The 72,089-nt window shown below is 38.2% G+C and overlaps 1 protein-coding gene across 1 annotated transcript; it reads right to left on the bottom strand.

The window, feature by feature from the left end:
- Positions 1 to 27,681: 27,681 nt before the first annotated feature.
- Positions 27,682 to 32,642, bottom strand: LOC149188222 (putative LRR receptor-like serine/threonine-protein kinase At1g67720). The gene is made up of 15 exons (XM_089412958.1): positions 32,394 to 32,642; positions 31,668 to 32,217; positions 31,032 to 31,501; positions 30,825 to 30,951; positions 30,650 to 30,721; positions 30,336 to 30,404; positions 30,166 to 30,237; positions 29,968 to 30,039; positions 29,640 to 29,836; positions 29,330 to 29,538; positions 29,058 to 29,184; positions 28,887 to 28,955; positions 28,580 to 28,769; positions 28,319 to 28,451; positions 27,682 to 28,185 (listed from the first exon to the last, which is right to left on the bottom strand). The coding sequence occupies exons 1-15, from the start codon at positions 32,515 to 32,517 to the stop codon at positions 27,838 to 27,840; spliced, it is 2,829 nt and encodes a 942-aa protein (XP_089269084.1). The 5' UTR covers positions 32,518 to 32,642; the 3' UTR covers positions 27,682 to 27,837.
- Positions 32,643 to 72,089: the final 39,447 nt, after the last annotated feature.

The following is a 72,089-nucleotide window of genomic DNA, read 5'->3' as shown; positions in this document are numbered from 1 at the left end:
GGCATTGCCCTTAGGTCTCCCCAATCTGCAATCTGCCGTCGGGTCCGCGTCATCGCATCACACATGAGAAAGTGTGGAGGCTCTGCCCCTTGGTTTCCACCCATGCGAAATAGTGATGCGATTTGATCGCAATCACATATTGCTATTAGTTAAGGCCTTGCCCTTAGGTATCCCCTTTCTGCGATCCGCCAATGTTGCGATGCGGTCTCATTGCAATCGCATGTTGCTGGTAATCGATCTGCAATCCGCCATTACTATTGCATTGAAGAGAGCTGAAGTCTGAGGCATGCTGGAGCATGCTGAGGCATGATATCCGGAACTACTTAAAACAATGCCAATGAACCCTGCTCTTCTCAAATGTAGAGATCCGTTGATCCAAAGCCTAATATTCGGCTTCTCCTGGGTAGGCAGGGATCGCCCCATCTCTCCCCACCCCTGTCCTATCATATTTAACGCCCATCTATATGCTCACATCTAGGACATCTACATCCCTTTGGACCAGTATTTTGCACTCCTGATTTTGATCATGATTCTGAATTATGTCTAGAGCTCCTGTGAGAAGAGTGTGCCCAGTTTCCACCCCCAAATTTGCAAGTAGATTAGTGACCTTGTTTCCTTCCCGTTTAACGTGATTGAATATGATGGCATGATTGGTGTGAAGCGATTGTTCTATTACATCCAATCTGGCTTCAAGTCTCCAACTGTTGGAAATTTTATGAGCATGTGCCCCATTTAGGAGTTGATTGGCCAGGTTGATGAGGATTAGGGAATCACCTTCAATTTCCAGAGGTTGGAAGCCATGACGTTGGGAAAGGAGTAATCCTTGCCAGAGACCCTCCAATTCAGCCGAGTTGTTCATGTCCCAGCCAATGTTTCCAAAGTAGATTAGGAGAGGTGAACCCTTATGATCTCTAAATATGCCACCAAATCCTGCTTTGACAGGATTGCCCTTTGAAGCTCCATGAAAGTTGAGTTTGAAAGTATGATTTGGAGGGGGGGTCCATAAGTGCTTACTGACGTTGTTGCCTTCTGAAGGTCTATGATTGTGAGTACCTTGTGGGAGTTGTATGTTCCAATTTTCCCAGATGGCTTTCTCATTTGCAAGAGTGGGAAAATCTTATGTGTGCCAAGTTTGAAGCGCCAAGGTCTCTTTAAGATTGAGACAAAAGTTACCCCAAATGATTTCTACAGGAGTGCTTTGATCTTTGAATATTTGCTTGTTTCGTTCTTTCCATATTGTCCAAAGGAGAAGGTCAGGAATCAATCTCCATAATTGGTTGAGTAGTTTGCTCTTATAAGGGTTCTGGTGCCAATGGCGAATGGAGTTGATTATATCTTCGGACACTCTGCATCTTTTTTGACAACGGAAGCTAGCCTTCTCCATAGTTGATTTGCAAGAGTGCAAGAGTTTTTGGAGCGTTTCCTCCTGAGAATTACAATTGGGACATATGGAGGGCCCGTGAAAGTTTCTTTTCCTAAGATTATCCCAAGTGAGGATTTTCCAGTGCCCAACAAGCCAGAGGAATAGGGAGACTTTGGGCCAAGTACCCGATGACCAGATTCCGCCCCAGATAGGATCCCAGGGGCATTCGTTCATTGCATATAATTTTATAAGCCTCTTTGGTGGTGAAGGAACCTTTTGGGGTATATCCCCATCTTAAAATGTCCCTGCCTTTGGATGATCTAATGCGTCGATTCTGGAGCTCACTCTCCATGACCTCCTAGTCTGGTTATCTCCATTCCTGATCAGCCTGTTGATCTGCTTCCATTATCTGTACCCCTATTCTGTCTCTGGAATCCATTGTTGCTGGACGGATTCCTTTTGTTGCTTCTCCCACGCTTGGCAAGGAGGCAGTATATAGATGCCATTGAGCTTTGGTAGTTGGTTCCAGGCATCCATCCAGAACCGAGCAGTGCTGCCATTCCTTATTTCTCAAAAGCTGTGTTGTTGGATCAGCAAGAAGTGTTTTCTGGCAGCGTTCCATATTAGTGATCCCTTTTTAGTTGGAGTGAATCTGATTAGCTCCTCCGTTGGTCTATGATTGGCATATTTGGCTATCTAGATGGCTGCCCATGGCTTATTGGGAATAGAGAGCCATTACCACCATATTTTTGCACCCATGATAACATTGTTGTGATGAGGATCTCTCAGGCCTATACCCCATTTTTCTTTGGGCTCGCATGCTGATGTCCATTTTGCCGAGGCCCATTTGTGATTTGTGCCAGTTGCACCCCAAAGAAAATTGCACTGTAGAGCTTTTATTTTTTTAAGGACCCATTTAAGCGCTGCCAAGATTGAGAAAAGGTAGAGAGGCATTTCCTGTAGCACAGCTTCGATTAGCACTAATATGCTAGCTATGTTCAGAGTTATTTGAGTCCATCAAGTGAGACGAGATTCAAGTTTTTGAAGGAGCATACACCAAGGGGCATGCTTGATGGCAGAATCTATTAAGGGAGCTCCAAGGTATTTGGAAGGTAAGGAGGCTATGGAGAAGCCCAGAATGCGGGTAATAGCATGCTGAGTAATAGGGGGTGTGAAAAAAGAAGATCTGTGATTTGGCTGTATTTATGCTTGTCCCTGAAGCATCAGAGAAATCATTCAGAAGGGATTTAAAAAGGGACGCTTCCTGAACAGAAGGGTAACCAAAAAACATGTTGTCATCCATGAACTATTGATGAGTGATGGCTAGAGAATTGTGTATGGATAGACCCTTGAGATGGAGGGAGAGGAGGGCATGTTTGATATGGTGACCCAGACCTTCCGCCATTAGAACAAAAAGTAATGGGGAAAGTGGATCTCCTTGTCTGATGCCTCTAGAGGGGCTGAAAGGTAGAAAGGGTATGCCATTTATGAGGATAGAGAAAAATGTTATGGAAATTAAACTTAGAATCCATCGAACCCACATTGGGGAAAAACCAAAGGTTGTTAACTTTTTTTGAATATAGGTCTAGCTTAACTTATCAAAAGCTTTAGAGAGGTAAATCTTGAGAATCATACCTGCCTGTTTGGAGTGCTTGAGGGAGTGTATGATTTCATGAGTGAGGACAATGCCATCCAATATTTGTCTTCCTTCTATGTATCCAGATTGTTCAGGTGATATGAGCAAGGGAAAAAGCGGCTTCAACCTATTATCAATGACTTTGGATATCACCTTGTAAATAACATTGTATAGTGTGATTGGATTGAATTTGTCCAGAGTACTGGTATTATCTTCTTCTGGGATGAGGGCAATGAAAGTTGAGTTCAGAGAGGGTAGAAGCCAATGAAGAGTACGTGATTCCTCCACCACTAGCCACACCTCCTCTTTGATAATATCCCAGAGAGAGTGGAAGAAGGTAGTAGTAGTGAAGCCATCCGGACCAGGAGCTTTGCCCTTCTTGAGTTGGTTCATACCCAAAACCACCTCCTGAGGCATTACTGGTAGAAGAAGAAGTTGGTTGTGTTCTTCTGTGATAATTTTCGGTACATTTTGAGTGATCTTTTCTATAGCACGCCATCTATCAATTTGGGGTTCTTGATGGACCTCCTGGAAGTGATTGATAAACTCTTGTTCGATCTTTGCATGGATTTCCACTCTTTACCCCCTTCACTTCTGTATGAAAGAGATGGTGTTGTGCATTCTTCTCTGTATTGCAGTTCTGTGGAATAATTTAGTGTTCCTTTCTCCTTCTTTCAGCCATCTAATTCTATATTTTTTCTTCGAGAGAATTTCTTCCTGCTTTCTTCTCTCCTCCAATTGATTGTGAATGTGCTTTTCCTGTTCCAAAGTCTCTTCCTTGTAGCCCTCTATGATTATCTATTGCTGGAGTTCTCTAATTTCTTTGTTTAGATCTTACTAAGCCTGGAAGATGTTTCCAAAAGTTTCTTGATCCAACGCTTGATTTTGGATTTCAGGAATTTGAGTTTCTGTTGAAACTGAAACATTTTTTATCCCTCTAGTGAAGGGAAGTTGGCCCAGGTGGATCTGATGAGGTCATTGAAGCCGGGGTGGGTGAGCCAAAAGGCTTCAAAGTGGAAAGGATGCCTAGTAGAGTTGCCTGGTCTTTGCCATTGGAGAGAGATAAGCCAATGATCTGAGCCTGAAAATGGAAGAATTTTTGCTGAGATGTCGCCCCCAAGATGCACTGCATTATCTGAAATGAGGAATCTATCTAGTTTGGAAGCAATTTGATGTTGCCCAACCCTGCAATTTCTCCAGGTGTGCATTCCATTGCAGAATTGCAGATCAATTAGCATATTGTTTTGGATAAAATCTTTAAAGTGGCCATTTTCCTGTTCGAGTTTGGCTCGACATCCCTGCTTTTCCTCCAGCTTAGTGATCATGTTGAAGTCTCCTCCAATGATCCAAAGAGGATGGAGTCTATTGAATTTGAGTGCTTCTATTATGTCTAAAAGAGTAATTGTGTTGCATGCTTCTTGTGGGAAGTAGACATTGGAGAGATGGCCATGAATGTTGATGCCAATTATATGAAAAGTAGCCTGTATAATGTGATGGGAGGCATGAAAGTCTAAGAACGTTATAGCTTGCGTGTTCCGGGCAATTGCCAGTCCCCCTGAGGCACCCGAAGCATCCACTACAACCAAGTGACACCTTGGCCATGCTCTAGAGAGGATGTTTCCAAGTGTGTTACTATTACATTTCATTTCCTGCATAAAGAAGATCTGTGGTTGCTCCTGCTTTATCATGTTTTTTATCATTCTGAGTTTGGCGAGGCTATTGAGCCCTCTTAGATTCCATGAAGTGAGCTTCATGATTCACTATTTGGGGTAGGCTTGTAGTACTTTGTCAACTTAGTGTATCTGCCTGAGTCTACCAGGATTTTCCCTATTACAATAGTTCTTTGAAGATCTATCTTTCTTCCATGTTTTTTGGAGTCTTTAGGAAAGAAGTTGCCATCCCATTAACTGCCTGGTTGTATGCCCAGTTGTTGTTGCTGGTAAGCCCTAGAGATGATGACTTCCAAGGTATTGAGCTGATGCTCATGAATCTTGTCGTAGTCTTTCCTTCTGCATACTTGTTCAAGCTCGAAGATGTCAAGTCCTCCCAAATCAATGCCTTCTAGTTCTTCTTCCATATGTTGCGTTTGACTGCTTTCTGTTGAGGTGATTGCTAAGTGTAGGGTTTGGCTGAGGATACCGTCAACATCCATTCCATTAGCTTTCCAATTAGGGTCCTTTCGAACCGCCTTAGAAATCCCGATGTTGTCACTCAGGGGCAAGGGAGTGGGAGAAGAGCCAGACAGAGGGGGGGAAGGGGTCGTGATGATCAGCGATGGGATTGGAAAAATGCTCTGAGGTGGGCCTTCTAAAGTTTTAGCAAGAACCTCAAAGCTATTGCTATTGGAGGAACTGGAGGTAGCGTCCGGCATGGGCTTTTTCCCGGAGGAAGGTTTTTTATGCGATATTTTTCGATTTGTGACCTTGGTAAAGCCATCATGAGCCAACTTGTCTGAGGGGTCAGAGGTTTGGGGTTTATCATTTAGAGGGCAGTCTCGAAAAAGATGCCCATGGGCATGACACTTGCAACAGCAAAAGGGTACATGTTCAAAATCTAAGGGTTGGATCCATTCAAAGTCATCATGGTAGAGACTTACCGAGTTCGGAAGGGCTTTGTCCAGGCGCATGAAGACACAAATACGGGCATAGGAGGTGTATCTGCACAGCTTTGTTTCCTCAACAATTTTTATAAACTCCACCAGCCCCTTGCCAATGTCTCTCAGCAATTCTTCATCCCAGTATTCCAACAGGAGCGAGTACATCCGGATCGAAATTGGTGCCCAGCTAAAATCCTCCTTGTTAGGGTTAAATCTCTCTACCCATTCCCTTAAATACAGATCAGCGAAGTTGAAGAAGTACGGACTGTTATCACAAAATCAAGCACTGAAAGGCTGCTGATCAGTTAGACTCTGTGTAACTATTTCAAACCAGACTTTTGACTAAGGCTTAGCCTCCTTAGCCTGAGAGGTCTTTCTCAAAGGGTTATTGATTTTAACTATTGATGAGATGGCTAACTCTTGCAAAGTAAATTTAACACATATGTGGGCTGGACAGACATTACAAAGACTTCCATTGGGCTTATGGAGTTAATCATCACTTCAGTAAACTATAACACTACTCATACATAGAAGTCAGGGCATGTAATGTTTAAATACTCAAAACACATCTCATAGAAACCTCAGCTTACAAATACACACAGGAAATCAGAGTAGCAAAGTGAATTCTGAGTGATTGTGTATCTATACAACTGTAAAAACATAAAGGATAAAACAAAACCAAATATCTTGAGCATTTGAAACACTGTATGAATCCTGAGAAGAAAAGCAGTCACTTGTATTACTGAAAATGAGTTTGTACACAAGCCAAAATAACACTCTGTTTTCTCAAATATCCAACCCTCATTACATAAAAGTTTCATCTATATATAGAAACATAACTTTAACTACTTTGAGCTTCCTCCTCCAGCATGAGGGGAGCTCGATGACTGCTATTAATGACCCATATCTGCTATTGAACTGACTCATTAAATACAATAAGTGCTAAACTAGAGTTTTAAAGAGTCCTAATTTAACTATAACTCTAATTCTATCCTCCTCGTAGAAAGATTCCTTCTTGTTCTTTGACACCTGTCTCCTTTTAGTTTGGTCGAGATGGCTGAGAGGAGGATTCAATGTTCCATGCTAGCTTTGGATGCTGAATGCTTTGATGGTTCAGTGATGTTAGGAGAAAACCCCTGTTTTTTTGGTTCCAGTCTTCCACCACTTATTCGAAAATGCAGCAGCATGTCTCCAGCTCTTTAATATCCCAAAAATGTAGAGCACCACCATGTTTTCAGATGTGTTGGAGGCTTCGTTGATGAACAGGTGTGCAAGCCAAGACTCCTCGTATGCAACTCCTTCCAAACCCTAATGACCGGTAATAAAGTGCCTTTATAATCAAAACTTTAACTTGAGCCAAAACATTTCACTTTTACAAAAGGTACACCTGTCATCATTTGAATGGCTATGCTAGCTTCATTCGGCCTCCTATATGTCCCTTAGATGTTTCCTTTGAAAATTTCTGATCATCTTATCAAACTATTTGTCTGCGTTAAAAAACAACACCTACAACAGTTTCGTAGCGCGCTACGAAACTGCTGAATTTGCTAAAACAGTGTGTATTTGCCCTGAGATATTTACTGCTTGGACCTTTAATTTTTTAAAACTCCTTTACATGTGGCATAGATCTATATGTCCTCAAAATAATGAAACTAAGCCAAAATTTAACAAAACTTAGAACAACACCTTTCTTTGAACAACAACATCAATTAGCAGCTATTTGACCTAGCTGTACCTTTAAGTCTGCAACCTCCTTCCTCAAGGCTTTGTTTTCAGCTCTTAAATGCATGTTTATTTTTCTGATGGATTTGGCCTGTTTGAGAGCTGGAACTGTCCATGTATAAACATCAGCTACTGAGTCCACCTGGCTTACTAGGTTTTTACTTCCTTTCAAAACAGCTTTTCGATAATTTGCATACCTGACTGCAGACTCCCTAGTGGCACTCTTCACCTTAGCAATTTCATTTTTTGCTGCCTCCAACTGGTTCTTTATGGCTATAATGTTACCTCCTTGGGAAATAATGACTGTTCTGTTTTTGTCTTTTTGCTTGATTTTCTCTGCCTCCTCTGTTCTGGACAATTCCTCAGCTACCTCTGTTCTAGGCAATTTTTCAACTTCCTCTGCTCTAGGCAGTTTCTCAACTTCCCTTACTTGTTTTCTTGTAATAGGTCTTCTTGGTTTGAAGATGAATTCATCATCTGGTTCATCAAACCTCAGTCTTTTAGTAGCCCTAGACTTCTTGGTGCTTTCCGGTGATGATTGTGTCAAATCAATGTGCATTGGTTCAATATGCACCGGTTCAACCTGTTCAAACTCAATGGCCTCAAGCAAATCACTCAAACTAGCCTTAGATATCGGGCTTTCCTCAACAGCCAATGCTTTGCCTTTTTCTTTGCTTATTTGACTCCTTGTCCTAACTCTTGATACTGTTTCAGATCCACTTGGCCCAGGTACAGTTTTCTTATGCTGAACTTCTTCTTTTGATGATGACTGAGGTTGCTCTTTAATAATCAAGGGCTTCACTGATTTTCTCAACTGTGACTTGGCCTTCTTCTTATCTTTTGCCTCCTTTTGAAGCTCAGCTATCGTGAGTTCTTCAACTGATTGTTCTTTTTCTCTAACTGGCTGTGGAGTAAGACCTGTTTTACTTTGGAAACTCGCCATGAAGATGAAGGAGTTCCAGTCTCTACCAATTTTATGAAGACCATCCAAAACCAACAATTTAACCAAACCATGGTGAAATAAAGATGTCTCACAGTCATCCTTCCTTAATTGCACTTTGTCACACATTTTGCTTAGACTGCGAAACAAGTAAAAGGGAATATCTATGGATGCTTTACCAGTAAAATGTAACAGCAACTTGAAGTGATAGGAGTAGACCTTATTGTATCTTCCCTCACAGGTTAAGTACTTTTGAATACAGGTGAGAAGAAGGGCATAGTGCTCCTTAACATAGTTTCTAGGCACTGCTTTTGTTAGGTCCTCATTCACATATGCCTCTTTTAAAAACTCTTTGCAGAGGTTCATATCAAATTTAAAGTTCTTAAACCATTCTTGCCCCCGTCTTGGAATCTCAGTTACAGCAGCAATTGCCTCCGGAGACACTTGAACTTCTAACATAGCTATTTTAGAATTCAAACCCGTGAAGTTTAAAGCAAAATCCTTTGTTACTTGAGCATGGCCACCCTGCAGCTTCTTACAGAAATTCCAACAGCCGGCATCCTTGAAGGCTTTCTTCACGCCTTCATCTCTTAATGCAAGATCTAAACCTTCAGGCTCTGTTCTTTGACATTTTCCAGACCTATGTTCTTTCCTCTCCATTTCGCTTTTGAAATTTTCACACAGAGAATGGCCAACAGCTTCAACTTCAAATGGTGATTCAATTCTTTTTAACTCGGGCTCACTTGTAATCGGGCTCACTTGAAAAACTTGGGCTCACTTGCAAACTCAAATACCTCATCACACAGGCTGGTCACTTATGTATCATTTACGATCATCATAAAAAATCCATGCACGGTAAAACCCATTTGAATAATATTTATGTGCATGCCTACAAATCTATTGGTGGAGTGATGGTTAATGAGTGCTTGGGAGGTACGCCCACTGACATGAACCGACGGAAGTGGTGACTCATCAACAGACTTGACCCTTTTAGGAATATACGCTGCAAAACGCACGAATCTGCGATTTCGTAGCGCAGTTAGTTATGAATTGGCATAATGCGCTGCGAAACGGCTTGATGCTGATGCGCTGCGAAATGGCTAAACAATGATTACGCTGCAAAACTAACCAATGAGACTGCGCTGCGAAATTACAGAAAGGATCGATGACATGGATAAGACAAGACATGGCTTATGAAACCATGATGGTGGAAGATGACCAATAGGATTAGAGTACAATTTACATTCAAACACCTTTAAAGCTCCAACCCTAAGTAAGAAACATAGAACAAAAACAATTTGACACCAACTTTTTGACAGTGAACTTGGACAAAGGATTATATACAAATGTCTATAGTTCTAAGTGATAACAGGGACCTTCATCCATAACCTTATTCCGGTCTTCGATGCAAATGAAAATCGCAGTGAAAAACCCTTTTGGTCCTAGCTGCAGGGTGACATGTCCCTTGGGTTTCCATTTGGCAGAGATCCATCCTTGCAAAGCTTTTTCAGTCAATCAGAATCCAATACATTTTCCAATGAGCGCATGGTCCTTCATGTACTAGATTTGACCATTGATTCTTTGGCTGGGAAGTTCTATCTTGGGTCGTTCAGCTGCTATGGGTTTGCATGTCATTGATGTAACCTTGGGCATTTCCTGTTTCCCATCCTTTCCTTCTTGTACTTCACTACGCCTGTCTAACTGATCAGTGGGTGCGTTTGTCGTATCTTACATTGGGAAATCTCTTGTATCCATGTTTACTTGTTCTAGACCAGAAGGCTTTGTCAGTTCCTTCGCTTGATTCTCTCTCTTGGCTGAGGGGGAAGACTTTGAAGCCCCCCCCTAAAGGTCAACCATTGCAGTGCGGTCTATGGGAGGAAGGGTGACAGAGAATAGAAGCAGGGAGGGTTCAAACTGCGCTGTTGCGGGGACGAGCAGAAAACCCTAGGTAGCAGAGCACTCAGGCAGCATCCTCATTCAATATTGCCAGAACTTTATTAAGAAGGAAAAATCATATTGGAACCTAGAGTAGTCATTGAAACAAGAACCCGAAAACTATGAAATTGATCAATTTAAGAGTATCTCATCAAGTGGAAGAACTTACCGGCTGAAGATTCCACATGGGGGGACAAGAATTTTATACAGAGGCATCAAGAACTACTCAAGCGTTGAGGACAACAGGTTTTGAAGGAGAGGGGCATGTTAGGTCCCTATACTACTAGCGTAACCCCTTATTGTTATTAGTACAACCCCCTTATTATATTGTTGTGCCCATCTAGTCCCCATATTATTATTATTGTGCCCCATAGAAACCCACAGTTGTTATTATTATTTCATTACGTTATTATTTTTATGTTGGCTTTGATTATATTATGACCCCTTAGACTCGTATATATAGACATGAGTTCTTGTCATTTGTATCATCCAAGTATTGTTCATTTATGTAATGTAAAGGAGGTTGCCCCCTCGAAGAGGCTTATTTTGAAGGTGTTCATGTATCTTTTCTTCTATTTTGTGAGTTGGTTGCATAAGAGAAAGCATAGGACATAATCAAAATGTAGATATGTAAAAAGGAAATGGGCCACAATTCCATGAGCTATACCAAGAACACGGGGCTAAGCCATATAACTGGAAATATTTCACAAAGGTAAGGGTCCATAAGATTTGTAGGAAGTCACAGGGAAAGTCACAAATTCCAAATGAAACACACACAATGTCATATTAGAAATTGAGATCCAGAGCATAGAGTGTAATTGCACACAACACAAATCACTCTTCAATATTTTATTGACCATAAGAATTACAAATATATATGACATAAGACATTAACTATTACACATTTGGATCATGATTCCAACTCACAACATAGGAATCAGTAGCTTCTAGACTGAGATGCCTAGGGACTCATAATGACAACTACACATGACATGGAAACATTAATTCCAACACCCTCCCTTAATGCTTACATGGAAAACATATTACAATACAATAAATAAATATATGTCTCACTGGTCTTCATCAGCACCCACATCCTCTTTGGAATCTCGCAAACACTACTCTTTCACCACCACATCTTCGAGCTATCACTTGACCTCCATTTAAAATGTAACTGCCTCTGATCATCGTTTATTAACTTTGCAGGATCAACAATATTGACAAATCAGCTCGTCAATACTTCCGCGATAAGAACGTCAAGTAATGAACCATCCTATGGACTAACCACCATCTATCAGATATTTTTCTTTTGAAAATCTGTCATTTGATAGGATGGAGGTCTGGATACTGAATGTGCTCAATAGTTTATCAAACAGCTTGACCTTACACAAGAATTATTGTTTCAGACACCCGGGCTTCCAGTTTAAGAATCACCAACACCTTTGATAACCAAAATTACTAACACACAAGAATTGACATTTCGTACACCGAGGCTTCTAGTTTAAGAACCATCAATCCTTTTTATAACCAATAAAACCACAAAAAACAAAAGTAATCTCTCACGCTTTTTTAATACAACTTCATTATAACATAAATATTAACCTTGCATTATTTATATACAAATATATCCTCTACCCATTGACAAAGCGATAAAGAATCATGCAAGTCATTGGGATTTGAGTGGTGGGCTCCTCCTTACAAGGGTTCTCCATATATGGCCTAATATTCTCTAATGTGGTAGTGGGCACAACTGCATTTTTCATTGGTGAAATAGTACGTGTTCTTATGGCCAAGAAGTCGGAGTCTGGACTTTGAGCAGCGTGAGGTGAGAATGGTGTTGAGCTTGATCCCAAATGTGACATCATAACGCAAAATGTTGATCCCATGCAGATCTTGGTCAACAAGATTTTTGCAAGAAATCAAAATCGATTCACTTGACTCATGACATACTAAAATTCAAATAAAGTGCTTAGATTGTGTGACTGCTTGTGGCTCTTCATGAAATTCTTATTTGGCGTAGACATGTAAATGGCTTCAGACCATGATTGTGAGCCACATGCAAAATCCTTTCATAGATCTAATCGATTTCAACTACCACAGAATGAACCAGAGAAGTAGGGAACGGTATAGGCCAAAACAAAACTAATTTTTGAATCCCTTCAGCATCTGTTCAGCCAATAATGGCCAATTTTAGATTCTGATTTTGGTTCTTGATAAAACCATATATACTTCTTGTGTTCCAATAAATTTTGGTTGTGGCTACCAAAAATTAGTGCTCCTCAACATTGTATTTATCACACTCAGGAAAATATTCTTTCAAGCCTCTTGATCTCATCCAATCCAAACTCTTAGGTGGCTTCTATTCAATCAAATTGTGGGCTTGGATACTCATATCATAGATACCTGCATAAATTCAATGCTACCTTTGTACCGCTGCGATTTCACCTTCAATTGGCCATTATCAGGCTTGCTCTCACAGAGTTGTGCATAGGCCAGATATGACTACTGATTTTTCGAGCACATCTTAGGCACCACAAACCAGGTAATACTATATTTAACGATCCATATCTCACAACAAGTCTCTCACATCTCGGCTTTCATATTTGGCTCTGATACCATATTAAAAATTGAGATCCAAAGCACATAACGCAATTGCACACAACACAAATCACTCTTCAATTTTTTATTGATCACAAGAATTACAAATATATGGGACATAATACACTGACTATGGCACAGTTGGATCATGATTCCAACTCACAACATAGGAATCAATAGCTTCTAGATTGACAGCTAGGGACTCACAATGACAACTACACATGATATAGAAGCATTACTTCCAACATGTCAGAACAAATAGAGCACTAATATTACAACACAAACCATAATTCTATGGAGTGTCCCAAAACATGGATTTTCTTGTTGAGGAGCTCAACTCTTCCTCTGCATACCTTGAGCTTCTGACGAAGTAGTAATGCTTCTTTACGAATCTCAGGTAAGTGTGAGACCCCTATGTTCAGATATGTTGTTATGACCTATAGATTACATATTTGTGACATGTTTGAAAAAATGTCTGTCATTGCTAGTGCTGGTATAAAAAATTTATTGAGAAAATGTTTGCATGAATAAATTTGTTTGAATGTTATTTATCATTTCTCAAAAATTTCATGAAGTTCTCTACAGTGGTTTATGTCCTACCCCTGAAAAGTGGCATAAAATCTGAGGTCACTAGCTCAGAATTAGCTGAAAATTTCCATATTCATTGGTATGCCTTGTTATGGGAGTGTCTGGAAGGCCTCAGTCACATGCATGGCTTGTCATGGCAGTGGATAGGGGTCCATATCAATGAAGGCCTTAGGGGTTGGTCACTTGGAAGGGTTTTTTGGCTCCTGAAGGTTCTGTAGCATGTGTGGAAAGTCAAATTGATTAGGTTTTGTCGGTTCCAATTCCTTAACTATACATGGGGAGTTGAATAACATCATAGAAGCCTCTTGTCAGATGTTTACCCCAACGAACCGATTAACTTGGGTAAATTTGAGAGAAGGGTGTTACACATAGGATCGTCAGAAGATGCAAGGGAAGCAGGGGCTACTCCCTATCTTGAATAACACTTATTCTTTGTCCTAAAAATAACTGAAATGAAGTGAAATCTTTGGTTAGTAGAAAAGATACGTGGACTTAAGGCCACTTACTTTCCTCCTAATTAAGCCATGTGATGTGAATGTGAAATGAGAAAATGGAAAGTTGAAAAGATATGTGGAATATGACCACTTACATTCCTCCTAGTTAAGCTATGTTTGAAATGAAAAAAGTTCCAACGTAAGAATTAAGTAATTTCCCTACTTATAATGGTTTAAAACGAAAAACTGAAAGCTTATGTAAACTAGAAAAAATTGCAGGAGTGTAGGAAAATCCCTAAACACTACTACAACACTCTATAAAAGAGAATTACAATGAAATTTTTGACTCTCTGTGTGTCTCACATGTTATGTTGAGCACAGTCTTGAAACCTACATGTTTCTGTTTGCAAAAATCTATGAGGGTGGCAAAAAAAATGAACAAAAATGAACAAAAGGTTGTTCAAGCCACCATAGAGCCTATGGAGTCTTGCAAAATTCCAAATAGGTTATGGGATAAAAACACAATGAAATTCTAGAGAAGAAAGACCTACAAAACAACCAATTAGACTAAAAAAGACAAGCAAGTGGAGTTGCCATTTTGTATGGTGTTTTTTGTTTCTTATGAGCCAAAAAAAGACCCTTTTTGCAGTTGGTTTCTTCCTACAAATATTATACAAACAAATTAAATGCGATAGTGGATAAACAATGACAAAAAAAGCATTGAAAATAATACAGGCAATGCATAAACAAAACAAAACTAAATAGCATACAACAAGCTTGTGCAGCAAAACAAATCACCAAAGGTATAGGAAAATCATTCTCTTTATTGATTTCTAGTGGTGGAAGAATTACAATAAAAGAATTAAAGACACTTGAAGAGAGTTGTTTGAGAAATGGTGCTCAAAATATCTCAATAAAGGTTTCCCCTTTTCAATTTTTTGCAACCTCTTTCTCTCTCAAAGAAGCACAGAAAACCCTCTACAATGATGGGATTCTCCTCACAATGGTATTCTAGATTGCTTGGGAGAAATTTTAGCAGCGTAATAATGCACAACTTCTTATTTTTGGCTCTTCATGAACTTGTGTTTATAAAGTTTGAATACTCCTTCTCTCCTTTGGCTCATCAATGTGGTTTTTTTCCTCATAAATGAGATGAGAGATATCACCTACTTGCTATTAAGGCTTCTTGGGGCTCAAGACTTGAATGGTCAACCCATCATGTCAATAGGTGAAGTGTATTTCAAATATGTTTGCATCACGAGGTGTTGACTAGGGTTTCCATGATCCTCATGACTATAGAAGAAAAAGCTGCCAGGTAGTTAATTTCCAATAGTGGTGGACAAGCGAGGATCGATTTTTTAGCTGAACCTTAGGAAAGATTTTGATTTTTGGGTCTTCATGATGTTTCTAGTTGAAAATGTAACCTTTGTACATGCTCATCATTGACTCAAGTGTATTTTTTTGCGTAGATATGAGTGTAAAATTTTCTCACAATAATAACATTGACCCATCTCATCCAAACAAATCTAGAGTGCAAACAATTCCTTCAGGTAAAGTAATTTTCATAAGAAATGAAATTGCAACGGAAAATTGTACTATCAGCACTTGGAGCTAGGAATGTAGAAGGGGAAGAGATGAAGAGATGAAAGGAAAGAAAGTGTTAGGTCTCTATACTACTAGTGTAACCCCTTATTTTTATTATTACAACCCCCTTATTATATTGTTGTGCCCATGTAGTCCCCATATTGTTATTATCATGCCCCATAGAAGCCCACTATTGTTATTATTGTGCCCTTACAATATTATTGTTATGTCGGCTTTGATTATATTATGACCCCTTAGACTCCTATATATAAAAAGGAGGTATTGTCGTTTGTATCATCCAAGAATTGTTCATTTGTGTAATGTAAAGGAGGTTGCCCCCTTGAAGATGCTTATTTTGAATGCGTTCACCTATCTTTTCTTATATTTTGTGAGCTGGTTGCATAACATTTGGTATTAGAGCTTTGGAATTTAAGGTTTATGCAGGCTCCCGAATTACATCCTAAATAGGTGACTTTGGGAAAATCGTTATAACTTTCTCTCTAAGCCTCAAATTGAAATTTTGCAAGAACTATCAGATAGAGGACGAACTGTAGTTTTCTGTGTATCGATTTTAGGTCCTAAGGTTGAAACAGTGACATGTGGCACTTCGTAGAAGTTAGCTCTACTGAACCAGTCTATAATCAAGTCATCTTGGGAGATTTGACATAACTCTTCCTTGTAGAATCTAATCTTGATCAGACTTGCGGGGTTAGAAGGAGGACTAAGAGGGCTATTGCAAGACGCAATTTCAAAACTTAGAGATCTAAAATTACAAACTTACAATCATTTCAAGGTCGAGCTCCTAAAATCAAGAAAAGGCAATATGAGGAAGTTTTGTGGCAAGGATCTGGTAAATTGGATATTATAGATGGAGCAATGTTTCGATCTACATGATGTGCAACTATTACAAAAGGTACGTATTGCATCTTCATATTTAGAACCAGATCAATTTTTATGGTATAAAGGGCTTTTTTCTCCTAAGCCACTTATTACGTGGTCAATTTTCAAGGAGGAAATGATAACACATTATGAGGATACATAGAACAAAACCTTCTTCAGCCAATTGATAAATCTCAAACAAAAGTGTTCAATGGTAGAGTTTACTGAGGACTTTCAAAAATTGAATATAAGGTAAAATAATATTCGATAGAAGCAGAGGATTGATGTCTCAATAGGGACTTTAAAGGATAACATTCAACATGAGGTTCATCTTTGGGAACCTGATTCATTGGAGAAGGTATTTAGGTTGGCAAGAAAAGTGGAAAGCAAAATTATGGCACCAAGGAAGTCTACCCTTCACAACTATAAATATGGAAGTGTTGGTTCTCCTAGTCTTCCAAAACCTACAAGGTTGACACCACAACAATTGGAAGAAGAAAAAAGAAAAAGGGCTTTGTTACAATTGTGATAACAAATACATTATAGGTCATAAGTGTGCTGAGAAGAAATTATTTTACATTGATTGTGGAGAGGAGGAAGAAAAGGATCAAGAAACATCAAAAGAAGAGGATATACACCATGAACCCAACCATATCTTGTAAAGAATTGGCAAGAATTACCACTCCTCAAACTCACTCTCAAGATAGAAAGACATATCAAGAAGAAAAAGGTTGAAGAAGTAAAATATCACATCGAGAAAGAAGAAATGAATTCGACCATATCTTGTAATGCATTGGCCAGAATTACCACTTTTCAAACAATCAAGATAGAAGGACATATCAAGAAGAAAAATGTTCAGTAAGTGAAAGATCACATCGGGCATCAAGAAATGAATCTGACCATATCTCGTAATGCATTGGAAGAAATTACCACTCCTCAAACTCTCAAGATAGAAGGACATATCAAGAATAAAAAGATTCAAGCAGTGAAAGATCACATCGAGCATCAACAACAAGTTCTCCAACTTTTAAAGGATAATGCCACTTTGGTGTAGAATCGAATGAAACAACAGGCATATCAACATTACAGTGAAATAATTTTTTATGTAGGTGATTGGGTATTTTTACGGCTACATCTCAAGCAAGCTATTTATGAGAAGGAAACGTTGGCAATACTACATGCACTTAAGAAATGGCGACCTTACGTAATGGGAAGACAGTTCAAGGTAAAAATGGATCATGATATTCTTGAATACTTTTTAGAACAAATATTATCTTTAGAAGAACAAAGAATATGGGCCACAAATATGTTGGTTTATGACTTTGAAATCATCTACAAAAAAGGGAAGCAAAATGTTGTTGCAGATGCACTCTTAAGAAAGGATGAGGATGTGGAAACATTGTTTTGTGTTATTTATACTATCCAACTAGATTGGATAAACGAAGCAAGGGATGAATGAAAGAAGGAAGAAGAAGTGTGGCCATTCATTCAAAAGTTGCAGAAGATCCTAGTTCAAACAATATTGCCAGAACTTGATGAGGAAGGAAAAATCATATTGGAACCTAGAGCAGTGATTGAAACAAGACCCTGACAGCTATGAAATCGATCAATTTAAGAGTATCTCATCAAGTGGAAGAACTTACCGGCTGATGATTCCACATGGGAGGACAAGAATTTTATACAGAGGCATCAAGAACTACTCAAGTGTTGAGGACAACACTTTTTGAAGGAGAGGGGCATGTTAGGTCCAAATACTACTAGTGTAACCCCTTATTTTTATTAGTACAACCCCCTTATTATATTTTTGTGCCCATGTAGCCCGCATATTGTTATTATTGTGCCCCACAGAGACCCACTATTGTTATTATTGTTTCGTTACATTATTATTTTTATGTCGGCTCTGATTATATTATGACCCTTTAGACTCCTATATATAGAAATGTGGTCTTGTCATTTGTATCATCCAAGAATTGTTCATTTGTGTAATGTAAAGGAGGTTTCCCCCTCGAAGAGGCTTATTTTGAAGGTGTTCATGTATCTTTTCTTTTATTTTGTGAGTTGGTTGCATAAGAGAAAGCATAAGACACATAATCAAAATGTAGATATGTAAAAAGGAAATGGGCCACAATTCTGTGAGCTATACCAAGAACACGGGGCTAAACCATAGAACTGGAAATATTTCACAAAGGCAAGATTCCATAAGATTTGTAGGAAGACACAAGGAAAGCCACAAATTCCAAATGAAACACACACAATGTTGTATTAGAAATTGAGATCCAGATCATAGTGTGCAACTGCACACAACACAAATCACTCTTCAATATTTTATTGATCACAAGAATTATAAATATATATGACATAATACACTAACTATGACACATTTGGATCATGATTCCAACTCACAACATAGGAATCAGTAGCTTGTAGACTGAGATGCCTAGGGACTCACAATGACAACTACACATGACATGGAAGCATTGATTTCAACACCCTCCCTTAATTCTTACATGGAAAACATATTACAACAATGATAAATAAATATATGTCTCACTGGTCTTCATTAGCACCCACATCCCCTTTGGAATCTCACAAACACTACTCTTTCACCACCACATCTTCGAGCTATCACTTGACCTCCATTTAAAATGTAACTACCTCTGATCATTGTTGATTAACTTTGCAGGATCAACAATATTGATAAATTAGCTCGTCGAGGCTTCTGCGATAAGATCGTCAAATAATGAACCATCCTATGGACCAACCACTATCTGTCGGATACTTTTCTTTCAAAAATCTGTCAGTTGATAGGATGGAGGTTTGGATACTGATTTTGCTCAAGAGTTGATTAAACAACTTGACCTTACACAAGAATTATTGTTTCAGACACTGAGGCTTCTAGTTTAAGAATCACCAACACTTTTGATAACCAAAATTACTAACACACAAGAATTGACATTTCGGACACCAGGGCTTCTTGTCACGCCCCCAATTCTTTGTTTGTTAAATTGGCCAGGTGCGGCACCGCCTAAGTAATTAACATCTTCCATTGTTAGCTTACTTTATGAACTACACCTTAACATTCATCTTCATTCATGAATAACATAATATTAATGTGCGGAATCCATTAACATTATAAACATGAGTAATAGAACAGCAACATGAACACATTCATATGAAACTAAATCTTTTATTATAAAAGAGAAGATTTTTACAAGTGACCGAAAGTTATACTCGATCGGCGTTACAACCGAGTCGGGTGCCCACCTGTGCACGACCACACGGTGGTCTCACCCTCCAACCCAACAATATATACCATACACGAGTTCTTGCCAAGGCGGGCGGGCGCGCCCGTGCACGACCCTCACTCGAGATACAACCAACTCGTTCAAAAATATTCGGTGGGCGGGCGCCTTTGCATGGCCACCACCCGCGCCTTCAACCTTAGTGCCAAGACTTGTATAACCCACCCAGCGACCGAGCGCATAACCTGCGCCTTCGTTGCGGTTATCTCCCTTACTCGCACCTCCGTTGATGAGCGAATACCAAATGATCAATGGTGAAATGCCATCCTTCCACCGCGCATATATATGCTTTCTTCATGTGGAGGTTGTGCCCTCGCCCAACCCTCCATTTATCCTTCCAACCGCCGCGTCCATCAAACGATATAGCGCCATAGTATGGTCAGCCCACCCATGGCGCGGGACTGCCCACCAACTCGCCCACGTTTGCCTTCACTCCTCGGTCGGCTTAACACGACGAGCTCCCCCAACTCACCATATAAACGTGGAATGCCAACCTGCTCGTGCATATTAACATAGCACCTCATCCTTGGTCATTCCTTCGCGTTTTCCATAACTTGGCTACTTTGCACGGTGGGAGGGCATGCCCCGTTGACTCACCAACTGTAGGGCGTTACATCCTCCCCCACTCAAAATCGTTGTCTCCCTCGACAATCCTGACCTCCTCAGTAGCTTCCTATCATACTTCTCAATCTTCTTCTTCCATCTCTAAAGTGAGTCCTCCAATTCCTAGCTTTCGTCCTTCGGTTCATTCTTCCATCTGACAAGAAATTCCCGTTTCATGTGGCAACCAATCCCTATAGTTCTGAAGCTCAAAATCTTCTCCAACTCCAAATCTAGCTTGTCCACAATCCCGGCTGGTCCTCTTAGTGGCTCAGCTCTCTCTGGATGATCAGCATCAAGTCTGCATCTCTTCAACTGACTCATGTGAAAAACCGGATACTTCATGTGCATATGGTGCAGAAGCTCCAGCTCATAAGCAACTTCCCCCACTCTGTTCTTCACTCGAAATGGTCCCTCATACTTCCATGTCAGTTTGCTCGTAGTCCCCTTAGCTGGCTGAAACTGCTCCCCGGTAATCCTGAGAAACACCATATCTCCCACACTGAAGTGTACATCCTGTCTTCCTCTATCTGCCCATTTCTTCATTCTCCTTGTAGCTTTGTGCAAGCATAACCGTGCCAGCTCCAAGGTCTCATCCCAAGCCTTCATGAACTTCTTCACATGAGGACTCCTCAAGAAACCTCTTGTCACTATGGTATGTGGTGTGACTAGCATCTGTCCATTCACCAACTCAAATGGACTGTACCCTATCGCAGAACTCTTTTGAATATTGTAGCTGAACTGAGCAATATCCAAGAGTTCAGGCCAATTCTTCTGATCAGCCATCACATAATGTCTCAAGTAATCCTCCAGGAGTGCGTTGATCCTCTCGGTCTGTCCATCTTTCTATGGATGGTAACTCGAACTCATCAACAACTCTATCCCGACTAACTTGAACAATGTGGTCCAAAATCTACCTGTAAATCGCAGATCTCAGTCCGACACAATGCTTAATGGCATCCCCTAATACTTCACTATGTACTTAAAGAACAACTCCGCAGTCTGATTGACTCCACAAGGCATCTTTGTTGGAACAAAGACAACATACTTGGAAAAACGATCAACCACGACCATAATCCCATTATACCCCTCAACCTATGGCAACTGAGAAATTAAGACCATCGAGACACTCATCCATGGCCTTTCAGGAATCAGTAAAGGCTGCAACAGTCCTCCTTGCCTCTGATTATCCGATTTGTCCTGCTAATAAATGATGCACGTATGTACATACTCCTCTACATCCTCCCGCATCTTCTCCCAAAAGAATCCCCTTTCCAACAAATCCAAAGAATGATGTTGCCCTGGGTTGCTAGCCCACGGTGAGTCGTGGCACTCCTTCAAAAGGTGTCTCTTGATTCCAGATGAATTTGAAACATAGATTCGGTTTCCAAATAACAACCCATATTATAGAAAGAACTTTCGTGTCTTCCCCTCATTTATCTGCTTCACTATATTCTGCGCCAAAGTATCAGTTTCTACAGTTTCCTTGAGCTTATTCTGCATCTCTTCTGACATCTGAATTCGACTCCTACTCCTTTCTGCCCAGTCTTCTCCCTCTAATGCTGAAAGTTGTCCCTTCCTACTAAGGGCATCTACTACCGCATTGTGTCTTCCCGGTCTATACTCGATAGTCATGTCGAATTCTGCCAAGAAGTCCTTCCAATGAGCTTGCTTCACAGAAAGCTTCGGTTGTGATGCAAAATAACTTGCTGCAACATTTTCAGTCTTGACAAAAAACGGCTTCCCAATCAGGTAATGCCTCCACACATGAAGACCGGATATCTTCGTTCTCATGGACCGGATATCTTCGTTCTCTATCCTGCAACTTTCGACTCTCATATGCCATCGGATGCCCATCCTGCATAAGAACCCCTCCTATGGCAAAATCTGAAGCATTAGTGTGTACCTCAAACGGTCTCTCGAAGTCAGGCAACCTCAGTATCAGTGTTGTAACCATCCTCCTCTTCAAGTCATCAAATGCCTTCTAACATTTATCCGTCCAACTCCACCTCTTGTCTTTCTTCAATACTTCTGTCAGTGATGATGTTATCTTAGAGTACCCCTCTACAAACTTCCATTGGTAGTTGGTCATGCCTGAAAACACCCTCATCTCATGGACATTCTTCAGTTCATCCCAGTCATCAATCGCCTTCACTCTGCTTGACTCCATCCATATGTACCCTTGACCAACTATATGTCCAAGGAACGGAATCTTGATCTGAGAAAACACACACTTAGACTTCTTCAGGAATAACTAATTTTCCTCTAGTGCCTCGAATACCATCGCAAAGTGCTTCTTATGATCCTCCATGTTGTCACTGTACACCACTATATTGTCCAAGTACACTACTACGAACGAATCCAAGTATGGTCGTAGGACATCATTCATCAAAGTGCAAAACGTAGTAAGAGCGTTACACAACCCGAATGGCATAACAAGGAACTCAAAGCTACCATACCTTGTTACTATCGTGGTCTTTTTCTCATCTCCTTTAGCTATCCACACTTGATAATACCCATGCCTCAAGTGCAGCTTGGAAAACACTTTGTCTTTCGCAAGCTTGTCAAAGCAATCAGCAGCCAATGGCAAAGGATACCTATTCCTTATCGTCTGCTTGTTCAGTGCACGGTAATCACAACACATCCGTAGCTCATTCGAATCCTTCTTCTGCTGGAACAATACTGGAGCTCCATAAGGGGACCTTGAAGGTCTGATGAAACCTGCATCAGCGAACTCCTTTAGCTGTCATTTCAATTCCTCCAACTTAGGTCCTGATAACCGATAAGGTGCTTTAGTCAGGGGTTGCTTTCCTGGCTCAAGCTTAATGCTATGGTCCACTGCACGCCTTGGTGGAAGTTTCTTTCGCAGCTCATCAGGCATCAAATCTACATATTTGGTCAGCACCTCAGAAATCTCGGTTGGAATAGGCATCCCCACTGCATCACCTTTGACTCCCTTGAACATCACCGCATATGTCTCCATATCTGACTCCTTCATAGCCTTCTCCAAACTTAGTGTAGAAACATGCTGCACCTTGACTTCCTTCCTTTGCCTATGAGTGGGCAAAGTCCATGTTTCTGACTGTCCAACCAGCACCACCTCATCACAGAAGGGGACAACAATTGCCTTGTTGCCCTTCAAGAAATCTTGCCCCAATATCATATCGAAGTCGTTCATCTCCATCACTGTGAAGTCCAATTGACCCTTCCAGTCTTTTATCTGTACAGGCACTTCGTGTGCCAAACCCGCCACTTTAGCTCTAGAGTTCACCGCCTTGACTTCCACATTTGATGGGAAGATCATCAGTCCAACCTCTTTTTCCAACTGTGTCATCATGAAGTTATGAGTGGCCCCCGTGTCCATCAGAGCTTGAATGGTCTTGCCATGAACCATCAAGTCCACGAAACCCAGACTGTTCATCCACGACTTCTCCATAACTTTTCCCTGCATACATATCTGTTCTCTGCTTCCGTCATCATACATCGGCTTCACTACTTGTGAACCTGCTCTGATACCACCTGTCACGCCCCCAATTCTTTTTTCGTTAAATTGGCTGAGTGCGGCACCGCCTAAGTAATTAACATCTTCCATTGTTAGCTTACTTTACGAACTACGCCTTAACATTCATCTTCATTCATGAATAACATAATATTAATGTGCGGAATCCATTAACATTATAAACATCAGTAATAGAACAGTAGCATGAACACATTCATATGCAAGTAAATATTTTATTATATAAGAGAAGATTTTTACAAGTGACCGGGAGTTATACTTGACTAGGGTTACAATCGAGTCGGACGCCCACCTTTGCATGACCGCACGGTGGTCTCACCCTCCAACCCAACAATATATACCATACACGAGTTCTTGCTAAGGCGGGCGGGCACGCCCGTGCACGACCCTCACCCGAGATACAACCAACTCGTTCAACAATCTTTGGCATGCGGGCGCCTTTGCACGCCCACCAGCCGCGCCTTCAACCTTTGTGCCAAGACTTGTATAACCCGCCTGGCGACCGGGCACATAACCTATGCCTTCGCTGCGGTTATCTCCCTTACTCGCACCTCCGTTGATGAGCGAAGACCAAATTATCAATGGTCAAATGCCATCCTTCCACCGCGCATATATATGCTTTCTTCGTGTGGAGGTCGTGCCCTCTGCTGACACTCTGTTTATCCTTCCAACAACTGCGTCCATCAAACGATATAGCGCCATAGTATGGTTGGCCCGCCCATGGTGCGGGACCGCCCACCAACTCGCCCACGTTTGCCTTCGCTCCTCAGTGGGCTTAACACGACGAACTCCCCCACCTCGCTATATAAACGTGGAATGCCAACTTGCCCACGCATATTAACATAGCGCCTCATCCTTGGTCGCTCCTTCGCATTTTCCATAACTTGGTTACTTCGCACTGTGGGAGGGCGCGCTTGATTGACTTGCCAACCGCAGGGCGTTACACTTCTAGTTTAAAAACCATCAATCCTTTTATAACCAATAAAACCACAAAACACCAAAATAATCTCTTAAGCTTTTTTTAATACAACTTCATTATAACATAATAATAACCTTGCATTATTTATATATGCAAATATATCCTCTACCCATGGACAAAACGATAAAGAATCATGCAAGCCGTTGGGATTTGAGTAGTGGGCTCCTCCTGGCCAAGGGTTCTCCATAGATGGCCCGATATTCTCTAATGTGGCAGTGGGCGCGACTGCATTCTTCAGTGGTGAAGTAGTACGTGTTCTTAAGGCTAAGAAGTCGGAGTCCGAACTTTGAGCAGTGTGAGGTGAGAATGGTGTTGAGCCTGATCCCAAATGTGACATCATAACGCAAAATGTTGATCCCACGCAGATCTTGGTCAACAAGATTTTTGCAAGAAATCGAAATCAATTCACTTGACTCATGACATATTAAAATTCAAATACAGTGCTTAGATTGTGTGACTGCTTGTGGCTCTTCTTGAAATTCTTGTTTGGCGTAGACATGTAAATGGCTTCAGACCATGATTGTGAGCCACATGAAAAATCCTTTCATAGATCTAATCGATTTCAGCTACCACAGAATGAACGAGAGAAGTAGGGAACGCTATAGGCCCCAATATAACTACTTTTTGAATCCCTTCAGCATTCGTTCCACCAATAATAGCCAATTTTAGATTCAGATTTTGTTTCTCGATAATACCATATATACTTCTTGTGTTCCAATATATTGTGGCTGCGGCTACCAACAATTAGTGCTCCTCAACACTGTATTTATCACACTCAAGAAAATATTCTTTCGAGCCTCTTGATCTCATCCAATCCAAACTCTCAGGCGGCTTCTATTCAATTAAATTGCGGGCTTGGATACTTGTCTCACAGATAGCTGCATAAATTCAATGCTACCTTTGTGCCACTGCGATTTTACCTTTCATTGGCCATTGTCGGGCTTGCTGTTACAGAGTTGTGCATAGGCCAGAAATGACATCACAAACCAGGTAATATTATCTTTAACGATCCATATCTCGGCTTTCGGATTGGCTCTGATACCATATTAAAATTTGAGATCCAGAACACATAATACAATTGCACACAACACAAATCACTCTTCAACTTTTTATTGATCACAAAAATTACAAATATATGGAACATAATACATTGACTATGACACAGTTGGATCATAATTCCAACTCACAACATAGGAATATTCTTTCGAGCCTCTTGATCTCATCCAATCCAAACTCTCAGGCAGCTTCTATTCAATCAAATTGCGGGCTTGGATACTCGTCTCACAGATAGTTGCATAAATTCAATGCTACCTTTGTGCCACTGCGATTTTACCTTTCATTGGCCATTGTCGGGCTTCTTGTTACAGAGTTGTGCATAGGCCAGAAATGACTACCGATTTTTCGAGCACAGCTTAGGCATCAGAAACCAGGTAATGCTATCTTTAACGATCCATATCTCACAACAAGCTTCTCACATCTAGGCTTTCAGATTGGGCTCTGATACCATATTAAAAATTTAAAAATTGAGATTCAGAGCACATAATATAATTGCACACAACACAAATTACTCTTCAATTTTTTATTGATCACAAGAATTACAAATATATGGAACATAATACATTGACTATGACACAGTTGGATCATGATTCCAATTCACAATATAGAAATCAATAGCTTCTAGATTGATATCTAAAGATTCACATGACAACTACACATGATATAAAAGCATTACTTTCAATATGTTGGACAAATAGAGCACTAATATTACAACCCAAACCATAATTCTATGGAGTTTCCCAAAAGATGGTTCCTCTTGCTGAGGATCTCAACTCTTCCTCTGCATACCTTGAGCTTGTTGTTCAAGCCTATGCATCAGCATTGGGTGGACATGCATTTAAGAAATTTATTATAAACTTAAAATCCATCGTAAGGCCCAGTCAGAGAGAGGGGGATCATCATTGATTCTCCCTCTGACAACCCTCACCACTGTTGGACGACGAGAATGAACTTGGGTGTCACACCTACTGTCATTATGGGCAACATGTAGACATTTCAAGAAGTGTGTTAGGCTATTCGGACGGACCCTTGTTGAAACTAAGTAAATAGAGTAAGGTTGCCTACTTTGAAAACAAGAACACCCATAAGGGACTCGATAAATAGTCTGAGTTACCAAAATAAGTCAAATATGCAAATCAACCATATAAGTGGGTCCACATACTCCACATTAACAACAAAACCTCACAAACGTGATTGATACATGTGATTATTCTCTCTAAGTTATAATTGCATTCCTGGTAGAAATTTAATTTATCATTGTCAGCAAAAAAAAATTAATATATATATATATATATATATATATATATATATATTTATTTATTTATTTATTTGAAATTCAATTAAATCTATCTAACCATACAAATAATATATTGATATAAATTAAATATCTTAAATTTACAGTGTAAAAACCAAATACATCACCAAATCCTTAAAAGTATATCCATAAATTAATATAAAGTAATTGCATAGACACTCTTTTCTTCGATGGTATAACATATGTATTAAAAATGGAACGCTGCCAATTATCATGCGTGAAAACATATATATAAGTAATTAATTATTTCCTGGGGTATTTATTTATTAGAATAAATGAAACAATTGTTTCATAAAAATATAAATAATATATTGGATAAATAAATATTTAAAAAGATATATTTATTTATTTTATAATATACTAAAATTTATTTGGAATAATTTTATTGGTTAAAAATATTGAAATTAAAAAAAATAAAAAATAAAAGAAAAAACCTATTATAATTAAATTGTCAACTAACTAACTAACGATATATGAAAACATTTCAAAATAAAAAACAATAAACATAAAAAAAATTATTAATATAAAATCTTAACCATTTTATAAAATAGTTTACTGTTTCACAAAATATACAAAATATTTACTGCAAGACAGTCAAAACTTATGGCTAGATATCGTGCCCTAGCCCATATATATATATATATATATATATATATATATATAAACTTGCTATATATCGTGCCCGATAGAGATTTGGAACAATAAACAGGCACAGGTACCACGTCACACGGCGTGGCGATCTCTTGACTTGCTTTACCAGTCCACAAGCTGATCACAGCCATCAGTGAAATTATCATCCCTTTCGAGATATACGTAGCTTGGAGCTTCTTTCCCCGAAGTCAATTTCTCTGGGCCCACTGGAATCTAAAGATGAGTAGACCGATCTGGCATCTAAATCTCCATATTCGACATCAATCTCCGAAATTAGAAAAGCATTATCCTTTTCAAGTTTGATGTACTCATCGAGCTCTGCCACTATCTCGCTGACGGTCGGTCTAGAGGATGGCTCGGCCTGAACACATCGGATCGCCAATTTGGCAACGCCAGTGATAGATTTAATGTAGTAATTTCTACCCAATCTCTTGTCTATGATTTCCTCTATCTTGCCAGGAGCATCATCCATCTCCACATACGGTGTCACCTGTAGTTAAGACAAAGGATAAATGTTGCTGTTAGTATGTAGAAGCGGATACAAACAAAATTATAATCCGAAGTTAATGTTAAATATGCTGCTTCGTAGTCAAAAAGTGGTATTTGTTAATCAGATTTCCTACCCAACGAATAAGGTTCATTTGTCCGCCAGGTAGTTTTGAATTAATTGGCTGTCGACCACAAATTATCTCCAGCAAAACTACTCCGAAACTATACACATCGCTCTTCTCCGTCAACATTTGAGTGCTAAAATACCTGTGAAAAATCCAGTGAAAAAAGTTAAGAAAGCAGCGTAAACAGAAACCAAATTACCTCTCCTAGTAGCAAATAATCTAATTTCTTTGGCCTAAATAATAATTCAAGGACTTGTATGTGTTATATACTCCGGATCCAGGTATCCTAAGGTTCCTTTCACTGTAGTGGTAATATGAGAAACCTCCCCATCAATTGTCATTCTGGAAAGGCCGAAATCGGCCAGTTTTCCATTGAAATTCTTGTCTAGAAGGATGTTGGCGCTCTTGACATCCCTGTGAATTATCTTTGGGGTGCAACCTACATGAAGGTATTCCAGTCCTTCAAACAAAAATCGGAGGTGGTTGAGGTCAGAAATATGGTGAGCAATAGATAATGCGAACGAACTTTTATATCACAAAATATATATCATGAAATTATTGGACCAAAAATAGTTACCCTGTGCTGCATCTGAAGCTATTTTGAGCCTAGTTAACCAATTTAGCTGAGAATATCCCGCTAAAGGACCTGGAAAGCAAACCAAAAGACAAATAAGATGCCGCTACTTCGTCTATATAATATTTAGTGTTCATCAACTCAATTGAACATGTTCCTTAGCAACATATTTACCATAAAGGTGGTCCCTTAGGGACCCTCCCGGCATGTGCTCGTAGACAAGCATAAGCCTTCTTGATTCTTTACAGTAACCCAATAGAGACACCAAGTTCTTATGATGGACTATAGAAAGAAGATCAATCTGCTCATCGAGACAATGCATTGGGATGAATTTGACAAGCAAAGATATATAATTTCTATTTTTTCTTGTTAGTAAAATCAGGGTTAATCTGTTCAAACATTATTAGTTTGGATCCAAAAATTGAACCATATTACATGCCAATTACCTCATTCAGGAACTCCTGAATTCCTTGCTTGGAATACAAGGAAAGCACTTTGACAGCTATGTCCTTCCCTTCCGTCAACTTACCAAAGAAAACCGATCCAAAACCCCCTTTCCCAATCTTCTGTCCAAAGTTTTGTGTGGCTTCCCGTATCTCTCCTAGAGTATAGGCGCGGGAATTTTCCGTATTTGGCATTATAAACCCTGAGTTGTCTGCAATTTAATCATTGAAAATAAATTTGGTGAGTTCAAACGTTACTTCATCGTGGGAAATCCCACTATTAGAAATCGTAAAACTCGACTTTTTTCCTGACCTTCGTTCACAACATGTTTTGATTCCTTTTCCACCCCGCTGCTCTCTTTTCTCCTGATTTTCTTACGACGTATCACAATAATCACTATCAGCACTAAGCCTATTATTAGACTTCCACTTAATGTTATTCCAATGATAAGCGTCATTCTGGTCTTCTCTGGATTCGACGGCTTTAATAGGTAAGGGTTCCCAGAGTATCTGCAACACATCAAACGAACGAGAATTTCCGTCAAACCAATTCAGTTTTATTACCACCTCTCGTTTCATTGATAGCCAAATAAGCGTGAAAGCTAATCTTTGTCATGAACGAGAAATAAAAATTAGATTACCTGAATGTCAGTGAAGGCTTGTGCAAAAGTTGGAAAGGAATTCGGTCACTGAAATTATTATTCTCTACAAACCTGTCCTGTCAATTTGTCAATTTATTGTTCTGTACGTTGTATAAACCTGGGCAAATCACCACAAAGAGAAAAAACAATTGCTATATGATTTTACTACTATTTTTAATAAAAGGATGAGTGGCTTACAACTCTCGAAGATTCTCGAGTCCCCAGAGCCAGTCTGGAATTCTACCGGTCAAGTTGTTGTTTTGAAGATGTCTGCACAAGAAACGAAATGAGTCTTTGCATTTTTTTATTGAAAGGAAGATCAGCATGGTTTTGTGAAAACGCAAGGTTTATATTGAAAAGAAACTTACAGTCTTTCCAACCTGGTTAAATTTGAAAAATCTGGCAATGGTCCCTGCAGATGGTTATTGTCAAGAGACCTGGTAATGTCAATACGAATGGATTAGTGCCAGTTACGCGATGATGTCTAATCTTTAAAGACAAACTATGTTCAATTAATAAGCCGTTCGCACCATTCACTTATATTTCGGCTGTGAATATCTAGACAATAATTTATACACTAATATCTAGACAATAATATATTCACTAATTTTGGGAACATTAATTCAGAGATGGATATTCCTAGTTACAGATATACAGAAAAATATGAGACAATTTTACGTACATGTTTACTAATGCCGTCAATTCCCCAAGATTTTCAGGTACAGGTCCTGTTAGCTTCCGTCCTGACAAATTACTGCCGACACAATATTATCTAACGTTGCATCTTATCACCGATAAACACGGTCAGTTTTACAGCTTAAAATATAAAATAATGAATGGCAAACAGTTAAATTTACATTTCGGAAATTCTTATGGACGAAGAGCTGTTATCACAGCCAATTCCATTCCACTCGATCAGATAGCAAGGATCAGAAATCCACTCTGTTATTCCAAATCTCATTTTGAGAGCCTCCAGAGCGTCAACTGCATAGTTGACCGGAATTAGTTAAACTGAATATCGGGAATCTCAAATGAGTTATCGTTTTAGGGGAGGCAGCACTTACTATCTTTCGAATATGTTGCCCGTTGAGTATCAAACATAGCGTAAAACTCTAAAGCATTGAGTATGGTAGAACGAATCGATTGGTTGATCCTCGAAATCTGCACTGTGTATTGTTTGTCGTTCAACAAAAAAGGTCTTTCCAACGCAAAATAGTTTTGCGCCATATCAATATTAGTACTTGCGTTACCATTTATTATAACATCAAAGCTCATATTAACCTGCACGATATTGGCAAAATATAAAAGCAATAATGATTTAGTATTGTCGAATGGTACAATCAGATTGAGAAATAGGCAGTCTTGGTGGCTAAAACGGGCCGTTTGCATCACTACAGATGGCGGAAGGTCTTGGGTATGGTTTGTCGAAATGGGCTCTTGGGAATTCACAAGGCGTAGAGGATCTCTAGGTGGACCTGAAACCCACCAACCCGGATCTGAAGACCACAAGCGGTCGAACTCGTCTTGAGGATACCTGCTTCACCATAAAAAAAGTTATTCAGCGTACAGAAGATATTCAGCATCTCTTCAGCAGTAACCTGAAAGGGCAAAACTAGCAATCATTTTCGCAACTTTGGTATGTAAAACTTATGGCCCTTAAACTTCCGTACGCAAAACATACCAATTTTAAAAAAGTTTACCTGACCGTCGAATTTCCAGCAACATCCCATCTTGATATTAAACTCAACATTGTTCCTGGCTTAGCCTGTTGATACATGCCATGCCGGAGGGCCCTCAACTCGATAGCAGAGATAAAGGGATCGTAGGTATCCGAGGTTCTGATCAAGCAAACATACAGTTCTCTGCCAGAACTAAGCAACACTTGTTCATAATTCAATGGAGTCATATTTTTCATGTTTGTTTTTGATATGTTCTGCACAGCCAACATACCCAGTGTCTCTATAGAGAACGAGAAAGCGAAACTTGACGAATTTTGAAATCCTCTGTAATTTCCAACTGCAAACCATAACCTTAAGAGGTAAGGCACATCGGGAGCCACAGGCAAGTCATAACAAGATTTGTATAGAGGCTTTGGGAAAAAACGTAGATTATGCAAGTAAGAACCCTTGGAAAAAGCGTTCCCTGTGTTTGCTGGCACACCGACGTGTATGTAATCAGCATCACTAACCCATGTTATATTGTTTTCGTCAGTGTGAGTTGTATTCCCTCCGCAACTTATACTCAGAAATCCTGCTTCCTCAAAAGTATAACGTGTTAAACAAGCAATATATAAACATGAAACTATAGATGACCATGCCCTAAAAACAAAAACAAAAAATCAATTATGATTGGCAAATTAACGAAACTGAACAATTCCTGCCTTGAGAATGTGCACGATAATTGTTTATGAAGATAGAATTACCCACCTGGCTGAGCAATAACAGCGAGTACGCGAAACAACACACTGATAGCCACCAAACCGTTCCATTTGCCACAACCCATTTTCCCGACAGTTGGGCCAATTTTGATGAGTGCCCAATATTCTACCATCGAAGGAAGTTCATCATAGCTAAGATTCGAATGGGCGCAAATGGCAAGTCAGAAGCGTTTCAAGTAATCGTATTCCTGATTTATCTTCGTGATATTCGTTTTTAACAGATCGAATAGCAGTTTCCGTGGAATAAAGGACTGCATCAGAATTAATGTTATGTATGTTATATATGAGCCAGGATGGACTTTGATTGGTGAATTGCCTATCAGACCCTCACAGGGTGATTTTCCTGGAGACAATTGTTTTAACGGGGCCTTAGATTCGAAATTCTTACCGTCCTAATTGTCCGAATAATTATTATTTTTATTTCTTTTTTCAAGAGGTGATAAATTTTAAAGTATGCGATCTTTCTCACCCGTGTTAATTAGTATTATTTATTTATTTATATTATCAAGACGGTTTTAAGTTTTAAACTCTTTGATCTTTCTCAACAGTGTTAATCAGTACCTAGGGTTATTTAAAATTATTTTTAAATGATTTTTTTATTTTTATTTTGACTTATTTATTTTATTATTGATTAGTTAATTAGAAATCTTTTAATTTTAATGCTAATTCTTTTCTAGTTAATTTTAATGTGTACTATCTAATAACACTTCACTTTTGTCCATAAACAAAATAATATAAAAATCCAATTTTTAATATATAAAAATCCAATTTTTAATATATCTAATAGATTTTTGAGATAATTTTCAAATTAATTATATAGAATGATTATATTACAATTTTATATAATTAATCTGAAATTTGTTTCAAAAAATTATAATACATCACAAAATTTGAGATTATATATATATATATATAATTTTTAATGTTTTATATATTAAATATAGGTATAGTCTAATTTATAAATTAAATAACTTTTTTATTGTTAATTTTAATGAAAATTTTATAGAAAATTTTAAAAAACTTGAGTTTGAGTTTAAGTTGTTTACTTCTGCTTCCAATAAATTTTTCAAAAATGTATTTTGAAGAAAAAATCACATTCATCTATAAAAAATAATCTACACACTAAATACATAATTATTTAATATATTATTTTATTTCTTTAAATTATTGATATTTATATTTTACTTTTCTATTTTAATTTCATTTTGATTAAAAAAAATATAAAAATTATCGTATAATTTTTATTTTACTATATTATAATTAACAAATATTTATATTTTTTATTATTACTATTTTCAATTATATTGAATTTAAATCTAATTATTTCCATTATCATATTAAAAAAAATATTATTATTATTTTTTTATCCCCAAAAGGATGTGAATGTGCACCAACCCTAAACACCCTATAAAATATATAATTCATATGCATATAGATGTATTGGCACATATGACAGTTGGGACTGTTACATTTATCAATACATATATTGCTCTAGTCAAGAGAAGGGGTCTGTGCATTACTTTATATTGATTCGCTTATGTGTTTTATTAAATATATAACTATATACATATAAATGTATTCGCATACATGACAGTTGGCAGCGTTACATTTTTAAATACATATATCATTCATGAAAAGGTGTTTGTGCATTACTTTATATTGATTTGCTTGTGTTTTATTTTTTAATTTTTATATTTTGAAAATAAGATTTTCTTTAATAAAAGTATATCATTGTATTTTACAATAAAAGTATATCATTGTATTTTACAATAAATTTAATTAAAAATAAGAAAATAAATATATTAATTAATATATTCATAACTATGTTATTTTCTTCATGACAACAGCAAATTAAACGTTTATCATTATTCTTCAGATTTTGTACATTAATCAATATTGATGGGTAAATTATTTCTTTTGGATTTATTTTCAAAATTGCAACGTTGGTCGTCCATGAATGCTAAAAGATAAACTCATGCTTTTTGAACCTTAAGTATTAGTTATTTTCGAAAAAACTTTAATTTCGAGTTCCACGGTCATCAATGTTAACATGCACATAAATATTAATAGGCATATGGACACAATTTACGGTCATAGAATTATTTGTTTCATTTTCTCAGTCTAGCATCCCATCTAGTCATATTTTTTTACCATTTTCTTATGATGATATTTTCCTTGTGTCTACCGTATAATAGAGGGTTTCTCGTTGTAGAAGACATGGATGATGTTGAGAAGTTTCAATTACAATATTTTCACTACTGACAGGAAATGTTGATACATTGTCCAAAGTATGAAGGTGCTTCCTCCCTACTTCCTTGTTTCTTTATCTACACCTCGGTATTATGTACAATGTATAAAATTTATGAAGATCTAGGTTAATTGTATTCCACCTTGTTGAAATATGGAAACAGGAATATTCCAATTTAATGTGTCCTTGAATTAAATTGTGAATTAAAATCGAATTTATTCTTAACAGCTACTTGGAAATAATTAATTAATTAATTTTAAATTAATTAGTTGGAGAAATTCAAGTCAGAAGTCTTTTTGGAGTCATGCAAGAGTTATCCCTTAAATTAAGGAGATAAGATTGAGTTATATTTGAGCTGTAACTAGTTAACTCATTTTACTGAGTTAAGTCCAGTTAAATTAGTTCCAAACTGTTTGAGGAACTAATAGTGAGTTAACAATCGGTTGATGCATTAATGCACTCAACTAGTGCTACTCCAGTTAACTGAAGATTTCCTCATCAGAAACTTATGCAAGTATATTCTGAGAAACACCCAGTTGAGATAAATGTTGAAGGACAATGTACTATCAGTTGCATCTGTTTTCTCATGGAGAAAACTCATGCATGCAGTCAAGGATTCATCCTTGAGGATTGTGCAGTTTTGAAGGCTTGGTTTTCCACTTGGTAATAGGCAAATCATCCACAAGGAAAAACGCAAGGAAATAAGAGCTTGGAGGGTAGAGAGGAAGGCTGGAGGGAAGCCAAGATTGCCTGTGAGAATCTATGAGGATTGTATTGAGAGCTAGCTAGCTGTGAGAGCTAAGGCTTTGTATAATTCCTATGTATTTCCACCATGTATGATAATACAGTAGTGTGGGATTTTTAGTTGAGGCTTTCCCCAAAGTATTTTCATGTGTATTGTGCCATTGTTTCTTCTTCTTCTAGTTATATTGTTCAGCTCGATCTTTAAGCTTCTGCAAATTGATAGTAGAAGTAGGCTATAGTATTATGCTTTGATTTATATTGCATTATCGGGTTAACCTACCATCAGATTTTCTACATGGTATCGGAGTTGTGAATGGAGTACTGGAAAGAGAATTCGAAGTTTGAAGTTCGGGGTTGCAAGTACAAATCGAATTCATATCATACTTCAACGTTGGCCAATGGCATTCTATGGCTTGAGACTTGAGTATGCCCTGGAAGGTAGCTCGAATTACATAGCATGGAAAGATAGGATGGAGGCTGTATTAGAAGACAATGTCTTGAAGGAATTCATTGATCAAGAAATCCTAAAGCCAACTTCAACTAATGTACAAGAGTTGGCCGAGTGGAAGAAGTGTGTGGCGAAGGCAAGATGGATCATCCTTGAGGGAGTTCGAGACCATATTGTCTTGAGTTTCCATGGGAAGGATACTCCATTTTCAATGTGGAAGACATTGAAGGACCTCTAATAGAACAGTAGCGACCAGAGGAAATTGGCGCTCAAGGATAAGCTTCAAAGAATCAAGATGGAGAAGGGCGATACTATTTCCACATGTTTGAACAAGCTCATCACCTATAGAGATGAGCTTGGTAGTATGGGAATAACTACTGCCGATGATGATATGATGAGCCTTGCTCCCCTTGGCCTTCCAAAGAGTTGAAATAGCTACCAGGACTCTGTGAATGGAAGGGAGAAACTGCCAGATTGGGAACGACTGTGGTTGGATCTTAAGCAGGAGGAGATCAGGAGGAGCACAAGAGATGGTTCTTCATCCAAGAATGATGATGAAGAAAATCTGGCCTTAGCAAGTAAGGCAAGGAAAGGGAAGGGAAAGACATCCCATTTCAAATCGAATTCTTCTCACGGAGGGAAGAAGGGTGACATGTCTAAAGTAAGATGCTTTAATTTTCACAAGATGGGACATTATGCGACTAATTGCCCATTGAAGAAGTCGAAGAACGGATACCTGGAAGGATCGGAAGGTGAGGCGTTAGCCTCTCAGTTCGAAATGGACTTTACCCTCATCGCATGCATGGTGTCATCGATGATGGGTTGTGTCTGGTATCTTAATAGTGGAGCCTCATTCCACATGACCGGTGATAAAAATTTATTCAGTGCCTTGGAGGAGAAAGACCTCAAGATGCGAATAGAGATGGGTGACGATGGAAGGTATAGTGTTTCAGGAGTGGGCACAATTGCTTTTTAAAGGGAGCATGCAGCACCTCTCACCTTGACAGATGTGATGTATGTGCCTGGACTGAAGAAGAACTTGGTATCGGTCACGATGTTGGAGGACAAAGGCTACGATGTTGTCTTCAATAAACAAAAGGCATTCCTAAGACACATAACCACAGGTTAGACCAAGAGGATAGGGATTCGAGTGAAGAATCCCTATAAACTAGAGGTAGATGATTATACAACATTGAGTACGAAAACAGAATTGGTGCAAAGCCAAGACATTGGCGAGTTGTGGCACAGGTGGTTGGGCCATTTACATCATGGGGCTTTGAAGATAATGCAACAGATATCTACAGGACTTCCCAAAGTTAAACTTGAGCAAGTTGACACATACACCAAGTCTTTCTTTCATGATCGAGGCAATCGAGGAGAGACTATCTTAAAGCAAGTTCATACTGATTTGTGTGGACCATTCTCGACGGCATCCACAATGAAGCAAAGGTATTATGTGCTTTTCATTGATGAATATTTTCGTAAATGCTGGATTTATTTCATGCAGAAGAAGGACCAGACTTTCACAAAGTTTTGTGAGTTCAAAGCTTTGGTCGAGAAAGAGTTAGGGAAGAAGATTAAGGCCTTGAGAAGTGACAATGGTGGAGACTATGCTTGTCAAGAGTTTAAGGACTTCTGTGCCGTGGAAGGAATTAAATGAGAGTTGATGGCACCTCATAACCCATAGCAGAGTGGGGTGGTAGAGTGGAAGAACAGAACTATTGTAGGGGCAGCACGGGAAATGCTGCATGACCAAGGCCTACCACTTCACTTATGGGCTGAGGCATGCAACACAGTGGTCTATTTGCAGAATAGAAGCCCGCATCGCATACTTGGGATGAAGACACCAGAGGAAGCTTTCTCCGGTAAGAGACTAGATGTGGGTCACTTCAGGATATTTGGTTCACTGGTATATTTCCATGTGACAAAGGATGCATGGAAGAAGCTTGAGCCGATAGCAGAGTTGGGGATATTTGTGGGGTACATTGATATAGCTCACAACTATCGAGTGTACTTGCCTACCAGTCGGAGGACAGTGGTTCACAGAGATCTCAAGTTTGATGAGTAGAAGGCCATGCAAGCTTCCCTTGAGAGGGAGCTCCAACTACAGGTTGTGGAGGAACTGTTAGTTCCTAAGGAGGAGCCGCATGTAGAGGTTCTAGGAGCAGCCGCATGTAGAGGTTCTAGGAGTGGAGATGTCCACTCAAGTAGAGTCTTCCAGAGATCGACGGATGTGCACAAGAAAAGCTGACAAATTGTTGGAGGACACGAGAGAGAATGTGGGAGCACCATCTTCTCAGCGCAGATAGAGGAGGTCACCTGAGAGACACACTAGATACATGGCCCTTGCTGGGGAATTTGTTGAGACCAAGCCATCTTTCTTTGAGGAAGCAGTGTAGAAACTGATTTGGGTTGATGTTATGGTGGAGGAGTATGACTCCATAGTTTGTAACAGTGTTTGGGACGTGATTCCGAGATTGGAGAACAAGTCAGTTGTGAGTTCTTGTTGGCTTTACAAGGTAAAGAAAGTTGTTGATGGTAGTTGAGAGGATCATGTTGTTTCAGTATATTTCGACAGAGGAGCAAGACACTGACATTTTGATAAAGGCATTGTCAAAGTGTAAATTCGAGTTCCATAGAGATAGGATCGGGGTGGCAGATAATCCCTTTCTTGTTGAGAGGGAGTGCTGAAATATGGAAACAAGAATATTACAATTTAAATTTTCCTTGAATTAAATTGTGAATTAAAACCTAATTTAGTCTTAACAGCTACTTGTAAATAATTAATTAATTTATTTTAAATTAATTAGTTGGAGAAATTCAAGTTAGAAGTCTTTTTGAAGTCATGCAAGAGTTATCCCTTAAATTTAAGGAGATAAGATTAAGTTATATTTGAGTTGTAATTAGCTAACTCAGTTTACTGAGTTAAGTCTAGTTAAATTAGTTCCAAACTGTTTGAGGAACTAATAGTGAGTTAAGAGTCAATTGATGCATTAATGCACTCAACTAGTGCTACTCCAGTTAACTGAAGATTCCCTCATCAGAAACCTATGCATGTCTATTATGAGAAAGACCCAGTTGAGATAAATGTTCAAGGACAGTGTACTATCAATTGCATGTGTTTTCTCATAGAGAAAACTCATGCATGCAGTCAAGGATTCATTCTTGAGGATTGCACAGTTTTGAAGGCTTGGTTTTCCACTTGGTAATAGGAAAATCATCCACAAGGAAAAACGAAAGGAAATAGGAGCTTGGAGGGTAGAGAGGAAGGTTGGAGAGAAGCCAAGATTTCCTATGAGCATCTGTGAGGATTGTACTGAGAGTTGGCTAGGTGTGACAGCTAAGGCTTTGTATAATTCCTATGTATTTCCACCATGTTTGATAATACAATAGTGTGGGGTTTTTAGTTGAGGCATTCCCCAAAGTATTTTCATGTGTATTGTTCCATTGTTTCTTCTTCTTCAAGCTATATTGTTCAGCTCGATCTTTAAGCTTCCGCAAATTGATAGTAGAAGTAGGTTATAGTATTCTTCTTTGATTTATATCAAATTATCGGGTTAACCTACCAACAGATTTTCTACACACCCCTCACCCCACCCCACTTATGTAAGACGCATATAATTGCATTAGTTCTAGAATCATTATTTAAACAAATAGCATAATAGTGTCAGTGTTAGTGATAGATAACTTAATGATGGAATCGGTATTAGTAAAAATAGCTACAAAGCTTTGATAATGAAACTAATAGAAGTTAGTTATTCTCTCATTCCCTTTGTGTTTGGGACACATAACCTTTGGTTTGGTGTGATGTTTATATCTAAAAAATATGTCCAAGACCTGTAAGTGTGGTGCTGTAGAGGAAGCACAATTAAAACATATATCATCTTTGTACTCCACATGTGGGAAAATGCGTGCAGGCAAGAAATATTATGCAGGAGAACATGTATGTGAAACAAATAACATAAATTTTTATCCACAATTTTCATACCTCTGTGGGTGGCTCTGAATGAAAGTTTTTTCTACATATCCACAGGCACACTTTGCATAACTTTAAATGGTTAGCACATATAACATTTTTCAAAATTTATAGCAATTGAGCACATTATTAAGTCAAAGTGGGTTCATTTTATTGGGCATCAGGATGCAAAATAGCTATGGTGAAATTTCTCTATGAATGACCTAACATGCAGTTTTGAAGGCTATTATGAAAATTTGGCTATGTTCTCAAAATTATGTTTGGTTGCTCTATTTATGGAGGTGCAGACGAAGGACAATCGAAACTTGTTTCATATATTCACACTTCTTGTTATTGGCATTATGATACAAGTGTTGTCCTTGATGGAAACTCACTTACAAGTGAGTTCAGTTATGATAAAAGGAAACTCAGAGTGTAAAAAATCATTTCAGAGGTAGCCGGGCATTGGTACAGAAGAACAGGAAGATGGAACTAAGGTCTAGTAATTAGAATGAAGAAGTTGAAGGAAAAGGATGGTGTAAAGAATTTTAAGATGTATACACAGGTCCACTTTGTCAAAGGAGTATATACACACAGGTTCACAGAACAAAAAGAGCGTATATGTATACACACACTTTCAGAAGAGGAAAAGCACATATAGGTTGGAAAATCAAGGAAATTCAAGAGTAAAGAATACCAATGGTCAATACCATGGTATTAGCCCACAATATTGAGTGGAGTAACCACTATTTGATCCTGTCCAAGAATACCACTGGTCCTATGTGTGGTTTTGGTCCGAGGTATTGATATAGGATAAAATCTATATAAGGAGGAGAAAATTAAAGCTCCAAGGTGTGCAAGTGAAAGGGCTTCTCAGGAATACTTCTATCTGAAGTATATTTTATGTTGTAGGGGCTATTTTTGTGATACGATCTTAAATGTTTTATGCACATTGAATTCAATGTTTGATCAGGATCATGAGACCTGAAATGACTTATCATTGAATGATCTGATTTTGGTTGGGCTAGATCTGAGAGCGTACACCTATTTTATTCTTTAAATTTCATGATCTGGGTATGTCTGACGTCTAGAATAACAACGAAGTTGTGAGTTAATATTTACATATCTATACGATGGTTTGCCTCAGTAAAGGTGCATATACACACAGTTTCGACTCTTCCAAGTAGCGTATACAAAAGAAAAGCCTATTCTTCAGAAATGATTCATCTATATGATCAGTTCTATGGTTTTATAGCTGTCTTTCAATTAAGTCTTCTTAGATATGAATGCATAAGGAGTTTGGTGTCTGATTGATCGATTGTTTAAGTGAGAAGGGTTATCTCTGCTACTGCCTCTCTAGAGCTCTGTAAATTGATAGTAGATGTTCAGTATATTGCTGGTTGATACAAACTTGACTCAGAAAATTTTATGTTTCAGTAGTTTTGAAGGTATACACATGTTTGGATAAAGGAAGTAGCATATACACACAGGTTGGGTTTGATAGAGTAAGGTATGGATTTTGATGTATGATTTTTGAGGTTGAAGTTGTTTCAGAATGATGATGCAAGTTTCTGGGTTCAACACAGTGTTCTGGTGACAATGATCTGATTGTTCATATTAACTGATTATTGGTTGATGGAGTTTGAGTTTCAAAGTTTCTGATGGGTCGAGTATCAAAATTTGATGAAACAAGGCCTTAATTTGTATTTTTGTGTACCAGGAGCATCCAGTTTGAAAATTAATGAAACATTGTTCCTGGAGGAAGAGAGAAGGTCGTAGCCTTCGGTAGGCTAGCGCCTACGTACTAGTAACCACATCAGCTAGTGCAAGAGCTAGGGGGTTGTCGCTCCCTTCCAGTAGAAGAAAAAAATGAGAGAAGGTTGTAGTCTTTTGCGGGTGGGTGCTTGTGTATTGGTATGAGTCTGCAACAGTACAAGATTGTGAACAAATTTCCTTCATATTAAAAGAAGACAGAGATGACAACAACAGGTGGTTTTTCTCCCGCATTGCATTTCCACCTTAAATGTTGGTTTTCATGTGTGTTTCTTATGTGTGATGGTTTATTATATCATTATAGCACATAGTTCTTGTATAATAACTTAGTGATGCATTGATTAAAGATCTACAGATGATAAATTGACTAAATCATAAGTTCTCTGGATATACGTTGGTTTCTCTAATCACAGTAGTGTGTACATGCAAGTTCACTTCAATGAAGTAGCATATATAAATATGTTTGGGAAATAAAATATTATTGAACTGTAAATACTGATTCATTCCCCCTCTCAGTATTATTTCCAACAATTGGTATCAGAGGAGGTCCTTTAGAAGAATCTTGATCGCTTGAAGGAAGATATTCCAAGACGAAAAATCATGAAGGCATGGGATCTATCAGACCACCAATCTTTAATCGAAACAACTTGGTATATTGGAAAATAAGAACCAGAGCCTATCTTCAATCGCTTGGAGCCGATGTTTGGGAAATTGTGGAAGGATGATATCAATTTCCAGTAGCAATACCTATAGATTCAACAGGAAAGAAGTTATACGAAGCCAATTCCAAAGCAACCAATACTTTATTGGGAAGAATATCAGAATCAGAATTTGTCAAAGTCATGCATCTCAAGGCAGCCAAAGAGACATGGGACAAAATCATTCAGAAGTATGAAGAAGACTCCCAAGTAAAACATGCTAAGCTTCAAACTCTCAGAATTCAATATGAAACTATTAAGATGCATAGTGATGAGAGTATTGCTAGTTATTTTTTACGTGTAGATGAGATTGTTAATTATATGAAGACTCTAGGTGAAGAGATAAAGGAATCTACTTTAGTAGAGAAAATTTCGAGATCTTTGTCTTCTAAATTTGAGTCAAAAGTATCTACCATAGAAGAAAAATAGGATCTTCAATCTATTACTATGGTTCAAATCCATGGAATTCTAATTGCCTTTGAAATGAGGAAAGGAGGTCCATCATATATGAGAGAAGTCACTTTTAAAGCTTCAGCAAAGGGAAAAGAAAAGGAAGAGCACAATGAACCAGGATACATTTCGTAAGAAGAACATGAGGTAAATTTAGTCAAGAAGCTTCAATGGGCTTCTGGAAGATTCAGAGGTAAGCTACCATTCAAATGATTTTCTTGTGGTAGAGTCGCCATTATGCTGCCAAATATCCTCATAAAGATAAATATGAAAAGGGAAAGGAATATGCAAAAGACAATAGAAAACAAGTTGTTAATAGAAGGAGTTACTATACTCATGAAGATAGTGATGGTTTATCTAATAATGATGAAGATGAAACTGAAAAAGATTATAAACTACTCATGGCTTATGACAATGATGATTTTTTGGATTCCTTAGAAGAGGAGGACTTTCTTGAAGAAATCACAAAACTCAAAATCTGTTTAGAGGAAAAGAATATGATCATAGATACGTTGACACATCAATTCACTGAAAGAGAAAAGCATAATGAAAAACTAGAATGTGAAGTTCTGGGTCTAAGAAAAGAACTTGAGAAGACAAAATTTCTTAATCTTAGATTTTCTAAAGGATTAGAAACTTTAAATGAAATCATTAAAGTTTAGTTTTCTCCTCTTATAAAGACAGGTCTTGGATATACTGAAGAATCATCCCAATCTCAAAACCCACCAGCCTCCACTAAAAGCTATCTTGATGCAACAAAGACAAGTGAATAGTATGCCAATCGTCAGCAAAAGCCTAAAAGTACTCATCAGGTTAATCATGTTGAATTTACTCCAAGGATGAACATCGATAGAAGCATCAACAAACAAGTAAACAATGCCAAAATATTCTATGATCGCAGAAACTTCTTTAATGGAAAATGTTTTTCATGTCATAACTTTGGGCATAAGGCTACTCAATGTGTTGCTTACAAAACCATCATTACTAGAGAAGCACGAAATCAAAGGAGTGTAACAGGAATCAAGAAAAGTTCCTATAATAACTTTTCTCCTCTTGAAGATAGAATAGAATGTTTGTTTTGTAACAATGTTGGTCATGAAGAATATGAATGCAAGAGAAAATTTCGGCCAAAGGAGAAAACATCATCAAATTCCAAGATATGGAGAAAGAAGGAATCTCAATAAAAAAGATGTGACATAGATATGTATGCATAAGGATAAGAGAATCAGTGGTACATCAACTACCGATGCTCCAGACACATGACTGGTGATAAAGAGACACTTCATTCATATAATGCTTTAGAAAGGGAAAAGAATGTCTCATTTGGAAATGACACACCAGCTGTCGTTAAAGGTAAAGGTTCTATTTTCTTGAAAGACGAGGTTAAAGCTGGAAATGTCATGTATTTAGATGGTTTAAAGCATAACTTGTTGAGTGTCAGTCAAATGTGTGATCAAGGAAATGAATTTGTGTTTCGATCAAACATATGTGTGGTTCATGAGCTTGATATAGGAAAGAATTAATCAAAGGTACAAGAACTCCAAACAATTTATACATACTCAAAGGAGAATAACAACAATGCTATCTAAGCAAAATAGATGAAAACTAGTTATGGCACAGAAGATTGGGGCATTTAAGCTTTTCTTAAATAAGAAAAGCATGCAGGCTCAAGGCAGTCCGTGATCTTCCAGATATCAGCATCCCAGAAAATACCATATGCAAATCATGTCAAGTCGGTAAGAAAACCAGATTTCATTTAAGTGAAAATGAATGATCAACAAGTAAGCCTCTTGAACTCATCCATATTGATTTATGTGGACCAACATGGAAAAATTCACCTTGTGGAGAAGAATACTTTATTTTATTTATTGATGATTTTTCCATGATGTGTTGGATAGGTCTAATAAGGAATAAATATGAAGCATTTGAAAAGTTTAAATCCTTCAAAGCTTTAATTAAAAATGAATCATATTGAAAAATCAAATATCTCAGATTTGATCGAGGGGGAGAATTCATATCAGATGAATTATTTAATTTTTGTGAACATGGAATAAAAAGGCAATTCTCCGTCACCAGAACTCATCAACAAAATGTTGTGGTGGAATGAATGAACACAATAGTTCAACAAATGGCTCGAGCTATGCTTGATGAACTTGGAACTCCTACAACCTTCTGGGGTGAAGCTTCATTTGCTACCGTGACTATTCTCAACAAAGCGAATGTTCAAGTAAATAACGATCAAACTCCATAAGAAATTTGGTATGGTAAGCCTCCTACTGTAAAACACTTTAGAGTTTTTGGAAGCAAATGTTTCATCAAAAGGAGTGATGAAACACTTTGTAAGTTTTAACCCAAAGGAGACGAAGGAATTCTTCCTGGTTATTCATCCAGAAGTAAAGGATACAAATGTTATAATAAAAGACTTCGGAAAATTGTTGAATGCATTGATGTTGTAATTGATGAAGCATGGAGAAATCCGGAACACGTGAAATCAACATAGGATTATGAAAATGAGGAAGATGGTGAATGCTTTCTCGTATCAAATAAAAATGATATAGACGAAGAAACCAATGAAGCACCAAAAGAAGATACAACAGACAGGGAGAAGATTCCATCCAGTTATGTCCAAAAGAATCATCCAGAATCTCAAATTCTAGGAGAAAAAGTGTCTGGAGTACAGACAAGAAGAACTCTTAAAGGGACCTCAAGTTATCTTGCATTACTATCCTCCATAGAACCACAAAATGTAATTGAAGCTAGCAAAGATGAATGTTGGGTTAAGGCCATGGATGAAGAACTTGACCAAATTGGAAAGAATGATACGTGGGAATTAGTTCCTAGACTTGACGATAAAAATTTTATAGGATAAAAGTGGATATCTAAGAATAAGTTGAATTAAAATGGAGAGGTTATTAGAAACAAGGCAAGACTTGTTTGTAAAGGGTATGCTCAATAAGAAGGTATATATTTTGAAGAAACTTTTGCACCTGTTGCCAGACTTGAAGCCATAAGAATGTTTCTTGCTCTCTCTAGTTTTTGAAAATTCAAAGTATACCAAATGGATGTAAAATAATATTTTCTTAATGGATATTTAGAAGAAGAATTTTATATTGAGAAACCAGAAGGATTCAGTCTAGGAAATGATGTAAAACTTGTATGCAAGCTCAAAAAGGCTCTTTATGTTATGAAACACGCTCTAAGGGCTTGGTATTATTGCCTTGACAAAAATGTGCAACAACAAGGTTTCGTAAAAGGTTCTGCAGACTACAACTTATATACAAAGATTGAAAATGATAAACTACTAATTGTTGTTGTTTATGTTGATGATATCATCTTTGGTAGCAATGAAGAATCTATGTTTCAAAGCTTTTCTTCGGTTATGTAACAAGAATTTGAAATGTCCTTACTCGGTGAACTTACTTATTTTCTTGGTATACAAGTACAACAAACAAAAGTTGGTATTTTTCTTTCACATACCAAATATCTCAAGAAGATCTTGAAGAAGTACAAAATGGAAGATTCTAAACCAGTATGTACTTTAATGATAACAGGATGTAGTCTTAGTTTTAACAATGAGTCACCAGCAGTAAACCAATCAACTTACAAAACTTTGATTGGAATTTTGCTTTATCTAATAGGTACCAAACTTGATATCATGCATGTAGTAGGAATAGTTGGAAGGTTCCAAGAAAATCCAAATGAATCACATCTTCAGGAAGTAATGATTGACACTATGTGATCTATTTCACCAATTTCAATCCCACTTCTTCACCCCTGTGAGCATCACCCGATGCAATGAGTGCTAAGTGAACTATTCAAATCATGAGAAATTAGTCACTTACGACTACCTCTCAAGGAAATGGTCATATGTGAATGACTTTCTTGACGCAGTTGAATCCAAAAAATGATATCAAGTAAAAGGAATATTCAAATATCTTCAAGGAACTCAAGACTTTCTTCTATGGTATCCTAAAGATATAGATATTACTCTTCATGCATATACAAATGCAGATTGGGCATGAAATATTGATTATCGAAAGAGCACTAGTGGAGGTTCATTCTATATGGGTTCACGGTTAGTATCTTGGTTCAACAAGAAACAAAGTTCGATTTCCTTATCTATAGCTAAAGTAGAATATGTGGCTACTACATCTTGTTGCAAAAAACTACTTTGGATGATGCAAAAATTGCAAGACATTCAAATCACATGTACTCCACCCATCTCCATTCTATGTGATAATGCAAGTGCCATTGGTATTTCGAAAAATCCTATCATGCACTCCAAGAGAAAGTGCATACCCATTAAGTACCATTTTCTATGAGAAAAAGTGCTTGAACAAAAGGTTAAATTGGAGTATGTTCCCTCCAAAGAAGAGGTTGTTGATATATTCACCAAATTGCTTCCCAGAGAAACATTTGAACATCTCAGAGAAAAGCTGGGAGTAGTTGTTTCATCATCCTCCTGTTAAATCTATTTTTTCAGAGGAAGGTTCATATATGTGGGTTTCATGAAGGATAATCGCATATATACGTGGGTTTATGTGGAAGCAGAAGCGTATATGTTTTTTTGATAGAAACACAGTTGATCAAACAATGATATGGGTGCTCACTCTGATATTAATGATTACAGTCTAACGATATGCTCTGTTCGTTGTTTTTTTTATCTAATTGATGAAGATGCCTTAATGAATGATGTGTTGAAAATGCACAGGTAGCACAGGTTTAGGGGGAGCATTAGCCTTCACAAACATTTTTCATTGTTGGCATTATGGCTGCTAATTTCAGCTATGGTTTTAGATATTAATATCATGATGCATAGGTCATGTAAAGGATCTAGGGGGTAATATGTTTCTCTTTGTGATAGTCTATTTTTGCATGAGTCCTATTGGACATATGATTTAATTTTGTATCCCCACTATGCATGGGAAGGATGATGTAATAATTCCTATATTTCAGTCATGTATAAACAATTGTTATATCCCCACTTGGTTGGGTGGATGAGCTAAATTTGATGTATCCCCACTTGGTTGGGAGATTGATGTATGTATGAGTATTTGGTCTTAGGGAGTTCATTCTCACTTAGTTGAGTTATAGAGTCATGTTATTCTTTTGAAACATATCTCTGTAGACTCTGCATGTACTCAGGGGGAGCATGGACAACATAATGTATATCAAACAGGGAGAGTATCTTGGTCCTCCCTTTGCCTTGATGTCAAAGGGGGAGAGCATTTTGGTGTTTCTTGTTATCTTTAACAGTTTCTATAGCTTGTAGTAATCAACACCAACATGGTTGCCATCAAGTCCAAAGGGGGAGATTGTTGGCATTATGATACAAGCGTTATCCTTGATGGAAACTCACTCACAGGTAAGTTTAGTTTTGATAAAAGGGAACTCACAGTGTAACAAATCGTTTCAAAGGTAACAGGGCATTGGTACAGAAGAATAGGAAGACGGGACTAAGGTCTGCTAATTAGAATGAAGAAGTTGAAGGAAAATGATGGTGTAAAGCAGTTTAAGATGTATATGCAGGTCCACTTTGTCAAAGGAGCATATACGCACATGTTCATAGAACAAAAAAAGTGTATACGTATGCACATACTTTCACAAGAGGAAAAGCGCGTATATGGTGGAAAATCAAGGAAATTCAAGAGTAAAGAATACCAGGGGTCAATACCATGGTATTAGCCCTCAATATTGAGCAGAATAATGACTATTTGATCCCATTTAAGAATACCACAGGTCCTAAGTGTGGTTTTGGTCTGAGGTATTGAGATAGGCCAAAAAACTATATATGGAGGAGAATATCAAAGGGCCAAGGTGTGCAAGTGAAAGGGTTTCTCAGGAATACTTCTATCTAAAGTATATTTTATATTGCAGGGGCTATGTTTTTGATATGATTTGAAATATTTTATGCACCTTGAATTCAATGTTGGATCAGGATCATGAGACTTGAAATGACTTATCATTGAATGATTTGATTTTGGTTGGGCTAGATTTGATTGTGTACACCTATTTTATTCTTTAGATGTCATGATCTGGGTATGTTTGACATCTATAATAGCAACTAAATTGTGAGTTAATATTTGCAGACCTATACGCTGGTTCGCCTCGGTAAAGGCACGTATACACGTTGTTTCAACTCTTACAAGTAGTGTATACAAAAGAAAATGCTATTCTTCAGAAATGACTGATCTATTTGATCATTTTTGTTGCTTTACTACTATCTATCAACGAAGTCTTCTTAGATCTCAATGTAAAACTAAACGCATAGGATTTTGGTGTCTGACTGATTGATTGTTTAAGTGAGAAGGGTTATCTCTGCTACTTCCTGTCTAGAGCTTTGTAAATTGACAACAGATATTCAATATATTGCTAGTTGGTACAGACTTGATTCAGAAAGTTTTATTTTACAGTAGTGTTGAAGGTATCCGTTGGTTTGGATAATGGAAGAAGCGTATACATGCAGGTTGGGTTCAGTAAAGTAGTGTATGGATTCTGATGTATGATTTTTGAGGTTGCAGTTGGTTCTAAATGGTGACGCAAGTTTATGGGTTCAGTACAATGTTCTAGTGACAGTGATCTGATTGTTCAAATTCACTGATTGTTGGTTGATGTAGCTTGAGTTTCAAAGTTTCTAATGGGTTGAGTATGAAAATTTGATGAAATGAGGAATTCATTTATACTGTTGTGTACTAGGAGCATCCAGTCTGAAAATTAATGAACCGTAGTCCCTGAATGAAGAGAGAAGTTCGTAGCCTTCAGTAGGCCGGTACCTATGTAATAGTAACCACATTGGCTAGTGCAAGAGCTAGGGCATTGTAGCTCCCTTCCAGTAGAAGCTAAAAACGAGAGAAGGTTGTAGCCTTCTATAGGTGGGTGCCTGCATACTGGTATGAGTCTGCACCAGTACAATATTGTAAACAAATTTTCATTATATTAAAAGAAGACAGAGACAATAACAGCAGGCGGTTTTTCTCTCGCAACAGGTTTCCACCTTAAATATTGGTGTTCAAGTGTGTTGCTTATATGTGCTAGTTTATTATGTCATTACTGCACATAGTTACTGTATAGTAAGTTAGTGTTTCATTGATTAAAGATATACATATGATAAATTGACTAAATCATAAGTTCTCTGGATATACGTTGGTTTCTATAATCACAGTAGCGTGTACACGCAAGTTCACTTCACTACAGTAGCGTATATAAATATGTTTGGGAAATTAAATATTATTGAACTATAAATATTGATTCACTCCCACTCTCAATATTATTTCCAACACTTGTAAATTTAAAAGTAATACATATAACATGTTAGGAACTTTATAGTGAAAGGAACTATAAATATTTGGCAATGAAAATAATAAAATATGGCTCTACTCTCATTTTCCTTAGATCGGGCATATATTGGGTTTCAAATAAGGGAGGGCTCATTTTATTTGATGTTGATATGCAAAGGAGTTGTCATAGTTCTACATTTTTGATGATCCAATCTCTCGTTTTGAAAACTATGTTCGATCGCTTTGATCTGTTAAAAAGTAGGAACGTTGCAGTTTCCAAATATAATATTGTGTGAAGGGAATTGCGTTGATGGAGAATTGATGCAAAAATGTGGAACATTGTGGTAGGAAGATTATGTTTGTTATTACGTACACTTGTTCTCCCACATAAATAAAAAATTAAAAACAAATTTCATTTACTATTCGACAATAATTTTTTTATTCACAAGTGCTCAAAGAAATCTTTATAAAGCTGTCATGAATATAAATCCAAATTAGTAGAAAGAACCTAATGAAATTTTAACAAGTAATGTGTTCATTGTTTTATTATCTAGGAGTGCACATGAATCTTTTGGCATGCACATTGCCAACACATACTTGTTTGATAGATATAGCTCGAAATTTTATTCTTCTAATGAATTTGGACTGAAAGCAATAGACATAAATTTCTTCTACTCAATCTGCGGAAGGGAAAACATACAATAGAAACAAATGCAATCATTCAATCACAATGAACACAATATTTGTACTAGGGAACCCAACTAGGAAAATTCCTTGCTCTTTTTGTATTATATCAAATAATAAAATTGATCTACTACAATGACAACTTGAATCCTTGAAGCTCAACCTACACTGCACTACAAATCTCTTCCTCGTAAGTCTGCTCTAGTAAATACTTAGCTGAATCCAGACCTCCTTCTCCTCCTATTTCCTTCCACAAATCATGTTCCTTAAAAATAGGGAAGCTCATATTTCCTTGCGCAAATCCCAAGAGAATTAGCTCACCCGTTCCATACAAACATTGTTCACTCACTAGTATACGATAATTATTACATTGATTCCTTTTTGCTCCACTCAGCGAAGAAATTCAAATTACATGCATGAATAGGGCTATTTTTAGTAAATTGACTAGTTAACTGAGAGATCAGTGAGTTAACAACAGTTACAGCTATTCAACTGAACTCCTACTGAATCTATTGATGACTAGAGCTCAAATAACTGAGTTTCACTAACTATAACTCCACTAGATTTCTAGATCTTGTCAATTAACTCATGCACAACTCTACTTCTTACCTACAAATTCAAAGTGACTGACTTAACTAAGTGACTTGGCAATGTCACTCCTGCTAAATTCAACTCAAGTCGTCCTGTTGGTGTGCAAATTCAAATTTCTCCTTTCATTAAGGCACAAGTCAAATGAAGCTTTCTCTTGCTAAACTTCAACACTCCTTATCAAGAAAAGGGTTATGAACCATCCCAATATTGCTCCTGTGGAACTCAAACTTGCCTCTTTACAAAGCCTTTGCCAAAACACGTACATCTTGCTCCTATGTGGGAATGTACTGCAACTATGACCCTCCTATACACACAATATCTCAGGTGATGGTACCTGATGTCTATATGCTTGGACCTATCATGAAACACTAGATTTTCAAAGACTTTTATACAACTTTGATTGTCACAATGGATCAATGTAGGAAGATCCTAGAGAGACCAATCATGACCTTCCTCATGCAACTAACCTTGCATGCTACTTGACTAGCATCCGTATACTTTGCCTTTGTTGAGTTAAGTGCTACAGTTCTTTGTTTCTTGTTGTAACAAGAAATTGTTGTTGGACCAACAATGAAGATAGCTCCTGGAGTGCTCTTCCTGTCTAATGGACTCCCTACCCAATCTACATCTGTGAAGCCTTGGAGATTCACTCCATCTATTTTCCTATACCATAAACCAAAATCTACTGTGCCTTTGACATATATCATAACATGTTTTGCTGCTTTCCACTGAATCTTGGTAGGATCCACCATAAACTGACTAAGGTTATTAACTACAAAATAATAAACTTACTAAGATGATTAACTGTAAAACAAATATTGGCTCTTGTGTTCACCAAGTATATCAAGGACCTGTTGTGGCCACCAACAACCCCCCCCCCTTTGTTTGGTATTAGCAATAACACCAAGCAAATGGGGACCCTTAATAAAAATCCAAAAAAAAAAAAAACATTTTATCAAAGTTTTTGTATTTTGACTCCCTAAAAGCTGTATCGCATCGCGAGAAGAGAGTGAAAATGTTTTCCTATGCGCATAATAAGCTACGAAGAAGCGACGCGAAATTCATCACATCGCATATATCATGAAGCACTCTCAAATGAAAAACTTAAAGAACCTCCGATGGCCGATATGCGACGTCGCATATCGCAACATCGCATAAGCAACACACAATGATTGATTACTAACTACGATCTGCGATCTGCGATTTGCGATCTGCGATGTTGCGATCTGCGATGTTGCGATCTGCGATGAATGCGATCGTCAATCTCTGCGATGACACATCTTGATGACGCGATCCTTGATACTGCGATGCAAGTCGCAGAAATTACCCATCGCAAATTTTCCCCAGCACAATATTCAAGGAAAGCTGTCTATAGACCAAAAGTTGGGCGCGCGCCTTAAAGGAATTTAATGATTATACGCCAAAGTATCCAGGAAGGATTGCATTGTGTTTTTTCGAAGAGTCAGTTCATTATGGGTGTCATGATTATGCATTCATTAGAGCTTAAAGCTTTCATGTCAATCTTTTCTTCATTTACTCTTTCCTTTGCGTAAACTGTAAGACAAAAAGTAACATAAAGCAATGTGTAGGAAACATCTAAGGAAAAGGGGAAAGCGTCGATGCTCGGAGAACAGAGAAGAGATGCCTTCACAAACGGATGTCGAATGCAACAGGACCACAGACTCCAGAGTATCACTTAACAGATACTGATGTCAATAGGCCATCCAAAACTCAGAATCAAAGGAACACAAAAGCAGCATGTTTGCAAAAGATCCTGAAGCTTATGCCCGGTAAAGCAAAAATAAAAAGGCGCAAAAGAGGGAAAACGCACCAGAAAAGCCCGGAACAAAGAACGGAGGCAGTTTTCAATACATAAAATTGTTTAGAGAGCAAAGTCCCTAACTTATTCAGTCATTCACGAGGCCGGAAACCGAAATAGCAAAAGCAGAATCAGTTTGAGAGAAATTTGGGTTATTACCAAGTATACACACAGTGTATACACCAAGCCAGAAGGAAGATTTTCGAAAATATCTTCTAATTTCCCAAAAAGTGGTGCCAGCACTTGTTATTTCTATTTTCATAGCTCAAACGAAAGGAGAAGATGACCAGCCGACTCTTCCCAGGTGAATGTTACATGCTTACAGCACTAAGGAGCAAATACAGAGACGGTTAGGAATTAGATTCAATTTTTAGAAATAATTTTGCTTTAGTAGAAGGGCGTTCATTTAAAACCGTGTCCTAAATTTATGTAATTAAGATTAATTAGTTAGAAGTATTTAAACCCTTCTCAGGCATTTGGAGAAGGGTCCAGAAATTTTTCAAAAAACTTGTCCTCAGAACATGCACTTTTGCACCGTCGGAGGGGGTTTTTGATGAATGGTTGGATCGAGATTTATCAATATTTGCATTTGATATCTGCTACTGATGTTGCACTTCTGTACTCTTAGTAGATGTTAGAACAAGTAGAGATAAATCGTTGTTGCTTGAAGCTTATGAGTGGAACCAGTCATAAATGGTACTTTTATCTCTTGACCATTTCTTCTTATATTCTTAAAGTGATATATAGTTTCAGTTGTTTATATGTTAATGCATGAATGTGTGCGTTACCATTTGGCACTTCTGTACGGTGGAGTCATTTATTTGTGTTTGATATATGAATAACTTATTATGCGATATGCTGTTCACAACTGTTTTGCTTAACTTTTTATGCAGAGTGGTTTATCTTAATTGATTTCTATTCTTATGATAGCTGAATGATCTTTATTACCAGTTATTGTTCGAAATCTCTTTAGATCGCATAATAGAAGAAATACACCCCGGGTTAGCGTAGATTAGATGTGTTTCTTCCTATTATATTACAGTAGCATAGAGTTAGTTTAGAAGTTTGAATTAAATTAGCTTTAAGTACTCCTAGATCAGCATCATCCAACTCTACACACACACACACCCCTTAGATTGGGAAACTGGTCCCATTATCCCCAGTCGGACCCACTATACCAAACGGATAAGGAGCTGCCAACCAAGGTCCGGACCGGGTGGGTATCCCCCTTGTTGTCGACCCGATTTTCGGGGCTTCAACATATTTGGCGCTAGAAGGAGGGCTCGAACTATGAATGGCACCTAAATCAAAATCTAAATACCATTTTGAGAGTAAATCGCCCTCATCAACTCCCCCAACTTCCCCAGTATGTTTAAATCCAGAGTCAGAAGTCACTCGAGTATCAACCATTGCTACATACCCTAATATCTCAGACCAATTTACCATTGAACCCCCTGAAGTTCAAACTCTGATTCGCAAACTCCAGGGATTTTCTATTTTTTCACAGAGGTCTGATAAATCTCAAAGCAGCGTGACTTCGCAGTACAATCCTGCTCATCCCCTGACCAGATTAAAGAGTGAAAAATTTGGCATCCAGCCAACTGAATTCCCTCTCCCCACCAGGAAAAGAGCAAGGAAAACACCACCAGAGTCTGACAGTGAGACTCTTTCATCTACGTCGTCCATTTCAACTCCCTCACCACGAAGTCAGCCACCCACATCTTCATTCCAAACCACTCATCTATCTTCCACAATCCCTCCTCTTCAATCATCAAAAAGCATAGTATCTTCATCGTCCCAGCCTCAGGGATCATCCTCTGTACTTTCATTTGCTAGCAGCTCAGCGATGGCCCAGTCTCCATGGAACAATCCTGGGGTAGTTTTAATGCCGCCACCCCTGACCCAAATACCGACCCATCCTGAGAAATGGCTACCCAAATTCAATCCAGAAGTAGGCATGCTAGCTGAAGAGCATATTAATAATTTCATGCTTTCTGTCAATCTCAACGGAGTTACCAATGAGGATGTTGTTGTCCGGATTTTTCCCTATACAATGCAAGGAACAACCGGGTCATGGTACTTTTCATTACCTTCCGGGTCTATCACAAGTTGGGACATTTTTCAAAGTCAATTCCTTACCAAGTTTGGCGATGACAGATCAACGACGACGTTAATCAATGACCTATCCAATCTTAAAGCCGAGGCTAGAGAACCCATCAAAGATTTCAATTTATGGTTCAATAAAATCCTCAACAAAATTCCCGTTGCTTCCCAACCCAGCGAAGAAGTAAGGTGTGAATGGTATATTACGGCCTTACCATCAAATTTGGCACTCTTCGTGGATAGGGAAAATAAGAAAACCTTAGTTGACAACTTGACAGAGGCGATAGTAGTAGAGAAACGTGTAGTAGCCCTGGAAAAAAGATCTGCGATAGAGGAACGCAAATCTAAGAAAATCTCCTTCAAGGAAGACCCTAGGAAGAAACAAACGAAAGACCCTTTCGATTTGGAAGGATTGCAAAAAGTGTTAAAAACCATGTCCAATTAGATGATTGACATAAAAAAACAAGTAGTAGAAACATCGTCCAAAAAGCCCTACAGAGCTTTTAAAAGAAGTCCTTCAATGGATGTGAAACCACCCAACGCTATCTCAAACGTCGAATCCGAAGAAGAGGAAGAAGAAGAGAATACCACCGAAGGGCAGACCGATGACGAAGAAGTTGTGGAACTACAAGGAATGTGGGATTTCATCCTCCCGCAAGAAGAAGATCAAGAAGCATTTCCAGTTAGCACACGAAGCAAAAATCAACTTGATCCTCCCCAAACTACCCCCAAGCAGACGGGCGCAAGCCCTGCAGCAAAAGATAAAGTCGCAATAAAGAAAAATACCGTTAAAGCGACTCAATCTAACCCAGTCCAATCAGACCAAACACCTCCAAAAAGAACACTGATTGTGTCGGATGAAATGGAGTACAATATTTTTGATGACATGAAAAAGACTAGGGCTAATATCACTCTTTATGAATTGAGCAAATTGAAACATCAACAGAAAATAATGATGAAAGAATTACATGCCGTGCCTACTACATCTTTGCCTACAGCTGTAGCTTCCCACAACATGGGAAGACCTCCAACCAACACGATCAATAAGGTTGATCCAAATGACATCGCTTTGATTGGAGGAAGATCAAGGTCTCACACTCCCCCTTTTCTTCTCACTTATGAAATTTTCAATAAAAATGTGCACAATTGTTTGGTAGATTCTGGTGCTTCAACGAATATTTTACCCAGATCAATATGTGCCAAGTTGAATGTTCAACCACAAAAATCTGCAGTGCACATAGTTCAGCTTGATCGATCTCAGGTCGAAGTGATTGGTGAACTTAATCAAGTGACCATAAGATTGTCGTCTAACTCGAAGGTATGTCAGGTTATTGACATTCTAGTAGCTGATATCCCAGAATTCTATGGTTTGATTCTTAGCAGGGATTGGTCCGAAAAACTCCATGGCTACTTCTCGACCGACTGGTCGCACATGTGGTTACCCTACAATGGTAAACCGAATCAAATAAAGGTTGAACGAGAGTTACACCAGAAGTACATAGTGACGGAATTGGAGGGAGAAAATGAAGAAATAACATACAACAACAGTATCATAGGCAATTACTCGGTAGATTCTTTCCTCGGAAATTTCAATGCTCATACCTCACCTTACTTAGAAAATTCAGTTTTGTCCCAAGTCGAATTTTTTTCCCAAACTAATGATTCAAAGTGTGTTAATTTTTTAGATAAACCTATAAATACATCTTTGTTTTGGAAATTATATTTTGATGGATCTAAATCTAACGAAGGAGCAGGAGCAGGATGCGTCCTAATTAGCCCAGAAGGAAATAAGACCATGTTTACGTGCAGACTTGCATTCGATTGCACAAACAATACAGCAGAATACGAGGCATTGGTGCAAGGCCTATACAAAGCAATCGGGTTGAACTTTAAGTACCTTCAAGTCTTTGGAGACTCTGAGATTGTTGTCAAACAGGTACATAACACCATACATTGCCTATCAGGTCATTTGAAACACTATCAATCTTTAGTACAAGATCTGACTGCACATTTCATAGCATTCAATATTTCTTCTATCCCAAGACTCCAAAATGCGAGCGCAGACCTGTTAGCTAATGTAGCCTCTAGACTTATTCCCTTCGAAGATTTTAGTCCAGATAGATTCTCAATAGAATTAATCTTTAAACCGTCCATCCCTGACAACATTACAAACTAGAGAGTATTCAATGACGATCCTGACATTGTAAATTTCCTCACTTCTGAAGGATCCTAATCCAATCAAATAATTGACGAAGACCATCATGATCGACAAATACAACAACATAGCACTGATAATGCTATACCTAAATCGGTGGTTAAGTTAGAAGACTTATATGATTTGAAAAGTCGGTTTAAAAGGTCTGCCAATTCTAAGATCTACAGTTCAACTCTGAACTACGAATTAGTGAACCTAGGAACCGATGATAAACCACAAAAAATTAATCTAGGCCACAGCCTAGCCTCTGAAGAAAAATTAGCGTATATCCGTCTTTTGAGACAATACAAAAATGTTTTTGCCTGGAATTACGATGAGCTGAAGACATACGACACTTCTATCATTCAACATACTATCCCTATGATTGACAATGAAAAAACTGTCCAACAGAAACTCAGAAAAATTCACCCCAATTTAGAAAATCAGATAAAAACTAAGATAAATAAGTTATTAAGAGCCAGAATAATTTTCCCCATCAGACATTCCAAATGGGTCTCCAATATGGTACCCGTTAGAAAGAAAAACGGAGATATTAGAATCTGTATCGATTTTCGGAATCTTAACAAAGCCTGTCAAAAAGACAATTTTCCCGTCCCACCTATGGAGCAGATATTACAGGCAGTAGCAGGCTTAGAATTAATGCCTTTTTTGGATGGATTTTTAGGATACAATCAGGTGCTGGTACATCCCGATGATCAGTTAAAAACCACATTTCGAACAAAATGGGGCACATACGCATATCGGAAGATGCCATTTGGTTTGATCAATGCCGGCGCTACATTTCAGAGAGCCATGGACATCGCATTCAAGGGTTTAGTCAATAAATCTGTAGTGATTTACCTGGATGATATAACAGTGTACTCCAAGAAGCAAAGCGACCATCTCAAAGACTTGAAACAAATCTTTCAACGATGCTTAAGGTATGGGATTTCACTTAACCCAAAGAAATCTTTTTTCGCATTAAGTGAAGGAAAACTTCTACGATTCATAGTGTCAAAATCTGGTATTCACATTGAGCCTGATAGAATCAAAGAAATTTCTGAAATATCCATACCTCATAACAAAAAAGCCATGCAATATTTCCTTGGTCAAATCAATTTTGTGAGGAGATTTGTCCCAGATTTTTCACTGATTGTTTCTCCTTTACAAAATATGATCAAGAAGAATTCAAATTTTAAATGGGGTCAAGATGAGAATGAAGCATTCAACCTGATCAAACAAGCTATCATTAACGCTCCATCTTTAGCAACCCCGAATTTTTCAAAATCCTTTATCTTATACACATTTGCCTCAGAGAAATCATATGCCGTGATTCTAACTCAAGCAAATCAAGAGAAAGCGGAAGCCCCAATTGCATTTTTTAGCTCGAATTTACAAGGTGTTGAACTTAACTATTCAGATGTGGAGAAACAGGCATATGCTGTTTTCAAAGCGATCAAATATTTCAGACCTTTTTTACTTAAAGCCCATACTAAGGTCATAGTACCGTTTCCAACGGTAAGAAATCTTCTAATACAGAGGGATGTGGGTGAAAAGAGAGCAAATTGGATCACCGCTTTACAAGAAAATGATCTTGAGATAAAACCAGCAAGCATTGTAAGAGGTCAAGGCTTCTGCAAAATGCTGGCTGGAGAATCGCGAATTCCTGAGAATTCATCTGAAGAGGTACATACGTATGAGGTAAGCCTAAACGATGCAGAATCATTATATGCTGACACCATTTATTATCTTAAGAACGGGTATGCTCCATCACACCTGGATCACACTAAGAAAAGAGCTCTGAGATTGAAAGCTAAACAATACCAGCTCATAAATGATGTTTTGTTTAAAAGGAATTATGATTCTGTGCTCCTTAGGCGTCTTGAGAAAAATGAAGCCGAAAAGGTTTTGCAGGAACTCCACGATGGACCAGCAGGCGGACACTATGCTGGAGATGCTACTGCACATAAAATCTTGCATGCAGGATATTATTGGCCCACGCTGTTAAAAGACTCACACAGTTACGTGAGGAAATGCCAAGTCTGCCAGACTGCTGCAGGGAAACAAAAGAAACCGTCCATGCCACTACAGCCGGTAAACATCGAACAACCATTCAGTCAGTGGGGCTTGGACATAATAGGTGAGATCGTTCCTCACTCTTCTAAGTAGCATAGGTACATCCTCACAACAACAGATTATTTTACTAAATGGGTAGAAGCAGTTCCTCTCAAGACAGCTAATTCTGAAAACATTATTGAATTCATAGATCAATTTATAATCACTAGGTTTGGATTGCCAACGGCTTTAATGTTTGATAATGCCTCGTACTTTTCTGGAAATACAATGACTGAGTTTGCACTTAAAAGAGGGTTCAAGCTAAAATATTCGGCCAACTACTATCCGCAAGGTAATGGATTAGCTGAATCAACAAATAAAAACCTGATCAGGATTATTAAAAGAACAGTTGACCAGAACCAAAAGAATTGGCACAAAGCCTTGGTGAATGCTTTATGGGCAGATAGGATAATGAAGAAAGCTTCAATCGGCACTTCTCCCTTTAATTTAGTTTATGGGAAAGAAGTGGTTCTTCCAACTCACTTAGTCATCCCCTCTTTGTCTTTAGTACAACACATCGATGAGGTATCTACTTCCTCCATACAACTAAGACAAATGGAAATAATTAAATTAGAAGAATGACGAGAACAAGCTAAGAAAACCCATGCTCATCACCAAGCGCTGATAAAATCCTCTTTTGACTCAAACATAATGACCAGAAAATTTTTTCAGATGGGAGATTTAGTTTTGAAATGGGATAAGGCTCATGAAGAAAAGGGCAAACATACAAAATTTCAGAAGATGTGGCTTGGTCCTTTTCAAATTATAGAAGTCATAGGCCCGTCAGCATTTGTGTTGCAGGATTTAGCAGGTCGAAGGGATTTTTTGCCTGTTAATGGACAGAGCCTTAAAATATATTTTCCATAGAAGATCACTCTTCTATTTTGTAGGATAGTTTAGTTTTTATTTATTTTTCTCTTTCTTTTAAATAAAACCAATTGTAGATGGTTACTAAAAGGGTTCATGAAAAAGACAACAATTCTCTATCAGATTTTGAGCTTTTTTCGCTTGTATAAGTAGCAAAATTTTTTCCGAAAAATCTGATCTTTATTATTGACAGGTAGAGTTAACTTTAGCCTAGATATGATACTAGTCTCAACTTCAAAAAAATTGATGAAAGCAACCTTTGGTAAAAAATTGTTTTATATCAGCACAATGAAAGGTATCAATAATAAAATAAATATTCTCTGTAAAAATGTTGTTTTCAAACTCTATTATTGTCGTCCAGAGCTTTCTTAAGGAAAAACAATGAATTCCTCCCTGCTAAAGGAAATTGCAGCATTCAGAGAGACAATTCGAGAAAACACTGTATCTCAAAGAATAAGAGGTCTCATCACGAGCCGGCTTATCATGATCACAGATATTATAACTTGCTGACTTTGCCAATACTGTCCACCAAAACAGGGCAACGACTTAAGATTGTTGCAATCAAAAGACAAGGGGTCTCATCACGAGCCAGCTTGTTCAGCAAAAGTGTAAATCAAGTGAATGACTGTGTCATAATTTGGCCACCAAACCAAGACATTGTTCTTTAGAGTATAAAAAAGGAAAAAGTGTCAAAAGGGGTTTTCTCTGAAAAGTTGCAAATAACCTTAATCAGGATAAAGGATCATTGCTGGGTAACAGGTAACCCTGTCGAGGCTATGGACGCTTGCAGGCAGCAGAGGCTCTACCTACGACAAATGAGCATATTTTAAAAGCCAGCACACAGAGTAGACCTTATTTTATCTTTAAAATACCAAGTAATGTCTGGTGTGAATACAAGGACTAAGCCTGAGGAAAACAAACAATTGGAATATGAAAAGGTTCAGAAAAAATATCATTGATAGGATAAGGCGTAATGTACTCTATCTGTCCATAACAAAATTTAGACGTATGAAAATGTTTCTGCTTTGGAAGTGAAAATTCAATAGAAAAGCAGAGATAACTGGTTCTTCACAGTGAATCGCCATTGTTGTGGCCATCAAAAACCCCCCTCTTTGTTTGGTATTGGCAATAACACCAAGCAAATGGGGACCCTTAATAAAAATCCAAAAAAAAAAAAACATTTTATCAAAGTTTTTGTATTTTGACTCCCTAAAAGTTGTATCGCATCGCGAGAAGAGAGTGAAAACGTTTTCCTATGCGCATAATAAGCTGCGAAGAAGCGACGCGAAATTCATCGCATCGCATATATCATGAAGCACTCTCAAATGAAAAACTTAAAGAACCTCCGACGACCGATATGTGACGTCGCATATCGAAACATCGCATAAGCAGCACACAATGATTGATTACTAACTGCGATCTGCGATTTGTGATCTGCGATGTTGCGATCTGCGATGTTGCGATCTACGATGAATGCGATCATTAATCTCTGTGATGACACATCTTGATGATGCGATCCTTGATACTGCGATGCAAGTCGCAGAAATTACCCATCGCAAATTTTCCCCAGCACGGTATTCAAGGAAAGCTGTCTATAGACCAAAAGTTGGGCACGTGCCTTAAAGGAATTTAATGATTATACGCCAAAGTATCCAGGAAGGATTGCGTTGTGTTTTTTCGAAGAGTCAGTTCATTATGGGTGTCATGATTATGCATTCATTAGAGCTTAAACCTTTCATGTCAATCTTTTCTTCATTTACTCTTTCCTTTGCGTAAACTGTAAGACAGTAAGTAACATAAAGCAATGTGCAGGAAACATCTAAGGAAAAGGGGAAAGCGTCGATGCTCGGAGAACAAAGAAGAGATGCCTTCACAAACGGATGCCGAATGCAACAGGGCCACAGACTCCAGAGTATCACTTAACAGATACTGATGTCAATAGGCCATCCAAAACTCAGAATCAAAGGCGCACAAAAGCAGCATGTTTGCAAAAGATCCTGAAGCTTATGCCCGGTAAAGCAAAAAGAAAAAGGCGCAAAAGAGGGAAAACGAACCAGAAAACCCCGGAACAAAGAACGGAGGCAGTTTTCAATACATAAAATTGTTTAGAGAGCAAAGTCCCTGACTTATTCAGTCATTCACAAGGCCGGAAACCGAAATAGCAAAAGCAGAATCAGTTTGAGAGAAATTTGGGTTATTACCAAGTATACACACAGTGTATACAGCAAGCCAGAAGGAAGATTTTCGAAAATATCTTCTAATTTGCCAAAAAGTGGTGCCAGGGCTTGTTATTTCTATTTTCGTAGCTCAAGCGAAAGGAGAAGACGACCAGCCGACTCTTCCCAGGCGAATGTTACATGCTTACAGTACTAAGGAGCAAATACAGAAACAGTTAGGAATTAGATTCAATTTTTAGAAATAATTTTGCTTTAGTAGAAGGGCGGTCATTTAAAACCGTGTCCTAAATTTATGTAATTAATATTAATTAGTTAGCAGTATTTAAACCCTTCTCAGGCATTTGGAGAAGGGTCCAGAAATTTGTCAAAAAACTTGTCCTCAGAACATGCACTTTTGCACCCTCGGAGGGGTTTTTTGATGAATGGTTGGATCGAGATTTATCAATATTTGCATTTGATATCTGCTACTGATGTTGCACTTCTGTACTCTTAGTAGATGTTAGAACAAGTAGAGATAAATCGTTGTTGCTTGAAGCTTATGAGTGGAACGAGTCATAAATGGTACTTTTATCTCTTGACCATTTCTGCTTATATTCTTAAAGTGATATACAGTTTCAGTTGTTTATATTTTAATGCATGAATGTGTGGGTTACCATTTGGCACTTCTGTACGGTGGAGTCATTTATTTTGTGTTTGATATATGAATGACTTATTATGCGATATGCTGTTCACAACTATTTTGCTTAACTTTTTATGCAGAGTGCTTTATCTTAATTGATTTCTATTCTTATGATAGTTGAATGATCTTTATTACCAGTTATTGTTCGAAATCTCTTTAGATCGCATAATAGAAGAAATACACCCCGGGTTAGCATAGATTAGATGTGTTGCTTCCTATTAGATTACAATAGCATAGAGTTAGTTTAGAAGTTTGAATTAAATTAGCTTTAATTACTCCTAGATCAGCATCATCCAACTCTACACACACACACACACACCCCTTAGATTGGGAAACTAGTCCCATTATCCCCAGTCGGACCCGCTATACCAAACGGATAAAGAGTTGCCAACCAAGGTCCGGACCGGGTGGGTATCCCCCTTGTTGTCGAGCCGATTTTCGGGGCTTCAACAGGACCCAACCATTTGTCTGTAAATAGTTCCATCTACTTCCCTTCCTATAGAAGCATCCTCTTTCCTCTAATTAGTAGCTAGAGGAGTGTTCATGAGCTCACAATCCTGCATATGGTATCTCTGAAGGATCTTAGAGGTGTACTTACCCTGTCTAACAAATATCTCTCCATCTCCTTACCACACCTCCAAACCAACGAAGCAGTGCATCAAGCACATATCCTTCATCTCAAACTCACTTGCAACATCCTCTTTGTAAGAATGGATCAAACCTCTCATCTCTTGTCAGTATTAAATCATCTACATACAACACTAAGATGAGTAGACTACCATCTACCAAAATGTAGTAGATATTCGTATCTACTTCACTCTCAGTGAAGACCAATCCATTGCGATAGGAATCTATGTGAGTGTACCATTCATGGTGTTCTTGCTTGAGACCACAAAGGGATTTCTTGAGTCTACACACATGTGTCTCCATTTCAAATGTCTCAAATCCCTCAATATTCTCAATGTAGATCTCTTCCTCAACCACTCGAGTAATGAAGGATGTCTTAACATCCAATTGGTGGATCTGTCGTAGCAGCTAAAACAACCATCCAAAATTTTTCCTACAATTTGTTTTGGAGCCTCCCTACTAAAATCCCAACAACTTATCTCACGCTGACCCAAGTACTATGATTTTATTGAGTTTTATATTTCTCTTTATAGCTTGTGTTTCTTACTTCTTTTTTTATTGTCTAACCACTTGCTGACCTCTTGAACTTTTTGTAATCCAGTTGTAGGCTTGCCTTAGTCAGCTGCGCAATCCTAGAGGGAAACTAGATTGACTCTCAGGATTGCGTAGTTCAAGCCAATAGTGAGCATCGACTCCAGAATTGTGCAGAAGCATTCCCATAGTATCTTCCTGATGCTTGTTCTAGTGAGTTTCCAGTTCTCCCCGAAACTTTGCAATCTCTTCGAGCATGCATGGCAGCCTTTCTGGAAAAATCAAGAAGAAAAAAGCATAAAAGCATCCCTAAGAAATAGGGATCTAATTTTAGCAATCAGAGATACACTTAAGCTATTTTTGGAAACTTCCACCATGTTTCTTTTTTTCCTAGATTTTTGGCCTTCGCATCATAAACCCTAAATTGATCAAATCTATTTAATGGACGCTGCCAAAGCTCATTTTCATATTTGGTCTTGGAGCTCTAGAATTCCCGAGGAGATCTAGGAACCTTGGGCATAGTTGGCGCAACTTTTCCGGGTAAATATTTCTTTTCTAGTATTTTGTTTCTTTTCCTACCACTTTTGTTTCCTTGGCTTGTGAGAGTCTTGTTTTGCCCATTTTATTGAAGGACCATTGGCGTATTGATTTTTTTTAGCTTGTAGAAGTGTTTTTTCAAGTTTTTCATTGACTTTCCTAAGTGTCACATGCATAACCCAGTTTGTGTACTAATGGTCTTGATTGCGAAGACTCTACCCATAAGCTTCATTGTTCTTTAGTTCGATCGATTCTTGCACTTGTTTTGATTGCATGCATAATAATTCACTTAGATATGCACCAAGCATCACTTAAACTTTCGTATCGGCTCATTTCCATGTTTCCCTTTAGCATATTTGGTCTTCCTTGGCCCCGATCTAGCTCGTCCCTACATGCACTGTGCATTTATGGATCTCAAGGCTCATCCTTGGCTCCAAGAATTACGTAGGGGATGCCAAGGCCTAGCTCCAGCTGCGCATTGCGCAATTGTAGGAGCTAGTCCCGTACATTTGGCCAGTGGGATTTCACAAGGCGAAGTCCCATCCATCACAAGCTAGATTGAACTACGCATTGTGCAATTCTAGTGAGCATCACCTCCCCACTGGCACCTAGGACTGTGCAATGTGTAGATCCAGCTAGGAGTCAGTAACCTCTTAGAGCCAAAATTGTGCAATCCTTCCCAGAAGTTGCCCAATTTGTTGCTTGGTCTATTCTTGAAGTGCTTTTGGCTTCAAGTTAAAATTTCAATACCATGAATGTCCTCTCTATCTCTAGTTCCAACGGTCATTGAGCAGCTCTTCAGCAGTACAGGTAACATGGATTCCAAGAAAGTTGCATCAAAGGATACTATCGAGAGCAGCACTGGGGATATAGGTCAATCAGTGTGAGTGAACTTTCCAGTCTATGAAGAAACACAATTGTTCATAGAGAAGGAAATTAAGATAACATGGTAGGAAATCAAGCATATCTTTACAGAGAGCTTCAAGGAAGATCTAGAAGATCGACAGGTCTATGTCAAAATCCATTAGTCAGGCTTATATAAGGTTGCATGCAGGTATCCCACCTTCCCATGTGCATACATCCTTCACTGGATTGTCTCACATACAGATCTCGAGACTATGACATTGAGCAGTGATAGTGGAGCACAACTTTCTACCTTCACGACAGAAACTATCATCAGATGTATCACTTACCACAGCCGGTGAACCACATGGATGCAATTTTCTATGCCCCCCACAATAATGTGAACACTAGTAACATCATAAAGCATTGGGTTAAAGAGTTTTCAAAGTTCACATCGACACCCAATCATGTTTACAAGACTAAGTCACTCAGAAAGGCCTACCAAATCTTAATCATCTTTTCATGTTGATTTTATAGTCAAGAGAGCACGAAGACCTTTCTATAAAATTGAGTAGTTGTGTTGGATGAGTTGGCGAATGATGGAAGGTCATTCAACTGGTCAGATTTGTTGGATCTTCAGCTGAACATGCATGTTACTAATTCCCAGAATCTGCCCAAGGATGAGAAAGTGAGATTCTATATGTCCGTGTAATTATTTGATGCAATCTATGCCCGACATCATTTTCTTGGCATGGGTTGGACATGGACACCGTTAGAGATTGTCGTGAATATTTATTACAAGTTGCTTTCCAATTGAAACTACCAAGGAGTCATGGAAAGGATATCTAACCATTTTATCAGTCTAGTTTACAAGTTGATATTTGAGTAGGATCCACCTTGCATGTCCCAAGAAATGATGGAGGCATTACTTAAAATTGTAGATTGGTATGCCTCACCTGGTGGCACCTTCATCAAGATGTTTGGTAGAGAGAAGCCTCCACATGTCCTACCAAGGTTTTCCACAGATAAGTTGGTCATGTAAGAGGTTACATATTACATTTCCAGAGGGGTACCAATAGGGTTGCATAGGAGGAAGAAGGCACGTTGGCTTGCTCTTCCTTTCGGGATTGTATTGTACAAGCTCAAGAGTTTGAAGTATGTGTATGTCGAGGCCAAGGACTTAGAAAAGTTTGATTTTAGCACCAAGGACTACAATTTGTATGATCCCCACTGTATATGCAAGAACCATTGTATCAAGGTGTATTATCCATGGATCCACGGGGAATTTCATTCGGGAAAGGAAGATCCTTCAAGGTACTCTTACAAATCCTCCATGCTCAATGATCCATTTAGCATGGGTATATAATGGAAAGATATTATGCGGGAAAAAACATCGCAGGAGGCAACAAAAACAACAACAATAAGAAAAAAATTGGCACAGGAAAAGGCAAGATGAAGATTGCTGAGAACCCAGAGGTAGACCAAAGACACAAGTTTAAAGAGGATTCTCTAATTGAGAAAGAAACTTTGGCAAGGGATGTAAAGAGTCAAAAGTGTATAAAGAGAGCAGAGTGAAGGATGAGAGAAAACAAAAGGTTGGAGGAAGCAGAAAGGAATTTTTAGGAAATAGAGAAGAAGTTGAAAGAAGAGTAGGAGCTAAGAAGGAGGTAGAAGGAGGAGAAGAAGAAACATGAACAAGAAGAAGGGAAAGGCACAATCATAGAGAAAACTGTGCTAATATAGGTTGAAGATTCAAAACAACCAGTAGATGAAGACGAGGGTGAGCAGTTGCAGGATCAAGAACTTGCTCAGAAGATTGATAAAATGGTTGAAGATATGGAAATAGAGTTGGCACAGGATCCGTAGGACCAAGATACTGATCTCATGCTGAGAGAATCCAAGGTCACCCCACAGTTTCCACCACCTTCAGTATCAGAACCAGTCCTAAATGAGCAAGGAGAGGTTTCTCTCCTTCATGATGATCTGGTGATGGACGTGTACAATATATCCTTTGATGAGTTACAACAAAAGATTGTACAAGCGTGGAGAAATAATTTCCTGGATGATAACTCATCACTTGCATTTATGAAGGAAAGGGTGATAGTGTCAGATGTTAGAAAGCATCCAACAACCATGGCTAATACCACTAAGGCCTTATGCAGAAGTCACGAGCTGAAATTTCAAGTTCTTGTTAGCAAAGAATGATCAGATGGAAAAGGACTTGCAGTCGGTCAGGAATAGGGAAGAACAATCTGTAGGATCCACTATGCTAGAGACGAGGAAAGTGATACTTGCTGAAGTATCAACTCTTGGGACCACCATGTGGAAACGTTATGATGGATTTGTCACCATGTATAATGCAGTTGTCCATCTATATGGTTTTCAGCATCAGTGCATGAATATAGCCCAAACTCTCAAGGACATACATGTTGTTATGAACACGTACAGGAATGGACAATGAGATATAAGGAAGCCCCATTTTACTTTCATAAGATAATGAAGCCTTGGGCAAAGCTAGACAAAGCACAGATCTCGATGTTGACCCAAAACTATGAGCAGTTCCCTCCATTCATCAGTAACATTGAGGCTTCCTATGTGCAGTTGTTGAAGAGTCTGGATGTCATGGTGAGGACACATGATCCCTTCAATCACTTCCTCACCCAGGTCATTGAGAAGATCCAAAGTTTGGCTGGAGGTCAAAAGGTACATGGAGTAGTTAATGCAAGAGGCCACTAGTGATGACTTGTAGCTGAGTGCTAGAAAACGTGCAAAAGTATATTGGTGGTCCCGCCATACTCAAGACAATGTTGCGCATGCTTCAAGATAGGTTGGAAAAAGGTTCTAGGACCATATACCTAGAAGCCATGGGGGCAAGACTCTATTTCCAAAATGACATCACCGAACACTATGGGGAAAACATAGTGCACTACCAAGCTTAGTATCTGTTCATCACTAGAGATCATCAAGAGGATTTTTCCGAGTTGGACTTTCCCCAAGCTTTTGATTCATAGTGTTTGTCTTGTTAGGATGACTCTAGCCTATTTTGTTCCACATGGGTATAGGTGGAAATTGTATATTATTTGTAATATATTGTAAGTGAAATTCTGAATCCCATTAGTGGAATGTGAACAATCACTACGTGATGTAACGAGTTATTTGTAAATGAGTTGAAGAGTCATGAGGGTAGTCAAATATTCAAAGGGGAATGTCAAGGGTCACCCCACCCTTTGTTATAAATAGAACCTCATAACTCATAGAAAGGGCTTTTGGGAGCCTAACTTTTGGCTAGGCCTAGGCTTAGAGAAGGCTTGGGAGTATTGTGACAAGCCTTGGCTTCTCCATAGCATAGAGTGAGTAAAATTTGGAGGAGTAGGCAGTGTTGACTGTAATGTTCGACTACTTGGGCTAGTAGTTGTCAATGGTGTATGTATGGATGGAACTTTCAATTAATAATAATATAACTGAGACAACATAATTTCATGCATATGTTGTTATTGTAGTTCGACTATTCTGGTTACTTTAGCAATGTATGTTCTTTAACTTATGCATTTTCTTATGAAATATTTTTTTATGCAATTGTACAAATCTTGTTGAAGGTGTGTTGTCAGATTAAGCCGTCACTTACGTTTGTGGACTATTCCACTTCCAGCTCGGATTTCATTCCGCTCATCTATTCCTTTCAGTCTACGTAATATTACAGGCTTCTAAGGGACACACTTCCTTTTCCCCTCTATGTGTTATAACCCCCATGCATCTCACTTGACTCGCTATAATGTCACACACTTTCTTCTGACCAAACTCATCATACTTACCTCTACGCGCTACCACAGTCAAGGCACTACATTACCACTCACTGCTGGGACTCCTACTACAAATGGTATGAGGTCTAGTTGGGACTTCTTATCAGGTAGATCTTGTTGAATGTTGGCAAGTCCAACACCATCAAAATTTCTGACACTAGAAGGAGGGCTAGATGAAAAATTAAGTCGCCAAATTTTGCTTTGAATCTCTACACATCATTCATGACTTACATCACAATCTCAATTCTAACGTTTTTTTCTCATGCTCATGATTTCGAAGTGTCAAAGGATTTCATCGATGACTTGTCACAAATTAAATATGATGGTGAAGGCAGAATAGCCCTATTAAGAAACAAAGTTTCCTTTTTAGGTTTCTGTGACAGGGTGGGTTTTTTTTCTTGCATGTTCAAAAGGTGCATTAAGCAATGGTGTCTCACATTTCCCACAACCTCTGTTCACTCTTTCAATCACATGATTAGAGAGTTGGGCCGTGAATTCTTTCGTTTTGAGCATAAAGCACTTAATCACAAAATCTTGGAATACGCAAAGCACCCGATGAATCTGTTGCACAATTTTGGCAATGCTTCCCTAATATTTCTTTTCAATTCTCGGAAGATGAAGTTGAATGGAAATATATGAGAGAAATATTTCATTATCTTCTTCACATATCTAATAATCCACATGAGTTAGAATTTTTCGGACCCCTCCCAACATACCTTGGTGTTAGAGCTTCCAAATCTAAGACAGACAAGGTCACTACCACGAGTGACTCTCCATCCTCTTCTCATCAAACAAATCTAGCTTTGTAGGACAAGCTCGAAGAAGTTTTGAATCCACCTGTTGAAATATCACCTCCTCCCACCCCACCTACTCTAGATTTCTGCGCAGATTCAGACTGCAACCCTGATGGTTTTCATGTAATTTCATTTTCACAACCTCATTCCGCTAGTTGCTTTGATCCTCTGGATTTTGACATCTTGTGTTCATCCATTTTGGATTCCACATGTGATGTTCACGAGGATCAAGTTGTCGATGGATTTGGTGTTGAGAAGGCAACCTACGTTATCATATTTTATGATTATGTGTGGGAATCTAAAGAAGAATCCACAGTGAAGGATGATCTCCTTCAATCCGCAACTCATCTGCTCTATCCTGACATCTTTTGTGATTCTGCCACTTCTGATTTTTCTTGTGAAAATTCATCCCCAAATGTCTCTACTTTTGATCATTCTCAGAACACATAGGATGTTAGTCCATCATTTTATCATGGAGATGAAAAAATTATTTTTGCGAAACCACTTGATCCCTCATCTTTCATTTTCATAAATTTAGAGGGTGAAAATTTTTGTTTCTTATGAACCCCTATGTATGATTCGTCAGATCATGAGGATGCCGATGTACATCTCAAATTTTTGAATCATGACTGTCGTGATATTTTTAATCATCCATTTGATCACGATTTGGATTAAATTATTGTTAATATTTCTAAGCCACTAGTATTTGATGATCTATGTTATGATTAAGTGGAAACCCCTCAAGATGTCTAGGAACTTTAGCCCAAGCTCATGGTTTTAACAATTTCTCATAGTCTTGAGGTTATTTCCACTTTCGATCAGAAAAATATTGAATCGCCCCAGGATCCTCATCACTATCTCGTGCACGTTGAAAATAAATATTATATACAACATTCACATCCTCCACTAGAATCACATGATCGTATAGCTCATGCATTGGAGGAGTCATACATAACAAGCCATGTTTTGAAACGAAAGTTTTCTTACTTCTTTATCTTTGCTCATTTGTCATGGTCGAAAGTGTGTACATGATTTTCGTCTATGCGCAACGTGATACAACACGACGATACGTCTGTAGAGTGCCTGCCATTTTCTTTTAATATTTTCTTTTCTGTGGACACATGCAAAATTCAAACATGTTGGTTTCCATTGCTTTACCTTTCTTGTTTTTTGGTTTGCCTAAATATCTTTCTTGTTAAACATGCCATCATTTACATGGGCCAACCAATGCGCCAGTGGCTACATTTGAAATATCACTTCACGTGAGTAGGCCCATGCACTGTTTAGCTTAGGAGTAGGAGTAGTGTTTTCTTTCCTATTTTCTTTTTCTTTCTTGTTTTTATTTTTCTTACTTTCTTTTTCTTTCGTGTTACTTCTTTCCTTTTTTTGTTTGTTTGTTTATCCACTCGTAGGATTAGTTTCCCATGAAATCATGTTTGGCTTCTTGAGACAAGTAGGGTGAAATAAAAGAGGACTTGTACAACTATAAACATTTGGTTATTTTTCTATTCCCTCTATTTATGAATATCTTGCATTTCTTTTAGTCGATGATACCTTGAAGGAAAATACGTTCCTTTCAGAATTACACTTGGTGAAATTATAATGCTTGCACTTTTAACTAGTATCGCCTACTCTAATCGGTTTTTTATATTCAGTTAACCCTTGTCAACTCATTCAAGTAGAGTAAGGTGAGGGGGAAAACCTTAACAATAATGTTAGATGTATATATAA

The sequence above is a fragment of the Pinus tabuliformis genome, chromosome 3_1 (assembly GCF_031772625.1).
Source record: "Pinus tabuliformis cultivar Carrire ecotype Pingquan chromosome 3_1, CPIR1, whole genome shotgun sequence".
NCBI lineage: Eukaryota > Viridiplantae > Streptophyta > Pinopsida > Pinales > Pinaceae > Pinus > Pinus tabuliformis.
Note: the sequence above shows the minus strand (reverse complement) of the source record. Positions and strands in the feature narration are given on the sequence as shown.

Coding starts and splice junctions, on each gene's coding strand:
- LOC149188222 (XM_089412958.1), bottom strand. CDS start 32,517: ATGGTAGAATATTGGGCACTCATCAAAATTGGCCCAACTGTCGGGAAA. Junction 30,952..31,031: donor GGCAACATATTCGAAAGATA/GTAAGTGCTGCC, acceptor TCAACTATGCAG/TTGACGCTCTGGAGGCTCTC. Junction 30,405..30,649: donor TTGACGGCATTAGTAAACAT/GTACGTAAAATT, acceptor TGACATTACCAG/GTCTCTTGACAATAACCATC.